We start from the raw sequence: 72,089 nt of genomic DNA on the forward strand, positions 1-72,089 counted from the left end.
TGGTTTATGTTCCTTGACGAGATAGGGTCAAGTAGCCAAAAACCTTCTTACCAGGCTACCAAAACCTGTACAGCCACACTGTTGTAGAGAAATGGGGCTTCACTCAATGGAGAATTTATAATTTTATACATTTGTTGAGGACGTCCCCATTTTACTCCTCTACATATTGTCAAATATGTGCACACTTTGATAAGTTAACGTCTTCCAATTATCTAATTTTCGGGTTCACCCTATGAAATGACACGATATGGTAAGATATAACAAGCCACTGGAATGCTTAATAGCCGAGTGCAAGTCGTCTTGTTTCATACGTGGCTCAAAGTGGCAGGATAGAAATCCACGCATTAAACGATTGCTCAGTAATAATCAACGCTGTCACTTGTAACCGTGTGGAGCGTATTTTAATAAGCTAACCGCATGCTTGCGATTCGTTTTATTTTATATACTGTGTTGTTTGTGAGGGAGTCTGGTGTTGCACTATGTTAATGCATCACGATAATAAGAATATGAAGTTTACACTTAATAATAAATTATAATACGCATTTATTATTAAGGCGCCTTAATAAATGCTTAAATCGTCGTCATCATGATCATCAACTGGAGCCACACCCCTTCTGGGTGAATGTCTCCTCGAGCGCCAGCTGCTGCTGCTTCCAAAGAAACTGAAATGTTATTTTAATCCAACCAGCGCTTGCACATGAGCCGATTCCATCGCTCCATCTCCTCAGCTGACGGACTCTCGGATTGATTCCATGCCCCAAAATGTTCGGGTAAATTATGACGACCGGCTTTAGAGATGCTTCCGATTTGGCTGTGGACAAGGAAGGCTTCCGTAATGTATTGAGAGTTCCGATAACCAACTGGATTCGACATGCTAATGATGAGTGCTATGTTTCCTTCGATCAAATTCAAAAAGGGGAGTCAAGGCTGGTATGTGTTATTTTTTATCACATTGCCTAAAGGCTTCAAGATAATGAATGAAAGAAGACATGAATATAATTTGTGTAAGTACCTTTCATAAACACTAATACATTGCAACTCAACTGATTTTTTAAAAGTGCTATATGGTACAATTTCGCATACATTTACTACGCAAGTAAAATAATGATATGTTTATTTTAAGCGCATCGAACATCTCCATCAGATAGCGATAATTAGAATAGTGTAGCATTGGCTTTGTTAAAGCCATAGTAAGCCGTTGCTTCTCTCTTGCACCCTCTTACTTCTTAAGAAGAGGAGAGATAATTAAGCGATTATCTCTCAAGATTCACACACACACATTGGGCAGGATTTAGCATTTTATTCTCATTAACATAACAAGTCCAGCCAGCTATCGGCAGCAATTAGTTCAAGATAAGAAGCTACTAGTGTGCACTTCCAACCACATTAATTATTCAGCTCACCGGCTGATGGTGGCGACTTAACTTCCCTTCTAATGCCACATTGGCCCTGTGATACATGCCATGAACACATGAAAGGCAACTTGGATTATACACGAATGGCCATATGCACCAAGACAAAAAAAATCATTGCATAAACTTTAACAGAGTGTTGACTATCGGGGCAAAGTGCTGCATGCGATCACCTATGAAGAGTAGCAGAATGCACAAGGCGATGCTGTGCCTAGCACCACACGTGGCCGGCTTTGCCTCCCCGGTGCTGATGCTTGACACAGTGCGCCAGGTACTCATTTATGTCGGCCTAGGGGAAACCCGAGAACAGTTCAGTGATTTGGCATCAATGTTGGCCGTGAGTGGGAATCAAAGCCAGGTTGTCGTGTTCGTAGTGCAGTGCCAATAACGCATACATGCACACGTACATGTACTCTCCCACACACACAACACGCGCTTGTAAATACATACTCACATATGCCCTTGGAGTGTAAGACTGCACCAGTTCACGAATATTGATTCTTCACCTCACGATGCATCCATCAAATCGCATGTGTAAAAAAAAAAATCAATGTTTAAATTTGACACAATGTAGAATAGAGACCAATACACAAACCAATGTATACAACGGCTCCACGTTATTGTGTGCGAGCCCACTGTTGGCCTCCACGCCAAAAGAACAATATCCCCCGTATAGCCTTAACAGACTGTTGGGGCAAGTGCCGTTAGCGAGCACCTACGAAGGCCGGCACAGCACACGAGGGGGTGGGTGGCCAACACCACGCTCAGCCGCCTTTGTGTCCCCAGGGGCAATGTTTTCACACCACACCATGTACTCATTTGAGGCTAAGTCGACCTAGGGGAGGCTCAGGACCGGTTCAGATAATCGTCACTGGTGTTGGCCATGTGCGGGAATGGAACTCGGCTCGCCAGGTTCATAGCGAAGCCCGCTAACCACTACACTACCGCCTCCACATTTACCACACACATATACGCCTATATATAGATGAGTGATCAATTTATAGATAATTCACAAAATCACATGGAGAAATTATAGCAAAAGCAGTATTTTATTTCAGAGTTTCTACATTATAACACGCTTCTCTCTAACATATAAAGTCATCGCTGTCACAACAGTGTATGGAATCACCTGTTGAGATTAAAGAGGTTATTAAAACCAATGGGTCATCTATTCATGGATCACCATCTATATTCCGTGAATTGTAGAAAGAGAATATTTATCAAATCTGGCAAAACTTCAGGGTCAGAATAAAAAGTCAGACTCAAGACTTAATCCATACCCCTCTGACATTTCCACCCCCCCCCCCTGCTCTACCTATGTTTTGGGAATTCTAATCCACGTGCATATCTGCAGACAGGTTCCGAGGAAAAAATATGGGTGCTTGGTTTAGATTAGAAAATCGAGCTTGGCTGGGTCTTTCGCGGAGATTTATATTTCTGCTCGGGCCGGATTGCCAAGCAGAATGTCAGGCCTGCCCTCGAAGTGAATTGTCCACCACAAGCGACCTGCCGATCAATGAACTGCGGTCTACCTATTTATATTTCCGTGTGGACATCAGCACAGATGTGGGATGAATATAGCAACTTGTCCATTGTTTCAGCTGCCTCGTCCGGGGAATCGAACTGGTGACCTCTAGGATTGCAAGTCCAGCGTGCGAACTATTGCAGCATGGCAGCATCCCTGATTTCCATCAATGTGAATTTAAGCATAAGCATTTGATTCAGTGTACACGGAGAGCTTGCTAACATGCGGAGTGAAGGGTGCATGGCTGGCTGTAAAAATGTCGACTCGTATTTTGCTACTCTATAAATCAGACATTGAAGATACAGACTTGGCATCAATGCAGCGCTTTGCACTTCATACCAATTCCACATAATGTGTGCATGATTTATGCAGCAGCCTATTTATTAGCTTGACTTTCAGGATTTGATATATACATTGTGTATTTTTCAATTTCAGTTAGAATAAATTCAATACAAGTTTATTGATAAGGTCAATCCCTTGTTAGCTATACAGAGGCACAAACGCTGATGCAGGTGTAGTGTCATCATGCAGATTTAAACTTTTTTTTATATTCATCATCAGCCATGATCTGTCCACTGCTGTACGAAGGCCTCTACAAGCAGGCTCCATCTCTCATGGTCCTGTGCTGCAACAGTCTATCTAGTACATACTCGTGAGCTAATGTCATCACTCGGGCATGCTTTCTCCTTTGGCTGCTTCTCTGTCGTTAGTCATTAGCCTCGGATCATCATTCTCCTTATCTCAATATGTATTGCCCCAAACCTACTTACTTTCCAAATAATAACCATTTGTATGATTTGGAAGAAATGCGCTGAATTTCAAAACCAATTAATAACAGTCAATCCCTCTCTGTGCGCTTGACGGCCTAAAACATAATCCTTGACCCAACCACCAACGAGACGGTGTGTCGAGGTGGCCTTCACTAAGACACAGTCGCGCGCGCTCAATTACCACGCACGACCACGGTGATCGCACAACACCGAAATAGGTGTCGACCGCCAAATTGCTCAAGTGAGCTCAGCATTATGGACGTGTAAGTAATTTACTCTCGAATGCAAAAAGGCAACCAATACAAATACTCATTTTCTCTGACTCTGACAATGGCACAGTAAGTGTTCCGTACGCGTAGAAACTATTAGGGGGTGTAATGACTCGTTGCAATGCAATTATGTGGATATTATATGTAATTAATGCTGATTTCGGCAGGGCTAGGAGGCAAATGGCTTTTTATAAAAGACGACGAGGTCAATTCCTTAATCATTTTAAAACCCCAGTTTGAAACGGAGCCAGACTGAAGGCTAAAAACTACTTTGAATGTTCTCCAAAGTGATGGGCAAACCTCATGTATATGGTCCCTTACTCGCAACAATGTCCTGACAAACACCGTCGACCACAACATTGCAGAAATGTCAACTCCACCAGTAATTGGCAATGGTGCCAAAGTGATTTTGGTGGGGGCATGGCATGGTGCTCATGCCAAAAAGGCCATACTGCATTCACCTTACTTGTCAAAGGGTACAACCATGATACCTGATAGACAATTTCTACATAATTATACTGAGACCTTTCCTTTTTATCATCATCATCATCATCATCCACCATGATCAATCCACTGCTGGATGAAGGCCCTCTTGAGCCGTCGCCATTTCTCACAGTGCTGCGCTGTAACAATCCATTTTGCACCTGCACGTGAGTTGATTGCATTGCTCCATCTGCACGAGGGATGTCGTTTCTGGCGTGTCCCCTTTCTTTCTCTGCCACTCCACCCTTAGTCTCGACCACTGGCCGTCATCCCCGCGAGAGATGTGCCCTCGCAGCGGCTTTGTGGACAGTCATCGGACAAAGACGGTTCACTGCATCGCGTGTTTTCAGATGTGCTTTCACGGCCATCTGGAACCCTCTTCCTTCCGATATTAGGAAGCTACTGGAGCTATGCACTATTCAATCTAGATTGAAAACTCATTTCTCTATAAGCGCCTTTTGTGTTTAGTTTGTTGTCCTTCCCCCGCACCTCCGATTAGCACGGTTGGCTACATACGGTGCGAAAGAAGTTCAACATACGTCCTACCGATAATATCTCTGCTGTCGCACGCTTTGTTATTTATGCCCAAACCACGTGACGTGTTACCGGCATAGGATGAAAAGTTGCTAATGGACTGCAACGCATGTTGTGTGTAATAATAATATAGAACGAAATGGTTCATGCAAAGCATTACTAAATGTACGGTTTCTGACTTGACTCAAAGATAGCATGGTGTTAAGGACCGCCAAAAGGAAGCTTTAGATTATGCTTATTAGTGAGCTATTAATAATTTCAAATCTATTAAAATATGGATCTTTTTTTTACAGCCAGCTCATTCTGCATGTTCAAATGTGGCATATAGTATGGTGGGGTTGTGCCAATTACATATTGTACGTAGATTAAGATTGAACTCATATCTCCGTTTAGTGAGATGTGTCCGCGTATTTTATTTTACAATGTCTTAAGATAGATAACTATTTGGCTAATGCATTGCAACCAGACCTACGCTTTTACCTTTATGTCAACGTTCAAATACCTGCCTTAATTTACTTTCAGGCCACCCTTTTATAATGTCCTTCAGAGTAATTTTATTTGAAATAAAAAGAAATTCTTGAAGTATATTTCACTTTCTTACATATGAAATGTATCATAGCCCACAGGGATCAACATAGATCTCATTATTAAAATACATTAACATGTATATCTATGATTTAATACTGGTAATGCCAACTTTAGGAACAGCAGTTTATCATTCACACTTGACTTAAATCACTATAACCAATCACCACTGCTTAATATCTAAATGACATTGGAGGGAATGCATTTGTAGGTTGTCAGCGTTAATATCAGCTGTCTGAAGCCATCAATATGGCAATATAATGAGAACCAGTTAAATGGGCTCTCAAATGAGAATGCCAATTAAAATGTATCATACAAATGGTTTTCCGATTTCAGAAATGGCAGATATTCATTAAGCGGTTTAATCATATGGACAAGCTGGGCATGAAAAATGAGATTGAGCCTTAAAAGCCAGTGCTGTACCCATAATTCACGGTGGAAATCAGATTAGGCTGCAGCATCAGTGCCGAAAAATGCGCTCGGCGCTCAAGTGCCTATAAAATGATAAATTCTCAGTTTAACTCGGATACTATAGCAATATGCATTACATGCATCATATCATTTTCCAGTTAGTAAAATATGTATAAATCACATGTGATGGAAGGTGAAACTGTTCTTTTTTTAAATGACTGCCATTTTTTTATTATTGTTTTTTTGAAAAGAAGGTTAAGGGCTAAAATGACTGGAAGTGAGGGGGTGGGTGAGGGGGACTCGGTGCCCATTTGGCAAAGAAAATGCTCCGGTGCACGTACCGCTTGTACAAATAAACCGACGCAAACTAGACTGTAACTAGCATTTTCAGCAATGACGTGTGATCTGCTCCGAATTGGATAAGAAAGCAATGGGTGCCCAAAGCTTACAACGCGGGGTTTCCGTTTAACATGGCAACTTGTGAAGGTCTAGTAATTGGATTTTAACTTCATATCCTGCACACAATCACATCCATTTCTTCCCCAGGCTGTGTTAGACTGGCCTGGCCCAGGCTGACCCCAGGGTCAGGCTCCAGCCCTTACCTCCAGGGCATCCCCCTCGCCTCCTCCCACCTCCCTGCCTTCTCCACTATTCCTCCTGCCAACCCAGCACCATCCCGCTTCACATAACTCAACCCGTCACCACCCCCGCCTCCACTCACACATCGCCACCACCAATGCCACCACCGCCACCACCTAGCTCCACATATTTGGGGGGGGGTGGCGAGGCAGTACATGTGGCTAAGGCCTTCCTGTTCAATACTTAAATCCATTGTAGTCGTCACTGTGTCGTGCCTCCCCCCCCCCCCGACTTCTTTCATACCCACCACCCCCACCCCATTCAACCAAGGTCACACGACAGGGTCGTCCACCACTACCACATCCACCGCCACCACTACCGCTACTGCCACCACTACCGCCGCCACCACCACTACCGCTACCACCACCACCCACTTTCCCTGTCAAGCCAAACACGGCAGTTTACCCTGCCCACGTTCTCACCAGGCCCAAGAGTAAATTGTGCCACGGTGTGACGACACACCGGTAGCACTGAGCTTGTCGCCAGCAAGCGTCGTGGGAGTCTGCCGTCCACTGTGGTGCACACAAGGCAGATGATATCTGAGACCTTCAAGACCGTTTTCAATTCTGAGCGCGCGGTTCGTAGTGCCAATCGCAGCGGTCCATTTGTTCCAGCACAAGACAGCTGTGGCTCTGCAGGTGCGTGAACCGCCATAGCAGATGTTGGCAATTTGCTCAAATAAAGGATAAATAAATAAAACATCATTTTGATGAGTATAATTTAACGTTATGTGATATTTAACAGAAAACATAATTAATTTGCAGCTGTGAAAAAAAACTATTCTCGAAATGTAAATAAATTGTTATGTTTCATTGCAGAACAATTACTTACAGTGTAGCAATTACATTAACATGACATTTAATGAGTATTTACTTTCATTCGGCTCTCTCAGTTACATGCACTGTTTTTGAACATCCGTTACTGGGCAGTCGGCATTAGATCCAAGTTGATTTTCACAAAAGTAAAAATTTTTCCGGAAAACAGATTTGTTTGTGCTGCCACATCGTTAAATAATAGATGCCCCAATGCAGGTGATGTATGCAGAGCAACAGAGTGAACACACACACAATAAACAGTGTTGTATTATTCATCAAAGGAGAAAGGACACTTTGCCGCGATGCAATTTTAACGACGCCACAACCTAACGTGCGTACATCTGTATCGCGATAATGAGACTATCATCTGTGAGCTGAAATTAAAGCACGGTGACATTAGTGTGACAAAAACGAATGCCTAATTGCTTCCTTGAAAGGGTTAAGGTAAAAGTGCAATGAGACAAACAAGTTCGTCTGCGTTTCATCAACAACCAGGAACAATTCACTGCTGGATGAAAGCCTCAACCAAGCCGTCATGGTTTTACGATGTCACAATGCAACTGGCTGATTGTATTTGCGCCATCTCCACGGGAGGTTTTCTCTCCGACGGATTCCGTTTATGCAGTATATTTTTTTTTAAGTATAATATTCAGCAAGATAGAAACACATTTCCAAAAATATATACCAAAAGTATAAGCTTTGGCCACACAGCGGGAGAAATGCTATTTTAAATAAAAAAAATAAACCTTTCACCATAAAAAATGTCATTATTAGTGAACCAATCTTGGTGCAAAATTTCTAAATAATGCACCTCATAATGACCGAAATCGCGCAAAAGAAAAAAAAATAAAGTTTCAGTGTAGGGAATGGATTTATAGCACACATGTATCAACCAGAATTGATTTTTGGAATGTGACATATTGAAAATGTCATACCTTTAATGTACTGCGAAACGAACTGCTGACATTTGTACGGCGTTGACCATTAATTTAAGCTCTACCATTGCTGTCCTCTGACCGCTGAACTTGGGTTCTGGAATTGCAGCGGCATGCGACTGCAGGATTCCCGCTCGTAGGCTAATTGCTGCGTAAATGTTCCCCCCGAGACCCTTTGGGGGGGGGGGTGGTCAGTAAAGCTCTCAACAAAATGAATGTCCCCTTGAGACCTTTAGGCAAATAACCTCGGCATTAGCCTCTTTCCATTCCACCGCGTCACTTTTCGTGAGTTTTGTGTAAGGTTCACAGCTTGCTCCGCCCCCACGCATTCCGTCTCAGTTCAGCTTGGTGTTAAAACAAGCTGAACGTGTGGCACCCGCGTGTGTGTGTACGTACACACACACACGCATACACACGCGTTACTAAGTGGAGGGCATGCCTTGCTGACAAGCACACGTGGAAAATGCGATGCATTTGAGATCAGCTTCACGTTGTTCACAAATCCCCAATGTACACGTATATATATGAGGTTAATCCGCGTTAATAGGTACTGTATTGGGAGGAGCGGTGACGCACTGGTTACTATGCTGCTAAATAGAAACCTGGCGCTCCGAGTTCAATTGTCAGCTGTGGGTAACATCAGTGGTGAGTGGCATCTGAACCAGACCTGGATGCCCCTCCTACCGCCCACCTCTCTCCACAAACCTCGACTGACCGGCGTGGTGAAGTATGGCCAAACAGCTCCCACAACCAACATGGCATGACCTGCACCTCGTAGTGGATACACAAAGGGCTGTAAAGTAATATAACAGATGATTTATCTTACTTAAGGTTTCCGTGCATTCACAAGTTTGTTTGTCATTAATATTTTTATTTTCTTGGCTAGTTCAGAGTAGAATAAAACACCCATTATTTGAAATAAACCAACATTTTTTTCAAAAGCCGCATTTATAAAGACGTTCATTCCTTGGCAATCTTCTTTGCATTATGTAACAAATTCAACCTACAGGAGCCAAAGTACAAGTTTGCACATGACTTTATGAGACACCCGTGTGTGTGTGTGGGTGCGCATGTTGTTTGATCGGTCACACAGGGATTGTGTGAGCAATACGTGGGTTGAAGAGTGTAAATTAATGACCAGACCCAGTGCTATTAGAGAGTGATACATTTGACAAAACAGGAGGCAGCTTGCTCAAAAGACTTGGAAATATTGAGAATTTCTTCTCGATTGCTCACATTCTAATATCGGTGTATCCTATTTCAATGTACTCTAAACATACAATTTTCCTATGGAATGAAGCAACAATTTTCATTTTCCACCAAATGTCAAGCTAGGATTAGATTTAAACTGTGTCAGCACTTACATAAGTGGTGGGCCGTTGATGCCTCTATATTTCACAATATCACCTTGCCAAACCTCTGCTTATCTCTCAAGCAATTGTTTATTAGCTCCTGGCTTATATTGACAGACAGACTAGAAACCATATTAAAAAAATTATTAAAACAAACACAAATCGGCATCTAATATTACGCACCAATAAAACAACGAGGCATACATCAACATTTAAATGGAACAGTCGAGGGAGCCGAGATTCACCCGATTTCTTTTTTTAGCGTGGCCGATTTAGCAGGTGCGATACCAATAAGGTCTTTATATTGCTTCAGTACAGCATGTGGGATCTGTTACTCATCACATATTAAATGCACCTTATCTGGTATTGTACAAGCATGAGACACCTGCTATGAAAATGTTCCCCTTTGTTCTTCAAAAAAGCGGAAAGTAAAGTGTGTTTCCATCTTGCTTGGGAAAAGTGATCCGACCGTACGTGTCACTCGCTATGCATCTGGGCTGACGGATGAAGTTTACGCCACAAATCACTTACAGATGGAGAGCAGATTAGTCTGCTTCGGCACAACCGACAGGGCCTGCAGAGCTTCTGTGGGGAGGTGGCCAATTGTTGGGCCCAAAAAATTATGCCAATAATTATCTTTGACAGAAACGGGAAGGCGACTTTTCTGCTAAACAGCTCTGTCCAGAGCTCACCGAAGGCACGCAAACCATCGCTATAATAACTCCTCGGCTAATAATAGTTGACAGTCTGCAGCAATACATTATCTTCTTTCGAAAGGCGACCATGGAAAATTACAACCGAACTTTTTTTTCGTCCTCGCTTTTAACAAAAAATAAAGATTACAAGCAAACGTTTGAAAGTCTGTCTCCGTCTCTGGTAATTACCGATATGTGGTATGCAGACGCGAGCAGCTTTACATCTTGTGTGTTTCACAACAAGCCACACTCTGCGAGACTAAGAAAGCCAAACGAGTTATCCGAGATTGAAACGGGCCAGACTCTTGATAGATGCGAAAAAGAGATTGTAACTGATATATATGAAATAGTTATAATGGTCTAAGTGGAAATGGGAAGGGTCACCTGTTGTTTCAACACCACTATCCCCACAATTCAGCCTCCATGCCTCCAGGGGGCTACAGGGACCCAGAGTGGGGTGAGGAGGCAGTCAGGACACCACTGAACTGGGAGTGAGAATGACAAAGGAATTCTTTTCTCTCGCTATTATGATTATTACTTTTTCTCCACTTGTACAGGTTATAATCCATCAACAGGAGGAATCCAGAAAAGAACACGCAGACACGCTCGTTGACTTTTTGAAATGTGTTTTTCACGCATATAAATAGCCGTCCAAACATATCCACATTGGAACACGGATGCAGGTATTTCATGTAAAAACCGTGTTTGTCTCAATGGGCTTTCACCAGGTTTAATATATTATATCACCAATGAAACCAATCCATAATATACACATGCACATGTATAGCTACACGCTTATGATTTACATGAATAAATCATGCATGGTATATCGCTTTAAAATGCAATATAGTACTCAATGGTACTTCCATTACAAACAGTGTGGTAGGTAAATAATATATATATATATATATCACGGTATATATATATATAATTCAAGGTGTGGAGTGTTGGTACAGTGGTTAGTGCACTGTGCTTTGACCCGGATGCCTTCCAGTTGAATTCCCAGTCATGGCAAACAGTGGCAAATGATATCAGTACCGGTGTAATAATGGTCGTGGAAGCGACTTCTGGAATCCGGTCTTTATTTGTCTTTTGTTCACAACACTCCTGTCTTACTCCTTCACGCTGTTAACAGACAGCGTGAGAGAGAGAGAGAGACTCGCGCGGCCACGTGGCAGCCTGGACCCCGCTCCCGCGTGGCCTCACCCTCCGTTCGTTCCAGATCTGACCACGTGTTGTCCGTCTCCACCCCTTTTAATACCCGGGTCACGTGGTACCTTTCCACCAATCCTGGTTAACCTCCATGGAATCTTCTAGACTCCATCGTACGATCCCAGGAACGCGCCCCTGACTCGTCCCCCCATTGGCTCTGGCTAAAGCCAGCAGATCCAATCATCTACTTACAGATGTCACCTTCCCATTACGTCAGGGCCACGCCCCTAGACTTCCCCCCATTGGCTATGGGCCAGGACCGGTAGAGCCAACCATCGTAACGAGGTGTGATCCATCAACCACCCGGATATATCCTCATATTACATCACCCCTCCCCCCCCGGTGTAAAAAGTCAGCCATCTCGGCTGGGAAAAGAGTTACAGCCCAAATCCTTTGAATAACATCTTAGGGCGTCCATGACGCATTAAAAAGGTAAGGGGAGTAGGGCGCCAACATGCAGAGAAATAATTAAAACATTACAACCGTAAAAACAACCGACATACATTAGGGCGCCCCTATAGCGCAGTAACACCAGGGCGACAGACCGCAAGGACAACAGTATTATCGAAATGAGAGAGACTTCGACCGCGTACGCGACGCCGGACCCTCTCCTCCCCTCGCGCATGGTTGCCTCGCCGACTGTTCAGCAGGAGGTGGGTGCAGTGGAGAAGAAGAAGAATTTTCGGTTTCCCTTGTGGCTGGGACAGGCCCCGTTGGAGGTGGAAGGTCCGGGGTCTCGTCGTCCTTCAAAACCTGTGCGTCTGCAGGGGGTAGAACACGGCCCCTCTGGGGATCAATCGACGAGGCAAGTGGCACATTTGGCACGCCAGACCCTGGCAGGTCAACAAGTGGGGATGAAGGGCCAGCACGTGGGTCAACATAGGGCTTGAGCCGCGACGAATGAACATACCAACGACGTTGGCCGTACTGTATGCGAACACTCTGGGGATTCCGAATGTCCACCAGCTTCACAGGCCTCCGCCAAGGCCTTTGCAGTTTAGGTGACGTACCCACTAGCACCTGAGGGCAATGGAGCCATGCCAGATCGCCCACCGACCAAGGCATGTCAGTTCGCGATCGACGTGCACACCTCTCGTTCCTTGCCTGCGTACGGGCCGTCGCACATCTGCCGGCCTCTCGCGCCTCCGTAACCCGGTTAAGCGAATCCCGCACATGGTCAGGCAAGGAAGGGGATGGTTGTTTCCCCGCTGCACCAAGTTGCACATCAATCGGGGGTACATTCTCACGGCCATACATCAGGAAAAATGGCGAATATCCTGTGGACGCGTGCGGGACCATGCAGTATGCCGCCAGGACGCCCGGTATGTGCAAGTCCCAATCGGTTTGTTTTTCACTCACCGTGTGACAAAGCTATGCCGAAAGGGTGCGGTGATGGATGAGGCCGTTTGGTCAGGTAGAGGCCAGGCCATAGGCCAGCGAGAAAAGTATTCAACCCCGACCAAAAGGTATTTATTGCCCCTAGCCGATGGAGGGAACGGGCCCAGGATATCCAGAGCAACCAGCTCATTAATACGGGACACCTCGATCGATCGTAGGGGCGGGACATAATTTTGACGTGGCGGTTTCCGCTTTGCACAATCATGGCATGACTGGATAAAGTTGGTGACATCCGCTGTCATGCCTGGCCAAAAGAAATCCTGCTGCATCGCGGCCAATGTTTTCTGCACGCCAAGGTGCATCAGCTTGTCGGCGTGCAGCGCACGGATCAGATCGTGGCGAAGGGACGTCGGCACAACCAGGCGTGAACGGTCCGACAACCCATCCATACACATTAGTAATCCAGCCTGGCCCCGAAACAACTGCCATTTCCATCCTGCCAAATGAGATCTCGGTTTCCCGACCAACTCCCGCAGTGGAGCCAAAGAGGCATCAGCCTCTTGCTCACATAGCCACACCGAGTGCGGCAAATGCAGCGTATTGTCGGCGCCAACGGGTATATCCTGGCCTTCATCCTTTGACATTGCCCCATGACTGGACAGGGCCGGGTAGGCAGCACCGCACAGTGGTGCATACCCGTCAGACAGGCGCAGGAAGGGGTCGCGGGCAACCTAGAGAGAGCATCCACGTTGCCATGGCGAGTACCCTTGCGGTACGTGATCTCGAAGGAAAACTCCTGCAGAGATTCCAACCACCGAGCCAATTGACCGGACGGTTGTTCCAATTTCAATGAATATTGCAAGGCAGCATGGTCAGTGCACACGAGGAATTTCCTTCCATACAGGTACGGCCGGTACTGGCGAACAAAATGGACGATTGCCAGCAATTCACGTCGCATCACGCAATAGCGCATCTCGGCAGGAGACAAAACCCTGCTGCTGTATGCCACCACTCGTTCGACCCCGTCTTTCCGTTGCTACAAAATGGCCCCTATTCCGATGTCGCTAGCATCCGTGTCAAGGATAAACGGCTGGGAAAAGTCTGGGTAGTCGAGTGTCGGAGCGGTGGCCAGGCGATCCCGGAGAGACTGAAAAGAGCGCTCCTCTTTCGGGCCCCATTTAAATCTCTGATTCTTCCCTGTCAGAATATGCAGCGGCTTAGCCAGCATCGCGAAATTCTTAACAAATCGGCAATAGAAATTATATCAGCCGCCAACATGTCGTCCACCGTGCCACGTATGTGTTCCCTTTCTGCAGGGCTCATGCGATTTGGGTGCATACAAATCGGTCCCGCCGCACCGGTGTCGATATGGTGCGACAAGAGCGAGGTATGGCCCAAATCCAAATCGTTTTTACTGAAAACGTCAGCATACTCCGACAATAGTGAATGCAAGGCGCTCAGCTGCGTGGCCGACAAGGACGTATTTTCCTGGCACAATTCCACGATCCATCGATCGTCCGAACGATCGGATTGTGGCACGCCAGCGGCCATTTTTGTGGGTTGGTCGCTCTCAAAGCTGGTGAAATCAGTGGTGGCGTGAGCCAATACCGAGCCAGCCGGAACGACCACCCGGTCTGGGCCCCCATTTAACACTTGTATGAACGGGGCCTGACCAGGCCGAATGATAGTTTGAGCCGCCACTAGGGAAAACGACTTAGCCACAGAGTTTTACGGGGACAACAACACACCCGTCGCATCGTCCGCGGCTTCCAATTGCTTTCGGTAACGCAGCGGGATTAGAATTTGTGTGCCCGATGGTACTTCTACCGTGACAGCAACAATCGCGTTAACAGCGTTTCCTGGGCACGAACGGCACAGCAGGGATGGCAGGAAGGACATTCTATGGCCCCCTGGCATTTCCAAGCAACCTTGATCGACGAGTATTTTAACGGGCATCCGACGAAGGAAATCGGTGCCCAATAAGCATGGGACGGCCAATGAACGTGAGATCAAAACTGGTCCCACCGTGGTGATATTCCCTATAGCAATGCGCACATCTACTCGTCCCAAAATACCCATGCTACCCCCATTCGCAGCAATGCATGCATCGTTAGCCGGTCGGATCCGCGACGTAGGAATGGACAGGAGATGAAAAATAACATCGGAAATGATGGTTGCAGACGCGCCGGTGTCCACCAAATTACGGACATCGATCCCATCGATAGTACCCCATCCTGTCGAGGACCCCGATGCGGCTGCCACCACCCTTCGAGCTAATTTTTTCCATTGTGTAACCGAGTGCGGCATCGACCCAGGTGACCCACAATTCCCTTCAGGAGTGCAAACATGGGTGCGAGTGGATGTGTGATGTGTCAAGACCTGCCAGGTGTCCGATATGTGCCGACTTGCCCGAGGGTGCCGTGGATTTGCGTCCGGTGGAGGAGATGGAAGTCGGCCCGAAGGAGCTGAGGAGGTTGAAGTCAGCCGCGACAATCCCGGGCGAAATGGCCTCGTCGGCCACACTTGAAACATGTGGCCACCGCCGCCCGGTGGTCGGTCGCCCCGGTCCCCGCTCGTGGACGTCCGGCCCTGTCGCGCTGCTCGCGCGGTCGGCGTTTCGGGACCCAGCAAGGAACGGCTGCAATCACCTCGTCATCGCTGGAGTCGTTGGAGCCGTGGACGACACAACGTGGAGCCCATCCCAATGGTGGCCCGTCTATCTCAGGATCTCCCGTCCATGCCGCCATCTGGTCCCAGCATTTGAGGTTGAACTTGGCGTCCAAACAGCGCGCCGCCCATCGAGACGTTAGTGGTTCGTGGCCGCACACCGGTAATGATATGTTAAGTTCCTGGGACAACGCAATCATTCTAGAAAGGATGAGAGGATCCAGGAGATCGGCTGACGAATCGGGGTAGGCGGCCATGGCAAGCACCAACAGCGCCCCTCGGTAGGCCAAGGGCGATTCATCCGCTCCTCGACGCCGTTGCATGAATTTCCTGGTAGCCACCATCGGCGGCTCGTAGAACTCCGCCATTTCCGCGAAAAAGCGTCATGCAGCGTCTTTTTCTTACTCGCCGGGATGGAGCGGAAGACTGCCAAGGAGACGCCGTCCAATAGCGTGGGCAGAGCCTCCAGCGCTTCTGCCTCCGTCCATCGCACCGACCGGAAGCCTGACTCGAACCACCACGTGAACGCGCTCCAGTCGCCCCCGGCGACAAATGATTTAATTTGAGGAAGGCGATGGCCGCGGTGAATATCTGAGGCCTCGTGCGTGTCAGATCCTGCTCCCCGCGCAGCATGCGGCTCCGTCAAGATGGCGTCCAGCGGCCGCATGGCAGCAGCGCTGCCCAAGATGGCGTCCAGCGACCGCGTGGCAGCAGCCCCGCCCAAGATGGAGGCCTCCCCCTCCGCGGCAGGAGTAATGGTGGACGGCGTTTCCTGCTTAAGATCTTGGTCATCGGACCTTGGGTGAGTTCCACGCGGCTGACCGAGGGCCGCAGATGACGCGACCGCCGTTGCAAGATTTAGCAGGATCGCACAGAGCGACACTATCTGCTCCGCCACCCGATGCCACCCCTCGTCCGCAGCCAGAGACGCCTCCTCGCCGGCTTGTCATCGATGCGCGGCATCGGGGAGAGCGGCAGACGGCGGTAGAGGACCCGTGGCTCCCAGCAGCTCGTCCTCGTCTGCCTCGACATCTTCATCTGACGGAGGATCCGGTGGGTTTCTTTTCTTGAGGTGCTTGGACATTTTCTAATAATTGTCTAAACGGTCTCAAGAAGCACATCTGTCACCAATCTAATAATGGTCGTGGAAGCAACTTCTGGAATCCGTTCTTTATTTGTCTTTTGTTCACAACACTCCTATCTTACTCCTTCATGCTGCTAACAGACAGCGTGAGAGGGAGAGAAAGAGAGAGAGAGACTCGCGCGGCTACGTGGCAGCTTGGACCCCGCTCCCGCGTGGCCTCACCCTCCATTCGTTCCAGATCCCGACCATGTGTTGTCCGTCTCCACCCCTTTTAATACCCGGGTCACGTGGTACCTTTCCACCAATCCTGGTTAACCTCCATAGAATCTTCTAGACTCCATCGTACGATCCCAGGACCGCGCCCCTGACTCGTCCCCCCATTGGCTGTGGCTAAAGCCGGCAGATCCAATCATCTACTTACAGATGTCACCTTTCCATTACATCAGGGCCACGCCCCTAGACTTCCCCCCATTGGCTATGGGCCAGGACCGGCAGAGCCAATCATCGTAACGAGGTGTGATCCATCAACCACCCGGATATATTCTCACATTACACCGGTACTGCCATTCCCATCTCCCCTCCTCTCTCCACCAACCAGCACTGACCAGCGTGGTGAAGTATGCCATTCACAACAACAACAAAACGTAACTGACATGGTGTTGGGGAAGCCTCCATCTTGCTGAAACTTATTCTTCGTTTTTCCTACTGCATTTAAATGATATAGTCAATTAAATTTCCATTGTTCAAAAAATATGTGGTCGGTTAACAATACATATATCGATGAAAAAAAACGTATAACAGGGGGGTTACCTTTTCAAGCAAGAGTGAATTACGAAACTGGACAATCGAATGAAAGCCAGAACTAAGTTACCTTTGGGTCGCTTCTCGTTGTGAACATTGCCTTTTTTTGTATGAATAAACGACGACTTATACAGCGATCGGTGGCTACAGGGGCGCGTGGTCCTTTCCGCCGTTGCACTGCCTGCCTGGTGCACTCTTGTCTGTTACACACGCAGAGCTCCTGGCCACACCACCCACCCGCAAAGTGTCTCTCGTAACTTTCTGTTGCACAAAATATTTGGTTAAAATTTACCGAAGGCTCAACAGTGAAATGGCAACGGTGTTATCTTTGCACCGCCTTTATTTTAGAAAATGTAAAAAAATTGCTCTGTTTTTGTTTTGGCGAGCAAAATGATGAGATTCAATCCATGGCTCTGAGAGCAAGGCTCCGCGATGGCCTTGCCACTTCGTGTTGTGGAGGCGTAAGAGGCTCTTTTGTACGGAAACGTATCACCATTTCTGAATAATAGCATTCACATGGAGTGCAATTAAATGCTTGGGGGAAATATATATAGGAGTTAGAGTGTTCTGTTTACGTGACAACCCTTACTAATTGGCTGTGTCGGGTGGTGGCGGGTTTAGCGACACATTTATATATTTACACGATTTAACCCAAAAAACGTGTATTATGGATGATATTGGTTGCGAAAGCCTACGTGTTAAACTGTATTGGAGTGTTCATACATAAATTTACATACAATATTGTATGATTTGAATATATATATAAACAACATACTTGGTTTACTTATCCACAAAAATCCGATGAGCTATGAAGCTTTTTTCCACAGATGTCCAGAAGGGGCGGGTCAAAAAGTTACAACAGAAAACCATGCAACGACAGATAGGTCAGCAAAAAAATAAGTATATCAATATAAATAAAGTCTGTAAGAGCGGTCAAGCAAGGACATAGACGCTCACTAAAATTATTCACACTGACATTCGACAATATTTTACGATCAGTGAAAAAAGGCATAAAAATTGTTAAACATCGTAGACTTGCTGATGAGATGGTCGTTATGCCAACCAATGGGAAGTAATGATAGGAAACGATTGAAGAACTTCAAAAAGAAGGATGCAAAGTTGGTGCCCAAGATATATGTTGCGTGTAAATGAAAATACAAAATAAATTGTGTGTGCGCTTAAATCGATGTGTGTGAGTCGATGTATCTGTGTGTGAAAGTACATGTGTGTGTGTTAATCCATATGTGTGTGTAAATCCATATGTGTGTGTGATTCGATGTGTGTGTGTGTAAGTCTATGTGTGTGTGTGTGAGTCCATGTGTGTGTGTAACTCCATGTGTGTGTGTATCTTAAGTCGATGTCTGTGTGTGTTAGTCCATATGTGTGTCTGTGTAGGGCATTGTGTGCGTGAGTCTATGTATGTGTGTGTGTGAGTCGATGTTTGTGTGTGTAAGTCGATGTGTGCATGTGGGTCCATGTGTGTGTGTCTTAGTCGATATGTGTGTGTGTAAGTCCATATGTTTGTGTAGGTCGATATGTGTGTGTGAGTCTATGTATGTGTGTGCGTGTGAGTATATGTGTTTGTGTGAATTTATGTATGTGTGTACGTCGATATGTGTGTGTAACTCCATGTGTATGTATCTAAAGTCGATGTCTATGTGTGTGAGTCCATATGTGTGTGTGTGTGTAAGTCGATGTGTTTGTGTATGTGGGTAAATGTCTGTAAGTGTGTGTAAGTCGATGTGGGTCTGTCTTGTTCACCCGGGCAACGCCGGGTACTTCCCGCGAGTCTTAACTATAAATATAATTTTTTGTCTGTCTGTCTGTCTACGGTCTGTCTGTCTACGCGCACACTTATGAGGGATTTTACTCTCAAACGGTGGGGTAAATGTTTTAAAAAAAATAGGCAGGTACCACGCCGTATGCCCCACAGTGAGAAAGCGCTATTCCTCTTTCCCATCCATCAACTTTTTAGTATTTTAATTTAGCGATTTTGTGCAGTTTTCGTTTATATATTTATGAAATAGCTCGTGATCGACCATACCAACTCACATCCCTTCGCTGGGGGGGACGGCCCCGACCAAGTGACACGCGTTCGGTGGGGATGAAGGGGACATTTTCTTTTACGTGTTAAAAATTTAATAAAAATACACATAATGCTTAAGGTTAATTCTTCATAGTGTGATGTCCTCTTCTCCCCTACCACCCCGATGCATGCAGTTACTACTATAGAGCCCGTAGATATTAATATTACAGCGCTTAGATCGTATTATTGTAGCACGGCAAGGGGATGATGGTGGGGGGGGGGGGGGTAGCGACCTAGCCCCCAGCCTGCCAAGGTGCCACTTCGGCCGGCTGGACAATCTAGGCGAGCCCGGGGGCTCTGCACGGGACTAGGCCTCACCACTGCAATGCTAAGTACTCTTTTCCTGCTTCTTTCGCTAAAGTCATGTTGATAGAAACCTTTCATTTTAATGATCACCTTGCAAACATTAAACTAATCATGTTTGTGTGCAGACAACTAATATTACTATTTCTTGCTTCTTTCGCTATACTCACGTACATACAAACATATTATTTTAATAATCACCTTGGGAATATTAAAATATTTTAGTTTGTGTGCTGACAACTAATGTTTTACTTGGTAAATATTAATATATTTATAATTGTGTCCAAGTTCTTGTGTGCGTGTGAGTCCATGTATTTGTCTGCCACGATATGTGTGTGTTTGTACGTCAGTGTATGTGTGTATATCAGTCGATGTGTGTGTGAGTTGATATGTGTGTGTGTGTCAGTAAATGTGTGTGTGTGTTAGTCAATGTGTGTGCGTGGTGTGTGTGTACGCAACTAATATTTAAGAATTAGGTTACTACACTTTTTAATAATAATGTGTGTGTCTAAGTCCATGTGTGTGTGTGAGTCGATGTGCATGTCTGTGTCGATCTGTGTGTGTGAGTCGATGTGTCTGTGTGTATGAGTCTATCTGTGTGTGAGAGTCAATGTGTGTGTGCATGAGTCGATATGTGTGTGTGTCAGTCGATGTATGTGTGTTTGTCGATGTTTGTGCATGGCTCCATGTGAGTGTGTAAGTCAATTTCTTTGTGTGTGTAGGTCCATGTGTGTGTGTGAGTCGATGTGTGTGTGTAAGTGAAAATAAAAAAATACATTGTGTGTGCGTATAAATCGATGTATGTGAGTCGATGTATGTATGTGTATGAAAAAAGTCCATGTGTGTGTGGGAGTCGCTATGTGTGTTTTTTAAGTCGATGTGAGTGTGTGGGTCCATGTATGTGTGTAGATCGATGTGTGTTTGAGTCGATGTGTGTGTGTGTGAGTCGATGTGTGTTTGTAATTCGATATGTGTGTGTGTCAGTCGAAGTGCGTGTGTTAGTAAATGTGTGTGCGTGGTGTGTGTGTGTAGACAACTAATTTTTTTAAATTTAGTTGGTACATTTTTAAATAATGTGTGTGTCTAAGTCAATGTGTGCGTGTGACTCGATGTGTGTGTCTGCGTCTATGTGTGTGTGTTTAATTCGATGTGTCTGTGTGTGAGTCGATGTGTGTGTGTGAGTCTATGTGTATGTGAGTCGATGTACGTGTGTGTGTGTAATTCAACGTGTGTTTGTGAGTCGATGTGTGTGTATAAGTCCATGTGTGTGTGTGTATGTAAGTCGATGTGTGTGTGTGCAAGTCGATGTGTATGGGTCGATATATGTGTGTGTGTAAGCCCATGTGTATGTGTCCGTGAGTCCATATGTGTGTGTGTACGTCGATGTGTGTGTGTGGCTCCAGAAGTGTGTAGGTCGATGTGTGTGTGTGTAACGTTCTCGAAGGAGACGGAGACTTCTTAGAGGCCACACGCTTTTATTCAATAATAGCTAGACATCTTGACACACTGGGGAATGGCCCCTTTACCGCAACCTAGGGAGGTACAGCCTCCGGGCTATTCTAATACGCTCCCTACTTAAGCCCTCGGGCTCCTCAGCCTAGGCAAGGCTAACCCACCACCGGCCCCCACTCAGTCCTGGCCCATCGACAGGCATCGGCAGCTTGGGGTCCAGGGTCTTCGGCGGCTTCTTGCTTCAGCTTGGGATGAGATGGACTGACTCCCGCTCTCCGAGAGCCGTCTTATATATCCCCTCTCTGAGGGGCAGGGGTTCTGGGGGCCCCAGCTCTCGCCAGCCCCCTCCCCTCAGAGCGGTTCCAACCGCCTCTTGCCCGACCGGTTCGGACCGGTTCAGACCGTTACCTACCCCTCCCCTAGGTTGTGGGGCATGTGTCAATCCTGACCACCACATCACCCCCCCTGTACAGCACGCAGCCGTCCCGGCTGCAACACAATTCACAACCCCAACACTAATTTAAGGAACAGGAACTCGGAAGCGCGAAGATAAAAAAACAATGCGTGAGCTAATTCTAGATTTGAAGCTTTCGTGACTGCAAGGATTCATACTTTTAGGTTTTTTCGGTGAAGTCAAAAGTAACAATGCGTGAGCCTCAACGCAACAGTAACAACCCAACAACAACAATAACAACAACCCACAATAATTTACCCCAACCCGCCTGTACATATGAACACTGTGGACCCACCACACCAAGGAACAGGGTCAACCGCACGCCCACACCCCCCACCAAACGCCAGGGCCCAGGGAGGAGGGACGGTGTGTATGCGTCGGATCAGGTCTCAAGAGAACCTGGGACCCTTCGAACGAGTCCGTGTGGCGGGTCCATAGTAAGAGTTCAGCGTTCCCTGCGGAGGGTCGGGATGGGCCAGACGATCGGCGTCCGGCACTTCCCGAGAGGCTGGGGACAAAGCCCGTGAGCCGTCTTCCTGCAGGCCAGGCGGTCGGGCAACTCCCCGATCCTCCGGTGAGGCCACCCTTGGTGGACTCACACCTGCAACATCCGAAAGAGTGACAGGGGGGTGCGGAGCAACACCAGGATCACAAGAACCCTCCCCCGGCATGCCGGACACATCACGCAACCGGCCCCTGCGAGATGAAGATGTGTGAGTGCGCGGTGCGACATAGGGTTTCAGGCGCAAAGGGTGAACGTACCACGAGCGCCGTCCGCACGCGACCCTAACACACTGGTCCCGAAAGACCCGAACAATGTCGACCGGACCTCGCCAGTGCCTGAGCAATTTGGATGACGTCGACAGCACACCTGAGGGCAGTGCAGCCACGCCTTATTCCCTACGGCCATTTGTATACTGAAACCCGGCGATCATACAGACGCTCATTCGCCCGTTGCCTCGCCCCGGAATTTTCCTGCGCAGCCACCCGCGCCTCGATCAACTTCCGAATATTGAATTTAACGTGGTCGGACAGTTTAGAGCGCGACCCAGCAGCCTTGACCTGCAATTGCACCTCCATGGGGGGGTCAACATCCCTGCCATACATTAAGTAGAAGGGCGAATAGCCCGTGGCCGCATGAGGTGCCTACCGATATGCGGCCAGAACTCCAGGTATACGCAGGTCCCAATCCAACTGTGCCTCATCCACCTGATGGCACAACATTGAAGTAATAGTATGGTGCAGACACTCGACCATACCATCGGTCTGCGGGTGGTAGGGAGAAGTCCGCACCTTCTGCGTACCCAGAAGGTCACAGACCTCCCGCAGAAGGTTAGATGAAACGTTTTTTCCCTGGTCGGTCAGCAGGCGTTCTGGGGTGCCCTTATCCAGGACGTAGCCCTGGAGAAACGCCTCTACAATGGCTGCCGCCGACTGGTTGGGGAGGGGCCAGGCCATAGGCCAACGGGTGAAATACTCAACCCCAACCAGCAGGTACTTATTACCCCGAGCGGTGACAGGAAAAGGACCCAGAATGTCAAGTGCCACCAGCTCGTTGACCCAGGACACCCGAATCGACTGAAGGGGCGGGCAGGCCACCCTAGCCGGGTGTTTCCACCGCGCACACTGCGTACAACTATTTAAGAGGTTGGCGACATCGCGTGCCATTCCAGGCCAAAAAAAATCTAATTGCAGTGTGACGAGCGTTTTGTGAATGCCCAAATGCAGGATGCGTTCGTACGCCACCCACACGGCTCTGCCCCGCAGAGCGGTGGGGACGACGATTTTATAACGCCGCGAGCTGGCGTCCCATGACATGAGGAGGGAACCGTCCTCCATCTGAAACCGTCCCCATTCATCCAGGGGCAGGTCGAGCAGCGAGTCGCGAGCAACCAACTCCTGCGAGTCAACAAAGGGGACAGGCTCCTCTTCGACCACCCCTGCCGCCGCTGCAATGGGAGAAGCCGGTGTAGGCACTGTGGCTGATTTGCACCTCCCAGAGCCCATAAAACACGCACAACCATCCCGCCGAGAAAGGCGCGACAGGCCATCCGCGTTTGAATGTCGCGTACCCTTCCGGTATGTTACCATGAACGTGTAGTCCTGTAGGACCTCGAGCCATCGTGACAACTGACCAGATGGCTGGTCTATTTTTAGCGCATACTGCAGTACCGCATGATCGGAACGAACCGTAAAATGCCTGCCGTACAGGTACGGACGATATTGTTGTATAAACACGACAATAGCGAGCAGTTCACGGCGAGTAACGCAATAACGTTGTTCCGCCGGAGACAGCACTCTACTGCTGTAGGCAACGACGTGTTCGACCCCGTCCACGACCTGCGAGAGCACTGCGCCAATGCGGGTATTGCTGGCATCGGTGTCCAGGATGAAGGGCAATGTCAAATCTTGGTAGCACAAGGGAGGGGCCATGACGAGGGCATCGCGAAGCACCTTGAGCGCCCTGTCCTCTGCATCCCCCCAATGAAACTTAGCCCCATTAGCCGTCAAAGCATGAAGTGATTTCGCGATCGTCGCAAACCCCTCAACAATCCGGCGGCAGTAGGACGCGAAGCCTATAAAGCTTCGGACTTCCCCTACAGACGTGAGCGTGGCCCACGTCCTTACACAATCAGTTTTGGCGGGGTCGGTGGCTATACCCGTACAACTGACAACGTGGCCGAGGTACCGCACCGATTCCCGCAATAGGAAACACTTCTGGGGCTTGAATTTAAGGTTAGCGGTCCGCATCCTAACAAACACAGCCCTCAATCTCTCCAAATGTTCATCAAACGTGCGGCTGAAAATAATTACGTCGTCCAAATAGATGAGACATGAGTCCCACTGCAGCCCAGTGAGGACCAGCTCCATCAATCTCTGGAAAGTCGCCGGAGCTGAGTGCAATCCCATGGGTAACCGATTAAATTGATAAAGGCCCTGTGGTGTACGGAACGCGGTCTTCAGTTTAGATGCCTCATCCAAGGGCAGTTGCCAAAATCCAGATAAAAGGTCCAAGGTGGAAAAGTACCGCGCCCCCGCCAAGGCATCGAGTGACTCGTCCATGCGAGGAAGCGGATACGCGTTCGCCAACGAAACTTTATTAAGTTTTCGAAAATCCACACAAAATCTCAAACTGTCATCATGCTTCTTCACGAGCACAATGGGTGCACCCCATGGGCTGTTGGAGGGAGCCACAATGTCCGCGGCAAGCATGTCGTTCACTGCCAACCGGATATGTTCTTTCTCTGCCGGGCTCAACCGAAACGGATTTTGCCGAATGGGAGTGGAATCGCCCGTATCAATGTGGTGTTTCAATAGATTAGTGCACCCGACATCAAATTTGTGCTTACTAAAAACATCGGGGAATTCACGGAGTAACATGCGCAGTTTCAATCGCTGGGACTCGGAAAGATTTTCAGCCCCTGAACAGAGAGAATCCATCCAGCCATCATCGGTATCCGACTGCGCCTCGGACCCAGGCGTATCATTCACATGAGCCACGACGGAGTCCGTGTGGAGTGGCAACGACGCATGGGCAATCACAGCCCCTTGGTGCACGACCTTCGTCCGCAACCCTGCATTCAACACCTGAATGAAGGGCTGCCCCTCAGTAGGCACAAGCGTTTGTGCTCCAACCAGCTCCAACCCCCATATGGCCGTGTTGGAAGGAGCCAGTAAAATACCCGACATAGTGTCTGCCCCAAGCGGTTTCCGTAACAGAAGCGAAATTAACATTTGCGCACCCGGCGGAATTCGCACGGTTTGGGACGCCATAGCCAGAACAATCGCGCAAGCCGTGCGTAGTCGGGTGGTTGAGGGCAGGAACGTCATCCGGCGGCCCGGAGGGAGCTCAATGCAGCCTTTGTCGATTAAAATTTTGATGGGCATTTTTCCCAGGAAGTCTGTACTGAGCAAACAGGGAATGGCAAGGGTCTCAGAAACCAAAATGGGACCCGTTAATTTAATATCGCCAATACAAATTTGCGCCGTTATTTGTCCAATAATTCCCAAGGAACCCCCATTCGCCGCAAAGCAAGGGACGGAAACTGGGGTGAGCGCCTGTCACCTCTGGGGCAGCACATTGTATATGAGGTCCGAAATTATAGTAGCCGAAGCACCCGTATCAACCAATAATCGAAATTCAACACCCTCAATGGCCCCGATAATAACCGACGAGCCTGTAGCTGCGGCGACAACCCTGTGGGCCAACTCCGACCACTGAACTGGTCGGAGTGGCCGCCGAACGTCAACCCCCTCCTGGCTCTGACCGCTCGACGCAACGCGATTGAGTGGTGCGTGAACCCGCGGTGTATGAGATGCGGGCAGGGACCATATGCGTGAGGTGTCGCAACATGCCTGCGGTTCTTGTGGAGCGGCAGGCGAGCGAGCGGACGATGGCGGGCGACCCGGAACATGGCGTCGAGAAGCTGGGCAGCCCGATGCCAGGTGGCCCTGCTGGCCGCAATTGTAGCACGTAACGCGGGCCCATACCCGCGGGGATCCGTGCCTTCGCCGGCGTTCACCTTGGCGAGGCCGGTCAGCCGCTCTCCAGCTGGCGGCCCGCTGTGATGCGAAGGCCTGGTTATCCAGAACCTCCACTTCCCGCGCAGCGACACGCGTGGCACACGCCACAACCTGCCTGTCCCGCTGGAGGACCAGCTCCGTGTGTAGATAATGGACGGCGCCCAGTGAGGAGAGATTCGCCTCGTCCTTGACGTGAACGGCGATCCACAACTCTCGAGCCAGCAGCAACAGCTTCTCGAGCACAATGGAGTCAAGGCCCACGTCATCCATCCGAGGGTAGGCCGCTTGAGCCAGCACCATCAGAACACTCTGGTAGGCGAGGGGTGTCTCGTTTGCCTCCCTCTGACTTGCGAAGCGATGCCTAGTTTCTGATGGAGGCCCGTACACCAAGGCCATCCGATCGAGGGCATCTTGTAATGTGGAGCGAGCCTTCCGTGGGATGAGGAGGAACGTGGCCAGAGCGACGTCGTCCAGCGCAGAAGGCAAGGCTCGGAGAGTGATGTCCGCCGTCCACCCCGCCGTCTCAGCGTTAGTGACAAAACGTCGGGCAAAAGCTGCCCAATCCCCACCCTTGGCCGCAAAGACTTGCAAAGACAGTAAGCGCTGTTGCAGTCCAGGGAGGTAGTCTCCCCCCGAGGCGAGCTGCGGGCCGAGCGTGGAATTTGTTGCGCCGTCCGATGATAAGATGTCCACCAGAAGCGGCGGTCGCATCTCTAAAGACGTGACAGCCTCTGGTAGGAGGCCTCCAAGGCCGGAAGTGACGCGCACCCCCTGGGCCACGTGACTTCCGGGGTAGTTGACGTCATTTCCTACGAAAGTGGCGAAACCCCCGGCGGAAGTGACGTCGCTCCCGGCAGCAGCACCCCCGGCGGAAGTGACGTCTCCTCGGCCAAGATGACATCAAAATTTTGCGCGAGAATTCCGCGATTTTCGGCGGGAACGGCTCCCACCCTCTGGCCTGGTCCTCCACTCGCAGCCCCCGCTCCGCCCAGCGTGAGCTCGTCGAGGATGGAGGCAGCGGCATGCAGGAGATCGGCCAGCTGAGCGTGGGCTGACTGGATCGCCCATCCCGACGATGGCGGACTCCCGGAGGGCCCAGGAGAACGCGAGCCCGCCGCCGCGGACCCGTCCCCCAGAAATGGCGCTCCCGCCTCCGGCTCAGTGTCGCCATCGACCTCCTTGTTTGGGGCCCTGGTGAGCGCCTTCTGTCTGGTCTCCATGTCGGCGAAGTTCTTGGCCGCTTCTGACACCAGTTGTAACATTCTCGAAGGAGACGGAGACTTCTTAGAGGCCACACGCTTTTATTCAATAACAGATAGACATCTTGACACACTGGGGAATGGCCCCTTTACCGCAACCTAGGGAGGTACTGCCTCCGGGTTATTCTAACCACGCTCCCTACTTAAGCCCTCGGGCTCCTCAGCCTAGGGAAGGCTAACCCACCACCGGCACCCCACTCAGTCCCGGCCCGTCGACGGGCATCGGCGGCTTGGGGTCCAGGGTCTTCAGTGGCTTCTTGCTTCAGCTTGGGATGAGATGGACTGACTCCCGCTCTCCGGGAGCCGTCTTATATATCCCCTCTCTGAGGGGCGGGGGTTTTGGGGGCCCCAGCTCTCGCCAGCCCCCTCCCCTCAGAGCGGTTCCAACTGCCTCTTGCCCGACCGGTTCGGACCAGTTCAGACCGGTACCTACCCCTCCCCTAGGTTGTGGCGCGTGTGTAAATCCTGACCACCACATGTGTGTGGCTCCATATGTGTGTAAGTCAATGTGTGTGTGTGTACGCCGGTTGGAAACATTTAGGCTGGCCTGCCTACGATCCATCCTGGGTTTAACCAGGCTGGATTGTGCGAGGAGCTCACAAGTCCTTGAAGGATCTGGGCAAAGTCCCAGCAGTGAGCTCCTCCGGCAGGCAAGGCTGCGTTGGCTGGGTCATGTAGCCCGCATGCCCAGCCACCGCATGCCTAAACAGCTTTTGTTCGGCCGGATCGAGGGGGCTAAACGGGCGCGGCATGGGCTAGAGAAGAGATGGAGTGATGTGGTACAGGAGGACGTGGAGCTGAGTGGACTTGCCGATGACTGGTACCAGCGGTGTCAAGATCGGCCTCAGTGGAGGAGGCTCGTGAAGGACGCTACTGGGCAGTTGGAGGCAGTCGCCCTCCAACAACAGCGGAGGGCGGAGGAGCGATGCTCACAACAACGAGCGGAGTGCTGGGTGGCTAAAGCACAGCAAGTTGGTACAGTAGGGGGCACAGGTGGTGCATCAGCCAGTCATCTCGGTCATCTCGGTCAGTCGACCCATGGCACCTGGGTCTGCCCCGTGACCTCCTACCAGCGGGCGTTCGACACTTCACGTGGCCTCAAGGTGCACATGGCCTGGCACAAGCGTCGTGGTGACGTCACCGCCGCTTAGTGGAGAATGGCGGTTGTTGTGTGTGTACGTCGATGTGTGTGTGTAAGTCCAAGTGTGTGTGTCAGTCCATGTGTGTGTGTCAGTCTATGTATGTTTGTGAGTCACTGTATGTGTGTGTGAGTCGATGTGTGTGTGAGTTGCTCAATGCGTGTACGTCCATATTTATGTGTAACTCCATGTGTGTATATCTAAAGTCGGTGTATGTGTGTGAGTTGCTGTGTGTGTGTGCAAGTCGATGTGTGTGTGTGGGTCGAAGTATGTGTGTAAGTCGATGTGTGTGTGGGTCCATGTATGTGTGTGAATCGCTGTGTGTGTGTGCAAGTCGATGTGTGTGTGTGGGTCGATGTGTGTGTGTAAGTCCATGTGTGTGTATGTAGGGCAATGTCTGTAATAGTGTGTGTAAGTCAATGTGTGTGTCTGTCTCTTTTGCCCGGGCAACGCTGGGTACTATGCTCTAATACATGTATATAAAAAATAGATTTTTGTGTTAAATTTGTTGACCTTCCCCCACACGTCCGATTAGCGCGGTTGGCTACGTACGGTGCGATAGAAGTTCTACATACCTGCACACGCATACTTACAAAGTAAACATTTCTTGCTTAAGACACATTGCTTTAAGACGTATCATCATTTTATATATATACACAGTAAGGCCTCAGATTACACGGGGGTTAGGATCCGTGTACCCCGCGTAAGTGCGAGTTTGCTTAAGTTGGGGTTCGCCTATACGAGTGTACTATATACATTGTAAGAGTGGCTATAAAAAGTATATAAATGTGCATAAATGTTTAATAAAATACAGTACTGTACAGTAAATGGTTCACTAATCATCGGTAGGCACGAGTCACAAAGTGGAAGTACCAATCACGGTCGGTCGCTTATGAGCGGGTCCACGTACTCGGATCCTGCGTACTCCTAGAGCTTCCTGTAGTCGGTTTTAATCGATGGTGGTAATGTACCAATCAGTGGTAATGGATTTATTTTAAAATAAGGGAAATTTGTTATTTGCGGAATAATTTTTGGCGCTCTCCGTGGTTCATGAAATGTCATCTGGTGTTGGCCTGTGGCCTTTGGTCGGTGGTCGGGGTGTCACTGGTGCCCAGCTTTCCAGGATGTGTGTGTGTATATATATACTACGTTTGCCACCTCTTGAGGAATAACCCAGAGGCAAAGTAGCATTTCGCAAACCGCACAAGTTTCCTAAGCGCGGATTGCTCTAATCAAGACGCTGGTGTTTCGCCAAGGGGGGGGGGGGGGATAACGGACTGCATTGGGCCCCTTTTTGAGTTAAACCCCATCTGCTTATTTCCATTCCTGGATGCGGTTGCAAGTAAATTTTGAGTGTACACTCGCTGCACATTCACTGCGCAAATGTAATCAGCAAAAAAAATACCAAAATATAAATACACGATAAGCACGAAAAGTAGGTGTCAAAAAACTAGTAAATAATACACATTTAAGAATATATATCTCAAACTCCATTACAAAACTATTTATCCTTTATTTCTCCTTGTCAGGAAACACTCAGTACGCGTACCTTTTGGATTTTTAAAAATTATTTATGCAGAGCGATTGGGATAAAAAAACACCATACAAATTAAGAGACATCATGATGATGACAGCATGAAGGAAAGTGAAGTGTGATTGGACTGGACGCATTGTGACGACGGGGTGATGGCCTGGTGACGCAATGCCAGTCCTGTAGGATGGCCATGCAGAGACAGAGGGGCGACATCCACCCGATGTGCAGCAGTGAGAATCATTCAGCGCTCGGAGAACCGCCGAGGCATGCAACAGCGTCCTCGGTGGCCACGTGCGGTTCTTGTAGAGCTCCACTGAACTCTGTAGTGAGATGGAATCAGAATATTTATTTGTGCTGGAGGAATCCGATGAGCTGTAAAGCTCTTTTTGTTCACGGATGTCCACTTGGAGTGTGGCATCGCAAGGCCGTGGGGGATGGCACCAGCTTGGGTACGCCTTCATCCAGCAGTGGGTAGATATAGGTCTCTAAGTTAATATGTTTTGTAACTATACACAAAGCCAGATATAGTCTATTTACATAGCAACTCCTGGCTAACGTTGCTTTTTTGCTGACGTCAACGGTGGCTGGGAATCAAACGATGTTTACCGTTTTCATGGCCGAGTGTGCTAACCACTGCGCCAGCCATCCTGCCCCACCACTTCTAAGTCGCCTATTTATTTACGCACACGCCTCAAGACACACTAGGTTTGTGTTGAGCGCGATTAGGAAGGAAAGTCCAAATGCTCCGTTTAAAAGTTAATACTATTCCTCCTTGGAAGCCATTCTCTGTAAAGATCAACGCCGGAGAGAGTCCATCTCTATATACATACACATTTCTCACACTTTTATTGACATTCCAGAATAAACCATGCATCTCCGCTGGGGCAGCTTAATAGCGTTCTTTTATCAAACGCTTGTCCTGTCAAGATTATCCACGACGCCGTCCCTTCAGAGTGTCAATCTTTCGAAATCCTGGGGTTCCACAAGATTAAGTGGTCTCCCTTTCTCAGAGGCTTGAGACTGCATGTACGATGGCATTGTTGGGGGACTTTATAATCCACGATGGCTGGGAAAAGATGGGCAAAAATCCACAGCTGGAAGCCCACTTAGAGTAGAAGTGGGTCAGATGATGTCACTTATCGTTAACAATTTTGACATCCACAGGACAGGAAGCTGTTAATCGCTTTTGAGCCGTAATTATCACAGTATTTCGTGGTGTTTATTATTGTGTTTGTTGCTTTGTTTTTTTTGGGGGGGGATTGTAGAATATATGCTTCTTTAAAAGAATGGCAACAAAAAACGGACAAAACTATGTAATAATAAATAATAAGTCCCCTATTCACCCCACAGCACTTTGGTGACGTGACCTGGCATCGCCGCATGGTAATGCTGCCATGCTGCACAGCCATTAGGAAAATGTAGCAACAACTCTACAAATATAGCAGTAGTAGTATTATTACAGCTAAATCCCCACCCACAAATACGAAGGAGACATCACAGCGATGATAAACTCCGCTGTCCCTGAAGCGGTTATCTGGCTTGACCACCTGCATGTGAAATTGTAGCTGTTGCTCTGCATCTACACCAGCCGTACGAAAGAACACGAATCACAGCTCACCATAGCACGTCTAAAATCAAGAACCCTTACAAAGGCAAAGATCACCCGTGTAGCCCTTGAAACAGACTTTAGACAGAAGTCCAGCATGATGGGGTTGACATGGCCAGAAGCACGCTTGACCGCCATTGTCTCGCTGGAAGCTGAAGTTTACACGCAGCACCAGATACTCATTTATGGCTGAGTTGACCTAGAGGAAGCCCAGGTTTGCTTCAAATTTTGACCAATGATGTTGGGACTCGAACTCTTGTCGCTGGGTCGGTAGCTTCGTGCGCTGTCCATGAGGCAACCACTCCCCAGCATCTGAAAAAAATCCACATTCACCAATGTTGTGTTTCCAGGTCAAAGTATTTTAAACAGTCCGCGAGACATCACAGCTGTGAAATATCTACAGTATCCATCAAACTGGGCTGATTCTCATTATTTGACTCCATTGTCCTGCTAACAGCAGGCGTTCAATAAACCTGTACACAACAAATCGGTTGCTTTGTGCTGCACAGCTGCAATGGCGTTCGCCACTGAATGAATTCTAAAGCATCATAGCACTTCCTCGTCGTCTCAATCGGTGCCATCGTCCTCTTTATCAGCGTGTTGGCGGCACACGCCACATCTTTCCACTCCTCTGTCCTCCACCAGTCGCGTTGCGTTGCTGATCTGCATCCCCATTGACGCCACTCACGTCATCTGCCCATCGCTTCCTTGGTCTTTATCGTGACCATGCATGTGTGTATGTTGAACTTCTTTCGCACCGTACGTAGCCAACCGTGCTCATCGGAGGTCATTGTATTCAGAGACTAACTTCTGCGGGAACAGGCTGACACACTGCTCTGGGGGAATTATTGTGACATGCCACGTTTACGGTGAGTCCACCCGTCTAGTTCTTATGCGTCTCATTTAAAAAATGAATACACCCTTTCAAATGACTTGAAGCTTTCGTGACTGCAGGAATCCATACTCTTTGGTTCTTTCGGTAAAGTCACGTAGAAATAAAATTAAACATATCACGACGTTTCGATCGCAACACAAGCAATCTTCATCAGGTGGAACGACCACCATTGCCTCCTCCCCCCTCTCTTACCGAGATAACCTCTTGCCACGGCAGCTCTCCCGCCGACTTCAGCATTTTCTTGCTGTGGTTGTTCCACCTGCTGAAGGCCGCTTGTGTTGCGATCGAAACGTCTACCGACGTGACTTTACCGAAAGAACCAAAGAGTCATGTTCAAATGACAATAGCAATATAGGGTACAAATAATATTTGATTGTCATGTATAGGGCCTACCTTGTTCTAGAATGGTAGTACCTTCTGCTGATAATTCCAACTCAAAGATGGAAAATATCGAGCGAGAAATTAAGCCCTGCATGTGTTATAACCTTTTCCGAACAACCACCAGGTAATTTCTGTCTTTGTCTACGTTCACACAATTCCCCATTCACCGCTCGCGTTACCAAGAGCCAGTCGTTTGTTTGGTGCTACGTTCATGACACCCATAGTATCTGTCTGTAACGCCATCAGAACGCTTACAAAAGTTAATTACCAAACTTAAAAGAAAAAGTTAAGGCGGTGCTCGCGCTCTTGAATCTGGAGTCAAGTTACCCAAGTGCATGCCACGGCCATTACATCTCCAGCGGGTTGGAAACCACAAGGCATGGATAATTGACAATGAAGGAGCTTTGCGTGAGTAATGGGCTGCCATTCCCTGACCCAGAAACATATTGTATGGAATCTTTCCCCCCCCAAAAACCTCTGGGTTTAATCTCACGTCCATCGCAAACAGATACTTTGTACAGTATGTCTGAGAGTTGTGGGGCGTAGTTACTCGTGAAGGACGTTCATCAGGTTCGATCACAGGCGTAACGATTTGGTTTCGGTTTGGAAAACAAATTTGCGGCATTGGGGAATTTATATTGGCCGAGCTTTCAGTCTTAATGGGGATCAAACCGGTTACAAAGGCCTCCGTGACAAGTAATTAATGATCGGTAAATACGATAGATTAAAAAGTGCGCTCAGGAAGAAATATACCACGTGAGCGTTTATAAAGCAGCCAATTGTATTTCTTTTACACAACGGCTAATTTCGGAAGTCGGTAAAATATTACGAAAGGTCTCTTGCAACTTTCTTCTTCAACGCTTTGCCTTTTAGCAATTACTGCATTAATAATAATAGTAAATAATGAATCTAGAGCCCTTTATCAAGCCACTGCTGGGTGAAGGACTCCACACGCCGTGTTAAGTTGCGCGGTGTGTTCGACCATACGTCAGGTGTTTGACCATACGTCAGGTGTTTGACCATACGTCAGGTGTTTGACCATACTTCACCACGCTGGTCAGTGCAGCTAGGTGAAGGGCAGGAAGGATCCTAGGATTGTTTCAGATATCACTCACCACTGATGTTACTAACAGCTGCGAATTGAACTTATGGGGCCAGGTTCATAGCAGTTCGCTAAACACTGCAAAACCATTTAATCCCATTCATGTATTGTCACAGGTAAAATATATTTTTTAAACAAAAAAATGTGGTTTGTTTTACATTACAGTAGAATTATTGTCCATGGTGAATTTAGCGTTCACAAGCAAGAAAAAATGTGTTTAAATTGCAATTTAAGGTAAAATAGAAAAATTGTTCAAGAAATTGGCTATATTTGTCACCACCGACATGCCAAATCGAGTATTAAGCAAACATAAGCATTAGCTATACGTTACAGACGATCACACACACAAGAGGTATAACAATTCACCCTTGCGCCCTCCACTACTCACTCTGATTCAGTGAATCGATACAATAAACTATAATTGTTAATATTGTTGTGAATGTAACGGTTACTAGTGGCTGCAACATCTTCAAATAATAATATAACAAATTCCTACACAAGCGATTGAATGCCAATCAGTCAATGCATGTACGTGTGTTGAACGTGCGGGAGGAAGGACAACTAACAAACACACACAAACTGTTTAAAAAATTTAGTTTTCAATCTAGATTTAAAAGTGCATAGCTCCATTGACTTCCTAATATCAGAAGAAAGAGCAATCCATATGGCCACATAAGTGCATTTGAAAGCAAATCTTGACCCATACACATTTGATGAACATTTACATATAAATGTTGTTTCTCAATTACTCATTACAGGTCATTGCTTGTTATTTCATGGCTTTGGCTGAGCTGTTCAACGCATTGCAATAACAGCATTTTCTTCACTGGCTAAGGAAATCGGTCACATTGCCACTGCTTTGGCTGAGAATAAGATATGACTCGAATTTATTACACAGCTTGTCAGCCAATTCTAATAACTGTTAATATGTAATTGGATTATATTAATTTATTTTCTTATTTCCCGAACAATTACTTCATTTTGATTGTTATAGACGTCTGTTGTTGTTTCTGTCTCGCGCCGTTTTCTGTCTTGTGTATAAGTAATTGGCCTTTTTTCGGTATTGCGCCGAACGTTGAGGCTGCCTCCTCTGTGCTGCTGCCGCTGCTTGACACCGGAATGAACGGTGAAAACACAACAGAAGCTGGCGTGCGCGGGATTAGAGGTGCTTTCACACGAAGACAAATCGACGCTTCGTTTCCGACGTCCTACTCCTGATCTGGCTCGCCCGATAACGAAAGCCAGCGAGTGTGGAAAAGCAGCCAAATATCGGAGGCTGAAAAATCAAGCGGGACATTATGCAGGCGGACTGCATCCATAAAAAACAAACAGAGGGCAAGCAGGATGGGAGTGGATGGATGGCGGAAAAAGGGGTGGGGGGGGTTCAGAGTTGAACTTTCATACGTACAGGATTTAGCATTGACGGCAAAACTATGCGCCGAGCAATTCCGTTTGGAGAGCCGTGTGCTAATAAGACCGACATTGTGACTCCTGCCCTGTGGAATGTGTGCAATGTCCTCCGTGATTAAAGAGGTTTAATGGCCAAACATCTTATGACAGTGAAGGAACAGAGAAATCCTCTTTTTCTGACAGAGATCAAAAATACCCACGTGATCCTAGCAACAGGCTCCCCTTCTGTCTGCCTGCACCATTCATCATGGGATGCTTTCCTCAGACTTTGTTACAGGGGGCTAAGAATAGGGTGTTGTCACACAAAACACTGCCTATCAGTTACCCGGGCCGGGTGGATAATTCTGTCAGTGCTGCCTGAAGACATAATCCTTCAGCGCTGTGCCACAGCCAGTGCTTCATTGCCGCACCCCACGTGCGAGCGCTTCCCGACCCATGCCACCCAGGTCCCAGTGACACGAAAAGTCTTAATGGGCTCACGCTGCACTTAGAGGCTAATTACCGACTGCGGCCTGCCTGTGCCCCCCCCCGTCACCGGTCAGTGTAAACACTGCCCCTTTAAAGGCGAGAACCAAGCTGAAGATAAAAATCAAGGCAATGCCAATGTGTGACTGTTCAATGCTACAAAAGGTCTCTCGCTATGCTCAGCTGACTTTTCATGTCTGCCTAATGGCTTTTAAAATTGCACTGCAAAGTGCAGTTCTGGGACATCCGTGCCACTTGCTTGACAGTGTACGGTAATTACTCAAAAGACAGACTGCGATACTGACAATCTGACTCGAATGCAGTAATTGTTTTTATTTAGTTGTGAAACCTCACATTTAAAAATGACATTTGCTCCTGCACGTATTGAATAAGACTCACAGACAATGTCGTGGAATGCATCAATTGTGCTGAACGAGTAATGCCCCTTTTGGTGCCAAAAACATTTCAAATGTAATTATGAGAACAATGAAAATCAAAATAAGCGATAATGGCTGTTGCACGGCCAATTGCAATGGTATCTTCAGTAAATGACTAATGGCCCACGCTGAGACCCAACGCGATTTAGGATAAAACTTTTCGCAGACACTATGGGGAACATATCCGAGGATAGACTGGTGGAAAAGGGTATGAATAATTAATAATAATAATACGGTAACATAAAACTTTCCTTGATCCAAATGAGTTAATGAAAGGCTGTTGTTAATGCTAAGGAGCCAATATCTTATATTCTGCCCATACCAATGGATTACTGATGTAAGAGTCTGTTATTGTTTGTGCTTTGTTTGCCTGCGTTCATACCATATGGAACGCTCCGAATCTCGCCAGATCTCGGAAGCTAAGCAATTTTATTTTGCCTGGATAACACTTAATTGACTGATCAGGATGAAGAGCAGGTGGAGGAGCTATGTCATGGCCATTAGAAGGCAGTGCAAAAATATTGATTGCTGTACTGTACTACTAGTATGCTCCTTCGTCTATGCTCCCCGCATTCATCAACTGCACTGCCCAGTGTGGTGAAGTATGGCAAATTTACCCCCACGGTCTGTGTGAGGAGGTCCTCACCAAGTAGTAGATCGTACACATGAAGAGCCATTGTACACATGCACACTCTTTCCACTGATGATTGTTCCAAGAAAACAGCTCTCGCCATGATAGCCGCCCCTTCTAATCTGTAACCTTCCATCCACTCTCGCAAACCCAAACACACACGTGACGTCCATGCCCAATCAAAGATGAGAGAATGATCAACAGTGAAGTAAATGTGAATTTTGGCCAAATTTGAGCAAACATCTGAGTTGGGAGCAGATTGCACGACATTATGACGACTGATGCCGTCTGCATTCAAGCAAAGCGACTTGCAAATGTTCAAGCAGGCATGCATAGCCATTGCCTACCAAATACACTGCCTGTACTTAATTGGCTAAGAGAGCCCTGGGATGACAGGAGACATCGTATAATGAGCTAAGCTTTTAATTTCCAATTTCTGCCTATTGTTTGTTTTGCTCCAAAAGTATGCCACTAAGCCGACCTACCCCTCCCTCAAAAAACGAGCACTCGTGATTTCCAACTGTTTATCCAACAAACCTGTTGAGGTGGAGAAGGATTATAACATGATCCTATTCAACTATAGCAAGAGGATCAGATAACGCAGGACTTTTCAATCTTTAGTTTCAGGGGACAAACACTGAGCATAAATTAAACTTAAACGTGTTTTTTTTGGTAAACATGGACGGAGATCTTCGGCGAATGGTTTCTCGCTGTCGAGTTTCCCAGGTCACTCGACTGCCGGCTCCTCGAGGCTTTTCTGCCGTTGTTTTTGCGTGAACGGAGAGCTCAAAGAGCCGAGGAGTACATGGCCCACCGGGAGAATGGCGAAGGTCCCGTTGTGGTCTTCATTCACATACTGTATATAGCTTAGGAAAGAGAATAATTTCTGCCGTTAATTTTACGTCTATTGCACAAATACCAACAAGAAAAAAATCAACACACTTTCATCATATTCTTTGGTTCTTTCGGTAAAGTCATGTAGATGGAAAAATAATAATACAAAATAAAGTGAATAAAAATCGTAAAAATGCAATAAAAATAAAAACCACGACGTTTCGATCGCAACACACGACCGCTTGTGTTGTGATCGAAACGTCGTAGGTTTTTATTTGTATTCACTTTATTTTTTATTATGATTTTTCCATCTACGTGATTTTTCCGAAAGAACAAATAATATGAATTCCTGCAGTCACGAAAGTTTTAAGTCAAAATGTACACTTTCATCAATAACACGGTCTTAAAACGAACATATGTATTTTATCGGTGACATTTCTGATGATAATTATAATTATTTCCTGCCTAACACACAGCCTCTGTCAACTAGCAGTATACATGGGCACACTACAGCCGATGGACAAATCGGCTGTGGTGGGGTAAGGTGTGGCTACTCACACCGCCTCTTCCAAGAGTTCTAGCCAGCATAGACCTTTGTGAAAATACTGGACATCGGATGTGCTTCTGCATCATAGCTGATCGGATTTCTCCCGTATAAATACAGATTCTGGTGAAACCTGAGGCCAAATATCTCCTGTAGGGGAGGCCGTTTTGCCAGAGATGGCATGATGGAGCTATTGCAGGGCTGCACCTTCACCTTCCTCACATAATACTGAATGAGAGGAGCACGACGCACTGGTCATTCATAGTGAAACACCCAACGCAGAAGATTTCCTGGGTGCGATCTTCCAACAAGCTCATGGTCCACCCTAAACCGCATTCACTGCACAAACCATGGCGGATGCGGATACCTGGTGTACAAATGTAAAGTTGAAAAAAAAAACTTTCCAGCGTGCTACTCACGGCCATCCAGAACAAACCATAACAACGTATTAATGACGCAATTCCCGATCCACAAACACAAAGGAGACACCACAGCGATGATACACTCCGCTGCTGCTGACGCGGTCATCTGGCTTGACCGCCTGAGTGTGAAATCGTAGTTGTTGCTCGGCTTCCACATCAGCCATGCGGAAGAAGAAGAAGAAAGGCCACACGTACTAGGCACTTCTTTCTCCAGACAACGTGCCCACTACGTGCGTCTTCCTGCCGTTTACGCGCAGCAACGTGGAGATCAAAGCATTGAGCCAAGAAAACGACAGAAGGCCGTCCACAGTGCGCTCGTCCGTCTGGTGCAAATTTAGTTTGGCACAAAAAAAGTCGTTGATTTGTTGACCCCCCATCTGCTCTCCACAACACATATTACAAGCACAGTTTTACTGTTCGTATTCGTACTCAGTATTCATAACCTATAGACAATTAGCTAATTTCTAAATGTAATTCATACAACGCAAAGACGTGAAGATGTGTTTTCTTTCGTTTGTATAATTCCGTGCAAAAATATGCAAATTAAATACAGGTTGTCGTATGATTAAATGTGTGATTTAAACCAATCAATGTACACATACTCATCATTCACATTCATTTATGGCCTTTAAATGTCAATGCATTTGCTTGCTAGATGAAGGCCTCCCCATGTCGTCAGTCATGAACATTGTTTGACGATACTTCACCACGCTGGCAAGTGCAGGTTCCTGAGAAGGGGTCACCGCAGGACTAGTTCAGATCGCGCTCGCCACCGACGCTCTGACCCTGGAAGGGAATCGAACTCATCGCGTTAGTCGTGCGGCACGCAAACCACTGCTCCCCTCCATGTTTCTGCGTTAAATTGCAATTTACACGCAGAAACATTTCTGAATTGAAGCAAGGAATAAAAAAAACTAACTCGCAAGCCTGCGATTTCAATTAATTTGCAATGATACCCATCTTATAATAAATTCGTAAGTGCATCGGCAATTTCGGCACATGTATGCGTGACTTTAGATTGCATACCAGCAAAATATTACCATCGTCAGCCACTATAGCTGCTGGACGAAGGGCTCCCAATGTTTGTCGCCATCCCCGCATGATGTTTCACAATGCAACATTCCGCCTAGTAGGTGTACACAGAAGCTGACTTGCATCGCGCCATCTCCTCTCTCTGTACGACCCTTTCGGACGCGATCCATTCCTCAGCTGCCACTCCATCACCAAATTGTTTGACCGGCACACGAGCAAAAATCGCCATGCCGAAGCACGCGCCGTTCCATTTGAGATCACATCGCTACCTGTTTGGCATCGTGATAAAGGAAATACTGTTTTAACATTGATTTAACCCATGATGCTTTGCATCTGGAGTAATGAGTTATTGATCTGCGGTTCTGTCCACTAAGGGGAAGACAAGCCAGCTGTGCCCCCGCAAGTTCACAGAGAAAATACCCAACCCACCCCCTTCCACCGACTTCCTTTACATTCAAATCATCTTCTGATGATAGCATTGCATAGCCTGGAATTGCAACTGCCGGTGTAGTCCAAAGCTAGCCCGCCTAACACCGAGGAGACCATTTAATTGCTTGCCGTTAGCAATAATATACAGCCGTGCAGATATACCGTGCGGCGTGAGAACAAACCCTAATTAAGTCAAACGTCAGTACTGGCAAAAAAACAAATATTAAAGTCTGGGCTGCAGGCTATAAGATGAATATAGACAGTCCTTTAATTAATAAATCTATAAAATTCAGGCCCGGGTTCAAATGACCTGCAGATAATGATGTAATATGTATTACCTAAGACTGAAGCATGAGCGTGTAAGAGTGTGGGCACGCAGCTGGGCACCGAGCTGTCGCGACACCGTGTCACACACATACGCACCAGGATGACTTTGTATGAATGCGTGAGATGCACTAATAGGTGGGCGAATAAAATAGTGCCAGACGTCTGTGTTGGACCAATGTTATTTTCATTTTACCCGTGTGAACAAGGTGCCCAAAGACTATTAAAACACCTACTGGCGTAAAATGTATGAAGACAATTTAAATTTCAACTTATAAAGCTTCTCAAAAACCACGTCTAACAATTACATGACACTCTGTACTGGAAAATGAACCCGTTATTGTGTATATAAGATGGTGAAATATGAAGCAATCAAAAAAGTATTGAAACCTAGAGGGAGCAGTCATGCAGTTGTTAGTTCACTCGAACCCAATCATCTGAGTTTGAATCCCGGTCCATGGCTAACATCGGTGGTGAGTAACATCTGAACCAGGCCTGGGTCCCCCCTCCAGAAACCTGCGCTGACCACTGTGGTGAAGTATGACAAAAAAAACATTACTGAGACACAATGGGCAGACCTTCATCCATGAGTAAATTGACAAAATGCAGTTTTTTTTCACAATCATTTTTATTTTATCAATAAATAAAATCTCTGTTTAAACAAAAAAGACACGGGCACATTCGAATTCTCAATCAATGAACACCAGTCAGTGCCTACTGGTTCCTGTCTGCATTTGTCGAGAAGAGGGTTATTCACGTGGCCGGGCAAACCATTGCAAATGCAGAGCACTTAGCGCACAAACGTCTTAAAGAAAGTATCATGCGAGAATCTCACATTACGCACACGCCATGCCACGGATGGTTGGGGGCCTCGCTCGTTGTCCGGGTTGTGGGGGTTATTCGACCATACTTCACCGCGCTGCTTTTAGAATGGATTGGTGACAGGTAAGGTGCCGCCCCAGGCTGTAAAGGTCAAGGGGGGTCATTTGGCTGTCCTTCACTCTACTCGTTAGTGTGGGTTGGTGACGATGGGGGAGCATAGACGTGAAAGCACAGAGTACAATACAACTATGTATAGTGCTCTTCTGCACTCCGCTAATTAAAAAAAAAAGCATCAATTCCTCATTTTCAAAATGCGGAAAGTTATGGTTGTTGTTGTTACATATTTCTCTTTCTTGGACATCCATGCATCACGTGCCAGACTTTAAGGCATCGGATAAACTGGGATGTCAGTATCATTGCATCTGCTTAATGCTTACGTACTCAGGAGCGGCCAAACATAGTGAACAGAGCCGGAGTAAAGTGGCCAAACAGTGTATGTTGATCTTGTAAAATGCTTCTTTCAGCCAACACCAGCAAAAGGGTCTTTACACACGAGAGATGAGTCATTTATTGTTTTACCCCTAAAAAGAGCTCGCGTTTAAAATCCCATGCTTAAAACAACGGGAGAAGACATATTACATTAGCTTATAATAACAGTGAGCTAACGGCCAGCGGAAATGTTAAATGTAACGTAAGTGAGGACAATTGGTAATTGGTATGCCATTAATTTCCTTATTTACGCAAAGTACTTCCTTGCAATAGAGAAAGTTGGACAGCAAGAGAGAGAGAGAGAGCGAAAGAGGGGGGATAAGGAAAATACTTAAACTGTAATGGGGGGGGGGGGGTTGAAAATAAATAAGGCAACTTAAATGAATCAGAGTAGATCAATACTGATGGATGACTGTGGGCGCTAGGTGCGTATGCCTAGGTGTTTAAAACGCAGCTGGCCATGACCGGGAAATAACGGTGCTTCGGATGACAAGTGTTCGCCAAATGTGAGGAAACTGTGACAAGGGGGTGAAACTAATACAGGCATTAAAAAGTAATTACGAGACAAAGCAATTTCATAAATAAAAAAGTGTAGGAGGTGGGAGGCAGGAGGGCCACGTGGAGCAGTGAAGTAAAAAACAAATTAGACCTGCTCCTTTATAAGATTGAATAGACATTTGGAAAGATATAGGGATAGACTAAATACTAATCAGCAATTACCTATGTCCAAAGTTACCATTAAACAAAGAGTATTTATCTCCTGAATATTAACAACATTCTAGCCCATGGGTTTTCTTCTGCAATGTTAACGTCACAACAAACGCAGTACGTCTGAACCAGTCGGGGTGTAGTAATGAATTGATTCAATTACTGGATTGCCGATATCCAGTATACGGCTTATGCATCAAATCAAATGTGTAAGCATTAACGTTTTAAGACTTGTGTACATGTTTGATTTCTTGTGCACCGTACGAAGCCAATCACGCTAATGCGGAGGTTGGACAAGAAAAACTAAACATGACTCCTGATGCCACTGGAGAACAATCATTTAACTGGAACATTAAAAAAATTATATAAATCACCACCCTGAATCGAGACAAAATCAATCTATGGATGAGGTGAATCGTTGCACCTCCACAAGACCACGTTAAACTAACAACTCGCACTGTGGATTTGAATTACTGTGTGACATACCTAGTGGGAAGACCATTGAGATACGAGGGTCATACATTACTTCGTGGGGAATAATAATAATAATAAAAAATGTAATCACGAATATTTTTTTTCAGATAAATGTTACAGTCCTCTCATAGGCGTGTCACATTCTGGCCTCACACCCCCATGGATGATCTCCTGAGATGCCCTGCAGCACCACGATGCACTCTGCAAGATTTGGCAATGCCAACACCAGACCCGGTGGCCTGTGCAGGATATTGGGAAAAGACCGTATAGGTTGGACAGGAGACACGAGGAAGAAGACCCCACACCCCCACCCACTCCTGCACACAAGGCCGTACACAACGGCAACAGACCTATCCAAATGTACGATTTTGAAATTATACTCATGCTCGCCTACAATACTATTTTATATGGTAGATCGGATAATCAGCAGCGTAGATGATAGGCCAAATTATCTTAATTGCCAGGTTAAAAAAAAGGTCTATATATTTTTCATAAAGTTCACCTCCTTGGCCTAGCATACATTTCAAAAGCTTTCAAATGACACCGCATTCATTGCAATTGGTGGCGTGGACCAGGAGGAGCTATTTGGACAAAACAAACCTTACATACATGGTTGCCGAACGAATACATCATAAGGTCACATTCACTACACACAAAGTTCCTGCCACAAATGAACCACAATAACCTCGCTGATCTCGTCAAGGAACATAAACCATCACGCAAACTCCGGTCATGCTCGCAGCAGCGGCTTTTGGTTAGCCATCGAACAAAGACGGTCACATCATCGCGTGCTTTCAGATTCTCTTCTGCAGCCATCTGGAACGCTCTTCCTTCCAATATCTAGATTGACATTTTTTTTACTACTTTTTGTGTTTGTTGTACTTCCCCCGCACCTCCAATTAGCACGGTTGGTTACTTAGGGTGCCAAAGAAGTTCAACATACACACGTACACTTTGACTTTTAATTTTATAGGTGCGTTGGGTGTCAGTCCACGCCAACGTAACGGGCATTGACAACTTAAGACTTGGGTGAGTGTTGGCCTCAGCCTCGAAATCCGCCTGGGCCTGACAGTCCAACCCCTGGATGTGTTCAGCACCGCCGCCTGTGGAACCAAGTGCTCGCCCAGCAGACACGTGGCTTTGCCGTGATTGAGAGCCAGGAACAAGAGGGATCTTTAACCCTTAATCATGTCCTACGATTGGAGCGGACAGATATGCCCAGTGGGACAAAAGAGCACTCACATAAAACACACTCCCATAGTAGCCGCAAATGAAGACAGTAGATTAAGGCCCAACTAAATAGGAAAATATTGATTCAGAAAGAGTGACGAAATAATAAGGCTATCACAAAGGGTGAGAGAAAAAATTCTGAAACACAGAAACAGGAAATGTCTTAGTATTTTACATTAAATATGCTTTAATTCTTGTCAGTATAACACTGTGCGATGCATTTACTGTTTTCCGAAATATGATTTTGATTATTTTTTATTAAGAATAATTGTTTATGATAATGTAGGATCGTTGAAAGATGGTTGAAAGATGGTTGAATGATGATGACAAGTATTGAGGATGGTTATTGTTAATGATAGCAAGGATACAAATTGATGTGGTGGTACGTGATTAGTGTTGACAGGTTACAATTGATAACCATGAAGGTAGATTGGCTAGCATTCAATAGATAAGTGCTATGTTATTGATAACGATGTAAATATACAGTATACACTCTAGAGGTTTTACTTGTCTGTGAAACAGTGTGCCTTCATGATAGCTTCGTGCTATAAGAATAGCACAAATACCATACATACTGAATTATGATCATTGTATTAATTCATTAGCTTTCTGCTTGCGATATTTTCCAATTCATTCCTTGTGTACCTATTTTGTTTCCCGATAGATACAAAAGGATAGTATCCAAACTATACACATGTGGCCTGTGAGTGCCCTAATTGCAGTACTTCCTCCGATATGAATCCTGCAGTGACTCTGACCGTTACCTTCAACAAACGCATTTGCTTGCAGAACACACCACAGAATGTGTACAAAAATTGAGCGACTTTTAATTGTACCTTAACAGCAAGGTACAATTTAATATTGTAAGTTTTCACAATATATGAAGTGGGACGTATGTATGTTGAGCTTCTTTCGCACCATACGTAGCAAACGTGCTAATCAGAGATGCGGGGTGATGCACAAAAAATTAAACACAAAAAGCAGTTCTAAAGAAATTCGTTTTCAATCGACATTTAAGAAGCATAGCTCCAATGGCTTCCTAATATTGGAAGGGAGAGCGTCCCTGAAGGCAGCAGAAACGCATCTGAAAGCGCGCGATGCAGTGACCATCTTTGTTCGATGGCCAGGAAAAAAGCCACTGCTGCGACGTTGACCGCAACTCGCGCGATGATTTATGCTTCTTGACGAGATCAGCGAGGTAGTTTTGGTTCATTTGTGGCAATCACTTTGTGTGCAATAAATGCAGCTGGGATGGACATGTAATTCGTGAGAGACGTCACACCGACTGCGAAGCGAAGGTAGTGGAGCTTGGGCAATGAACGTTACTCGAACAGATGTTGGCCGGTGGTCAAGACAAGCGACGAAACGGCAGTGAAGCAGTAGGGAAGACGCCTGAGATGAGGTCGATTGCGAGGACGGAGCGATGGAATCTGGCCACGTTCAGTTGCTCTATAGATCGGTGCATCATCACAAGACGACAAAACTTGGTGTCAGCTTGGAGATGCCTTCATCCAGTTGTGGATTGAACATAGCCGAGGATGATGACGTTACAATAACTCTGTGATGGTAGCATCCTCTTACCGTGACTTCCACTAGAATCTCTGGCCAAGATGGGTCGAGTGTTCTCTCACCACTCTGCAGTAACCATCTTCACAACAACCACCACTCCACAAGCTCCACAACAAGAGCTCTCAGCTCCCGCACACGGAGCCTGCCGGGCCCTTCCAGATCTCCTCGTTCAGACGCCAAACCTCGAGGCTTAGTGCTTAAAAAAACCCTCTACCCATGCCAGACCATCCGTATAAAATGAAAGTATCTTCCCGCAAACAATGTTGGGTTTTCCACATGATGTCAAAAGGCAACACTGCCACACACCCACTCATTCATCAGGGACTTTCCTGGAGTTGCCGTTTTCGAGTCAGCGGATTCTATCAACATTCTCCTCTTCCTTGCGATAGGAAGTTTTCCAGAAAAACAAACACAACGAAGGAAGCGGGCGAGAGAAAAAATATTGCAATGAATACTTTGGATCAGGGCAAAGGACTGATAAAAAAACAACAAAAATGTGTGGTTGAATTTACCGAATGTAAACAACCTCGCCCCCCCCCCCCCAAGTCATTTTGAACGCACAGGGTTGCTGCTGTTACTGAAATATGGAAGCATGTCAGAGCTGGGCAAGCTGTGAGCGTCACGTGCTGAGGATGTGTATTGATGGGATGTTTATTATTGAGTCAAGTAAGCAGCAGCCACACTGCTCCGAGCAGCACAAAGCCGGGGAAACAGCCACACGCAGGCACGCATGCGTAAGCATGTCACAGATTCAGCACTCAAACAAAACCCGGTAAAAAAAACCTTTATTTGTTTTAGTCTGCACACTGACATTTTCATTCAATTGTATCCCCCCCCCCCCCCCGTTTTGAGGCGTCTCAATATTCACGATGTGGAGCTGTGGTGCGTGGCAGTTCGCACACTGCGCTCTTGAGAACCTGCCCACCTGAGTTCGTTTCTCGGCCAGAGCTAACATCAGTTGTGAGTCATATGTGAACCGTTCCCAGGTCCTCCTTTCCCCAACCCGTACTGGCCAGCGTGGGAAAGTATGGCCAAACGACCCCTCTTGATCGACGCACTATGGGGGAGACCTTCATCCAGGATTGTATTGACAAAGGACTGGTACAGTCATTCCGTGATATAGCTCTGCTTTCAATTGATGTACAGCTCCCACGAACGATCGAGGTAATGGCATGTTTATTAAGAGATGTACGTGGGATATCAATAGCCTCTCACTTGTTTAATCCCGGTGTTGATGGGACAAACAGGGGAGTAAGACAGCATGCTTACGTTTTGGTCACACGTAGCATGGCGCATGCTAACAATGGTTGCGCTCGTTTTTCCCTCGGCCTGAGGTCACCAATTCTACTCTGATGCACCCTCATAATCCTCCCCCCCCCCACGTCCGAATGTGCCGTCGACTCCCTGCTCCAGTTCTACTCCAGTCTCAATACCTTCCTCCTCGCCCTCTGCGTGTGGCTGCCTCTCTCTGTCATCGTGGAGTGACACTGAATGAGTCACTGCAGAGCTTGGTAGACAATGGAATTAGGGGTAGCAGCCCGTTCTACCAGTTGGACCCGTGGGCCAAGCCTGGAGCCTTCTGGGAGATCCAGAAAGAGGCGTGGCCGAGGGCGGAGCCTGGCCACGCTGGGGAGAATAAAAGGCGAGCTCCCACTCACAGTCGGGGCTGCTGCCATCGGGAATGGAACTTGTCGTGCTGCTGTTGTCGTGGTCTTCGCCTATTCAAGCTGTGGGTTTGGAAGCATGTTGGCTGTCCCGACCCGGTATGGAGATATCCCTATGGATGTGAGAGCCGAATAAACACGAGGGATAACGCCTCCCACTCGTGTCTCTGAATGAGTACACTGCACATGTGTCTGACTGCCGTCTCCGTACAGCATCTTGCAACACGGCCGCATTTACACGATGTCAAAAATCCACACTCATTGGAGAGTCTCGTATATTTATTCCCATAATCACGTTGAGGGTTGATAAAAAAAAAAACAAGCACACATTTTTGTGGGGAAGTCAACAGTGGTTGTCCTATGGATATACTTACCCCTGCCTATAGGAATGTGGAATTTCCAGCACGGCTTAAGGGCTGTAAAATTAGATGAGCACCACGTCAATGCTGATTTGAGCAAAATATTCACTCTGACTTTGACTCTAGTTTTTAGGTGAATGTTTAGTATTCATATGCAGCATATATAATCAGTAATAAAATGCATACGTGCAAAGTATATATATATACAATGAAATGCAGCCACATTCAATTCCTACGGCCAATTGAAGCACAACGCAAGTACATTATATACCCCTTGAAGGTTGTAACATTTAGCTTTATTTTGGATAATAGTGATCGCGAAAGCCAACGTGTGAAACATGTTGTTTCATTTCATTATGATATCGTCGTATGGACTATTGTTCCACTTGCATTGCTGTAATAGCAAGGCATTTAAATAATAATAATAATAATTCTGTACGCTTGGTATTTTGCACATTTTTAAAGTGCAACACAATCACAACGGTGCTGTGTGTCACAGCCACAGTCAAAAGTGGTTTCGCCGTGGGGTGGCTGTGTACAATCCCAACAGAGTAATCTGCGGTGTCAATTTAAAAATTTGCCAAATGTGCACCATGCTGCCACCACACAACAACCTGCTCTTTCCCAATGATAACGTCCACTGTGACGCAGACGGCGCGTGCACATTTACGGTCAATACACCTGCAGCAACAAGAATAATACTGCAGTAGTAGCCAGGGCGGCCTGCCGGATTAGAACTGAACATCTGCAACGAGCGGCGAACGCGCTACCGCTGGGCCGTGTTACCAACACCAAACGAGCACCCCATATCTTATAACATTGTCGAGCTAGGCTGCGTCCAATCCCAATCATAGCATGTAATCTCAATATCTGGGTACATATCTACGGCGTTTAATATTTCCAAATCTACATGGGACATTCGTTGTGGACACACGTTTCTGAACGTACAACTCCATCCATTCTCGATTTAAGCAATCAGAGCAGCGATGCGCCGCACAGACGTTACACACACTTACACACGCCCAGCATGCCATTCAGTCTCGCCGCAGAGAAGCCCTTGTGACCCTGTGGGAGATATGGCAGGGAGAGAGTTGCCTCACCCCAAGCGTTTGATGTCTCTTGTGCAGCTTTTTTTTTCTGCACCAGATCTTTTTTTTGTTGCCCCTTCGTAATAGATATATAAACTATCGTCAGGAACACATCCTACATGAAGGACGGTTTAGGGTGGTGTGGAATATTAAGTTATCCCTTTCAACAAAGTGTCCTTTTCTCAGAGCTGCGACTTAAGCCGGGTCCACACCAGAGCGATCGGTTGTGTAGTCAGGCCACTGGCTGTGCAACTGCTCGCAAAGACGCCTGCATGTAAGCAATTCATGTATCATGGCTCATTATGATGATGACGATAATTGTGAACATACAAAAGAGGCCCATGACCCAAATCAAGCTAAGTAGGGTTGAGCCTGGATACTGTGTTGGATGGGTGATATCCATGCACAACAATATTGATATGGGTTGATAGACTACATTGTGGGTACAAGAGGGTAGGGCAGTAAAATACATTATTGTACTGCACTCTGTTCCCACATCTATGCTGCCCACCTTTACCAACCCGCGCTGACCAGCGTGGGTGGATTTTATTCACAACACACGAATGAGCTGCATAGAATGAGGGGGGTGGGGTGCTCTCATCCAGCAGTGGATTGACAAATGGGCTGTAATTGTACACATTCCAGAGATAAAAAATGGGAAAAATGACAAGCACAGTAATTGTTTAATATAAAACTTCAAGATGTTCACCTAAGCCAACCTTTTCCCATGCGTCTCTTGACACACTGTAAAGTTGTTTGATTAAATCAAGTATATTACCCAATAAAGTCTTGGCCATATTTGTTTGCTATAAATAACTAAATATGTCCAAGGCATCAATGAAACAATACCGCTGATGGGAGATTATTACACTATCGGCATGAAAATTGGCCAACTCAATATGAATTGAATCGAATTGCTTTATTCCTTTTTAACTACAAAAAAAAGCAATGCAGGCACATATATACACACACACACATATGGTATTCACAAATTTGACACACTTAAACCTATAGGACCAGGGCATGTCGAAAAACCGCATGCCATTTTTTACTTGCAGTTCAATTTCGTAGCTATGCATGTTGCAATGGCTGTCGAAATAATATTTCTTTTTTTTTTGGCCTTTAAGTGTGAGATGTCAACCGCATTACGTGTTAAACTAAAAATTCTCCTCCCAGGATACAAATAGCAACGCTGATAAGAAGCGATGTATTAGATTCAGCTATCTCTGTAAAAGGAATCTCATTACACATCTCGGTATAGAGGCAATCCATCTTGCCAGAACTTCCGACATGGTATATAAAGCGTTTCCTCTAGATTTGCCATCACCGAGCTACAGCAAAGGGCAATTGAAAAAAATACTTATAAAATTATTTATTTTTACAATATATTACACTCTCTTTGTCCATCTGCCATAAATGAGTTAGGACCACACACATTGCTAAATGTTGCGGTATTATATAAAAATATGAAGGAAACCCATGAATTATGTATGAATTATGTATTAAGAAAGCCGTAAGTATGTTTGCACCAATTCTGTGCCATTTCTAAACATTATTTGATAAATGATCATAAATCATATTTTTATAGGCCTACATTGTTCATTGGGCTTGCGTTTTTTTTTAAGCTCACAGTATGAACAGGTTTCAGCGTAAAAGCAATAAAAAAACATAATTGAGCGGCCTTTGTCAATCCACTGCTGTACGAAGGTCGGACACGGGGGTTGTTGTTATCATACTTCACCGTGTTGTTTAGTTAGGATTGGTGAAAGTGGTTCCCAAAATCGGCTCATATTATCTCTCACCACCGACGACAACTGTGGCCAGGAATTTAACTCAGATCTCTGGGTTCATAACACGGTGCGCTAACCACTGTGTCTACCACTGCCTCAACTCTCAGTGCAAGAGATGCAGAAACGCACTAACGTGGGGCAAACCCACAACAGGTGGCCAACTCCTCACACACGGGAGTAGAGATTCCAGCCCAGGTGGAAAGGCCCACATTCGTGGCAAAGTACAATGCTTGCTTCTGCCAGCGTGACCATTATTTTCACACATCAGAGTTCACGCATAACATTTTGAAAATAAACCAATACCATGCACTCCAAAATCATGCAATCATACTATTTTTGAAATTGGATAGATTGCATATGATAGATACATTTCCTGTGCAATGTTCATCAGCATCATCAGCCATGGTCAATTTATTGTTGGATATAGGCCTCCCCAAGCCACCACCATCTCCCACGATCCTTCACTATAATAGCAACGTTACATGGACACAAGAGATGATTTGTTGGCAGAAAGTGTAAAATGTATTAGATTGTTGGTGATGAATGGTCAGAAAAACTTGGTTACTTTTTCGAAGCACTGCATCATTACCATCCCATTGATGTGTCTTCGTTGTGTCTATTTGTTAAACAATTCTAATACCAATCATGGGCTGTTCATCAATAGTTATGGTTACTGTATTCATGTTCCCAAAAATATTAATTTCTTCTCAAAACAAAACTGTCGCTATGAATGTAAATATAAAAACGTATTATTTGGTTCTTTCGGTTAAGTCACGTCTAAAGATAAAACAATAAATTAAATTAAATAATTTTTTATTTTATCTTTAGACGTGACTTAACCGAAAGAACCAAATAATAATTCCTGCAGTCACGAAAGTTCTAAAATTAAGATAAAAAAGTATATTTGCGTGTAACATTCTGAGTGAAGTATCTAAGGAAAATGTGAAGTTGCAAACACAATGGACACGCTGCGGCCTTAAAAATAGGATTGCGTATTTTTATATCCTAAACATTGTCCAACTTTTGCTGTCATTTTTTCTCAACACCCTTATAATTGGTATGGTTTTGTCAAATACAGCATTGCAGAAATTCCAGAATTTCACAGACGATGATATACAGGGTTATCCATGAAAGTATAATCCATTATTAAGGAACTATACAGGCAGCGGTTCGAGCAAGCTTGATAAAACCGTACACACACATTTGAAAGGATGAAGATTGTATCGTGTGAGTCTCATCCCTCTAACCATCCACGTGTCCACGTGGCGTTGGCGACACGCACGTCGTTCCGAGGTTTGAGAGAGTCCCAGGTGTTTGTCAACCTCCGAGCTGTGCGATTGTTTCGCGTGCCTTTGTTATCTTCTGTGTAAGATCACGCAAAGCTTTTCGGTAAGTTAAAAATAACGTAGGGGATAAAGGAGTTTTTTTCAACATTTCAAGACACAGCTCAGTCTGCCGTCAAATTGTATAACTATGAAGTCATGGATTGTACCTTTTTGGAAATGCAGTACAATGCGAATAATTGCACAAATAAATACATCAAGGAAGAATGAATACAGCAACCACTACAACATTCTATAATTTATGTTCTCTTAAACTAAAAAAAACCCACCAACTCACTTAAGACGTAGCATGTCAGCAAGAAAGGTTTAATGTACAAAAATAAATGATCCGTGAACCCATTCATTTTCTAAACAAGCAATATGAAAAGAAAAAAGTAAATATTCAGATGGGGTTGCTAATTTTCTGCCTCATTAAACCCAAGCGTTGTTGAACATCTTCAATTGAAATCCTAGAAGTTTAAAACATTTCCTTATGCGGGACATCATTCTTATGATGATGACAGCCACATACATATAATTGTCTATAAACTGACAGCATATGTGAATGTTGCACTGGAAAGGGCACAAGAGACACACACGCTATTAGCATTGCACTATATGGAGCATATAGAATGGAAGCGGTGACAAATTGTGACTTCTTATTGGCATAAATCACGTGTGTATTACAAGTGGGACTAATGCAAAGTAAAATTGCAGGTTGAAAATGCATACAACGGTTAAAACAAATTTCACATGTATTTTTTTTATTTTGTATGTGAACCAGATGGATCTCAACGGACAGAGCACTAAGTCTGTTCACCTGAGATTTTGGGTTTGAGCCCAGGCAGCCAATCCGTGATTTAACTGGGTTCTCAAGTCTTCGTCTTTCGTACGGCTGATATAGATGAAGAGCAAGAACTGCAATTTCACATTCAGGTTGGTCAAACCAGATAACCGCATCAGGCGCAGTGGAGTGTATCATCGCTGTGATGTCTCCTTCGTATTTTGTGGATTGGGAATGGTGTCATATGTTGAATGGTCTGTTCTGGATGACCACAGTCGCACACATTTTCCATGTGTGTATCAGGTATCCACATCTTCCGTGGTTTTTGCGGACGTGGTTTAGGGTGGACCATGAGCTGGTTCTCAAGTGTCGTGAGTTGATGGTCTCAGCCCAGTCACCAACTACGCACAAAAAACCATCACATTAAATTTGCGTTTTCACTAAATTTGTGTAAATTCAACACCTGATAATTTATTTTTATTTCGATAAACGTGTATTAAATCATATATATTCCAGGTTATATTAACCTTGTGTTGATACGGGGGTCTATTGAAGTGACTTCAAGAGTAGTTCTGTGATGTCAAATTCTGGGACTATTCTCTGACACAGGATGGTACACCCTCACTGCAAAGTACCAAATGGACATTCCTTCTATTCATGGCGTGATGCCAAAAGCACAATCGCAACATATTTAACAGAAACACGAAAACGTGAATAAAAAATGTAATTCTAAAATTTTGAATTTCCAAAAACTTCAACAGTGTCAAGATGTATTGTTGTTACAAGTAAAACACTACAATGACATCTGTTCTGAGCGGTGTGTGCTGGAGGAAATTTTGAATGCCAAGGATCTTTATCCACTGCGGAGACATTTCAAAAGCTTCAAAGTCTGGCAGCAAATGCTACCAGTGGCAGGAGGGGTGTATCAACGGCTACCTTTTGGTAAATCAATATCTCGCCTTGCTTGCAATTCCACCTACCGTCATACGGATTATGACTTATTTTTCTTCCAATGGAGCAAGGAGGAAAAAAGACCAAATGAATTCTCATCCATCTTAATGAAATATTATGTATTTTGCAGCTATTAGTCACTCGAGGGATCGATACCACGCGTCCACATGACAAAGTGGGCCCGACTTTACCAAGTCTCTCTCCAGCCTCCATCAGGCGAGTTTTAATAGGTTACATTACTTCCAGCGGCAACAGCACGCCTGGCTGCCTGCTTCTGTTGGGATTCTGCTTAGAGGGAAAAGGGGGTATGGGGAAAATGGATCTACCGGTTCGCTTAATGGAAACATAAACTAGCAATGTTCAGGGTTACTTTATAAATCGCCTGCGAAGACAAGAAAAATACGTGCACCTTTTTTCCCGTGTATGAACGCTAAAGGAGTATAAAGGGGGGAGAAAAATATGGTATTACCTTCATTTCAAGTTGATTGGAAATGTAGCGAAATAAAAGAAACACATGTTCATACGGTACACGCACATCAATTATTAATTGTGAACGCAACGGCGTTTTATTTACTGCCACTATTTTGCACCGTTTTGAATTTATTTTAAAACGGTAACTTCAGAAATCTTCGTAGCTACGCACCGTGATGTGCAACTCCAGAGAATTGTGAACGGTGTTATTGCTAGAGCAGTATGTGCCCTGGCGTGTTGGCATATGCTTAATTTCAGAATCTGTTGGGTTATTTTCATTTAAAATATACAGTAGTATTGAAAATAATAGCAATAAAAATACATTTGTTGTAATAAATCACACATTCTAATGAATGTCAACATATTGAAGCGAGTAACGTGTTTTAATAAGAGTATGGGAAATAAAATGTATAGCATTAATAAAAAATGTGATCATTTGGACAGGTTCTGGGACTGATATCCTAATTTGCTCAAGCTAATTGCCTAAAAACCTTTGATCATGATATATTGCATTTTACATCATCATGAAAAATACAGCAATCGCATTTATTTATTTTTCACGTGAAAAAAAAAGCTGAACTCATCGTTGCAAAAGGTCCCCAATTCTTCAGCTATCTGACAACGCTGTGTGTGATCATCGTTACATTTTCTCCTACGCCCTCCTGCATCATAAAATAACAACAAAAATGCGAGGCCAACGCTAATGATGCTATATCCTGGTCGAGTGGCACTACCCAGGATCATAACATCTCGCAGATCCGTGCCTTAAGAGGTTCCTAAGCCCCCTCTGGATTAATAGCCGACCGGCTGAATGGCCCCCTTTGATTTACAGTACTCGAATAAACACTCCAAGCTAGCCTAGCAGGCAGCAGCACAGGCCCTTTAGTGCTGTCCCTCTGTGCAGCAAAACTATTTAGGCCAAGATGGGCCCTTAACGGAGCTATTAATAGCCGTTTGACTCCAGGGTCTTGTTATAGTGGTGTTATGTTAGACAATTGTAGCCCTGTTGTTTGCAAGCCGCGGCAGCCCTGACCTAGTCTGGGGACTAGAATATGGCTCTGTCTGGGCGCCTCTGTCTCTGTCTATCTGCAGAGCGGTGGAAATCTGTATTTATGTAGTCGGCCAGTTTAGATGGTGGTCAGAACGCAATGGTATGCAAGTCAGTGCACTGCCAGTGATCTAATTAACGTTAATTTAAAAGAACGCGTATTATGTAAGATGCATTGACCCAAGCTGAAATATGTCCTGGGCAAGATTTACAATTGCAAAAATAAGTAAAGTTATTCATATTGATGTTAGTCTTCATGACACATTTGTGCATCAAATTATGTTGACATATTGGGGTCGATTGAGTTTCGAAATAAATGACTCGATAAATATATGAATACATATTTTAAAGTTGTGTTTTTAACTATAGTTTTTGACTAAAACGCTAGAGTACACAAAAATAAATGATTCCAAAATGACTATGTTTATACCTTGTTAACATGCGGTGTAACAAATCTTTAACATGCGGTGTAAAAAATATTTGTAAGTATGCACCCATGTGTTTGAACATGGCTATGGCAAGTCTACTATTTTATATGAAAACTATAAATATTGCCAACATATTAGTTTCATGGATATGTCATTTATGTCCTAAAATGTTGTTGTATTCACGTCTTTAATAATAGTATTTTTTTATTGCAAAATATTTACCTGGAAGAAACTGGATTCACAAAAAAAAAAATCCCATAACAGCTAAAGAAAAATCAACCACTTAAAATATCCATTGGATCAAGGAAGATATAAAGATTTCAGTTCACTCATTTTCCCTCTATTACTAAAAAAAAACAGCATTAGTATTGGCTAAAAATTAAAAAAATACCCCTCAGCAGTAGATCACACACGCTGACTACTTTCTTTTGATCAAACCCAATTTCATGCGATGCCTTTCCACTACATCCCGATGTGGTTGCTAGCCAGGATGACAGGTTTTTAGCTGAATGTGCTAAGATCATATATACTGCTCTTAATATCACCCAGTGTTCTATCTCTCTTATACCGAGACGTATTCCTCGTAGAACCTTTTTTTTTCAGTTCCCCCGATCTAGATGCATAAGCTGCGAACCATCGAGGAAGCGTGCAGAAAAAATCACTCCATCAGCGACAGAGGAACAAGCCACCCTGGTGGAAGCCAATTGCTCGCACCTCTAATGTTTCAGCTGGATATTTGTATATGATGTGCTAGGCGGCTTTCTCTGGCCAATAAATGAATGTTTGCTGGTTTTAGCCCTCAGCCTCAATATACAATTTACTTATAAAAACAACCCGGCCCCATGAATTACCACCCTTGACACCCACGGCCTGGGGCAAAAGGGTCCCTAATACAGATTCCAGGCTGGAAACCTGATAAAAAACAGGAGCAGTTATTGACCAAGTGATAAAGTAATTTAGCATGATGAATAACAGTCATTTCGGCCTTCTATCCCCTGTGAGCTGCAGGGCTAATACACTGCACGCCACACACGAGAGTGTCCCAGAGGGCCACGCGCCCACTGTCACTTCTCAGAAACATTGTCCGCAGACCATGTGCCAGCAAGGCACGCAACGCGCCGACACAAGCAACCCTTCCCCACTCGCTGTTCCGAGGAAGAAAAATATTTTTGTTTTGAAAAATGTCAAGAAAGCAAACATATAAATAAATAGGCGATAAATCGCAGCGAAGGCGACTGCTAAAACACATCTTGGTCGAGAGGATATTTTTTTTCTGGAGTGTCGCTTGCAAACTGCGTTCAAGCTTCCCGAAGTTGTTGGGTTGCATCGCGCTCTCTCCAAGTTGCTTTCATGAGCTCCCTAAAACCTGCGAAGACGGAGCATCGCCGAGAACCTTTGCTCTACGTAAAATGTCACGAAAGTCAGTTTTTATGAGTGATGATGGTGATAAATAATGTTTAGCCTGTTTCTAAACCTACAAAGGAATTCCATAAATTTGTATTTTACGTCGTACAGTTCAGACCTGCGAATGGTACGAGATGCTAGTTGCTTGTAAAATGTATGGATGTGGGTGTTTAGACTTTTTAATACTCATGACAACATTCATTATTGAAATTACTCGTATAACCCCCTGTTTGGAAAAGAAATCTGTCCACAAGTAAAAACATAATAATTATAACGAGCATAGCAAACGCGTATGCAAAGTTCCATAACAGTGAGACGTTGAGAAGAAAAGTGGTATAATTACTGTGCAAGTTATGACCATTACAATACTTTTAACCAACTACACGCAATCATAACAATTGACATTTTTTTGCAACAACCATGTTTGCAAAGCGTTGGTGCTCACATGCAGCCAATTAATAGAGGTTGGACGAGCATGCCTCTGCCGATTAATAGATGCAAATGCAAACGTAGAGAAGTGGCTTTTCAAGTAAAGGGGGTGGTGTGGTGGGGATAGGGGGCAGGGTGTGTATGTGTGCGGTTCGCGCGTTGCGCTACGAACCTGGCGACCCGGGTTCGATTCCCGCTCACGGCCAACACCAGTTACGATTATCTGAACCGGGCTTGGGTCTCCCCTAGGTCGACTCAGTATCAAATGAGTACCTGGTGCGATGTGTGAGTATGGCCACTAGGGAGACAAAGGCGGCCGCGCGTGGTGTTGGCCACCCAACCCCTCGTGTGCCGTGCCGGCCTTCATAGGTGCTCGCTAACAGCACTTGCCCCAACAGGGGGATCTTTGTTTTTGTTTGGGGGGAAAGTGCGGAGAAAAAGAGAGAAAGTCTTGGAGATTTTTCAAGATGTCAAACAATAATAAGGCGAGCGTGTAAATTATTCCAGAAACGTACGCTTCAGCAAAATGCAACCTAAACACAATTTGAGAAAGCATTCCGAATAATAGCATATCATTAATCCTTGCAGAGGCGGGCATATGCCCTATGCACACGTAATTGTACAGTACCACTCTCTAGAGTATTGCTGCTGACAAACATCAGATTTATGAAAAGGACTTCCCATGCACATGAATATTACAACACGGCTGTTGGCGTGCACTTGACATGATATTGCTCCCCATTAGAATTTGTGATTGCATCCAAAACAATCGTGTTGATCAATATTAATTTAAGTCTCATTTGACATTAATTTTAAACTAAACACTGTTACTGTGGTATGCTCACTCCTCATTTCTCAAGCTGTGGCTCACAGTTCCCCAACAAATGGTATTTTTTTGCAGTTGTGAAAATTCCACATTGGTGCACGTCGTCGTATAGTACACTAAAGACCTGCCTGCCAGAGGCAGAGCGGTGGCACAGTGGTTCTCTCACTGCACAAATACCCTGGTTACCTGAGCTCGACTCCCGGCTAAGGCCATTCTCATCGGCAAGGCCTTCATCCAGAAGAGGGTTAGGGTTAGGGTAAAAAATCATTATTTTGAAATCTGCCTGTAAAAGTATTTTTGTTGTTGTAAAAGTGAATATTGGCTTCCGATTTGGCGCAAACAATTTTAACCAACATATTTATAGGTTGCAAGTGAATATCAGTTCCCTGAAAAACACATGCAAATAATCGGCAGTGACAATTTATGATAGCCATCCCAAAACAAAAAACATGCAATTACTCTTTTAAAAAATGCAAATATTATACTGGTTTGTTCACGATTCACTCGATCTTACGATTACAATGCGAACCGCTAAATAAAGAGGATGCACAGTCTGCACTGCAGATGCTGATTTAGTGGATGTGATTATAAATAATGATTACAGCAACCCAAAGAGCCTCTGGAGATGTGAGCAGTCAAAAATCCAACTGCTACTTCGCAGCAAGTAGTCACCAACGCCGCTTCCACTTTCGGTTGCAATGCTATTTATAATTTGTACAAAATAAGTGATCCGATAAATCATTGATACTTAACCTATCGCATGCAAGTTGCTTAAGCAAAGTGATAAACAAAACGCCCATTTTGTCAGTGTGCGGAAATAAATTATTCGTTTTCAAGGTAGCCGGTTGATCAGACTGTTGAGTGTTTGTTGATCTGCCAGAAAAGTAGTCGGTATATGTGCGTACAGAGGAAAATGAAACCTTGTAAATGACGGACCTTTAATCTGGACAAAGGCCTTCCGACGTTGTGTCGGTGAGGGAATTTGTCTGATCATACTTCACTGTGCTGGTCAAAGCAGGTCGCTGAGCAACGGGGTGGAGGAGTTCAGATGTTTTTTGCCACTGATGTTAGCCGTGGCTGGGAATCGAACTCAGGTAACTGGGTTCGGCGTGTTACAGGCTATTGCTTCCATCACGTGCAGCTACTGCATCTATTGTATTCTGCGCATCTTGTACGTAAAAACATTTTTTTAAAGAGAAATGTGGATGTGATATGTTTTAGATTATATTTTTGTTTACATCTTGTGCTGTACATTGTTTTGAACAAAAACGTGCATCGATTGCAAATGAATGTACAACCCTTACATCGACACACAGAGCTAACAGATGTCTTAAATTGCAAAAAAAGATATTTAAAAAAATATTTCTATTTAAACAACATGTTAAAATACTTAAGGTAACATATTTCACCAAAGCATTCTTCAGACAATAGTCATCAATGAGTTCCTGTTGTTACACAGGTTACAATGTAAAGGGTAATCTACCTAAATTTAAATAAAGACGTGTATGAATGATTAATAAGAAATTGGAGGTGATGTATCATTGGCATAGGGGGTCAAAGACAAGGTTGAAGGTGCATTATATTTGATAGAGTGATTAATGAGTCTTTTTTTAAATAAAGCGTTTCACTTTATGCGTTTAATTATCCCGTCTAATTCTTAAATGCTCTTTATCATTATGCAAAAACGCTTAAACACCTGCATGATAATTCACTAGTTTCAAAAATATAGAAATATACCGTTTCAAACATTCATATTTACCGCATGCATTGGGTGAACCTCAAAGAAAACATTCATACGAGCGTACACGAAAAAAATGGGAAACACATGACTTGGTTTTGCGAAGGATTATTTTAAGCTGTTTGGTGATTTTACATAAACTTACAGAAATGTTTGAGTTCTTCACAATTGCTGCAATTTTGGGCTTAAGTTACATGCAGTGGCCAGCTACCGAGGCTAAAGTCTAATGTGTGCTTCAACTGCCCGGGCTGCCTTGAATTTTAAGAAACAGTGCTTGCCTGCTAAAAGCTACGTGTGAAAAAGAGGACAACATTTACTATTAACCTATTTGATGGGACAAATAATGATAAGGTCATCACGTGCCGTTTTGCCAAGAACTTTAATGACAGTAATAATTTAGGGCCCTTTGCCAAGCTATTGATTTTATATGTTCCCTATACACCACCAAGTCGGTCAGCGGGGTTCTTTGACCATACTTCACCACATGGGTCAGTGCAGGTTTCATAACGGGAGAGCCGCAGGGCCAGTTAAGATGTCACCCACAACTTTTAATAATCATGGCTGGAAATTGAACCCAGGTCACTAGGTTTATAGTGCAGAGCGCTAATTGATCTGCCCCTGCTCTACTCCATGTCCTTGTCGGGGTTAGGTGGGAGGGGGAGGTTGAATTCAGAAATACAAAATAGATATTATCACATATGTCTTGTTCTCACGTGCTTGCCAGTGGTGGATGTGTACGGACTAAACCCCACGTTGCATTGATAATTGGACATCAATCCAAATGCGACAATGTTGATAATAAAAAACTTTCTATAAACGTATGTTTTTGTTTATATATATATGTATATAACATCGGAGTTTATTCACTGTCAACACACACCAATGACCGGTTAAGCACCTGAAAGTTTAAATCAAGAGTACATTTTAGCTACCTCCTGCCTATCCAGCGCAGTAAAATTCCACAGCCAGCATCCCATCAAACCACCACTTAGCTGCAAAGATGTGATAGGTACACACGACACATGCTGTACGGTATGTATTCAATGGAAGTTATAGAATTATGAGGTCAAACCGTCGAATTGTAAGCGATGGACCCTTCACGCTGCAAGCGCGATTGGTTGAAGTAGCGGGAAACGTACGCTGCGGCTGGTCGCCATGTAAACAGTCGCGGTGTTTCTATGTTATGCGAGTAAATTAAATTGAGCGCTGTCATATTCCGTGAGGGATGCGTTCCTGTAAGTCACGCATCTGGGTCGTCTTATTTTCCACATGTGCGTGTGGCCATTTGAATTGGGGAAACAAGCACCAAAAATAATGTGCAGCGCGTTCCAAGGCGGTACAATGCATCAGCGGTTCTTAATGTCATTCGCTCGGTGTTTAAAGGCGACGACGATGTCTGTTGACGGGGTTGACCAGGTGTCTCAAAAGGGTCAGCGCATGAAGTCAGCACCTCTGAGTGACTGCGGTCGAAATCTGGGAAGTCGCCCATGATTTAAAAAAAAACTGTTATCTCAGGTGTAGCGAGTTAATGGTGACTACTGACCGCATGGGAAGAAAGCATCATACATATGAGAGTGAATGTGAATATTAAATTAAGTTTATGGACATGTGATGCACCTCTGAATGTAAGGGAGTTAAAGGTATTTCGCGTCTATGTTTAAAGAGGCCCGTAGAAGTGACTTAAAAAGGAGTTACGTGACGTCATCTTCTGACAGAATAAACGATAAACTATGTTTGACTATTTTTTCTTATTTTACCAGGTAAGGTCCACTTGGCTATGTAGCTCTTTTTCAGAAGCGATCTGGCCACAAACGATAGCTCAACGAAGTGATTTATAATGTGTAACTTTATAGCAGCAAAATAATGTAAAAAAACATGTATCTAAATGTGGAGGGAAGAACCGGGGAACCCGGAGAAAAATCTACACAACCACGAGAAGATCGAAGAAAAATCTACACAACCACGAGAAGATCGGGGAAAAATCTACACAACCACGAGAAGATCGGGTAAAATCTACACAACCACGAGAAGATCGAAGAAAAATCTACACAACCACGAGAAGATCGGGGAAAAATCTACACAACCACGAGAAGATCGGGGAAAATCTACACAACCACGAGAAGATCGGGGAAAATCTACACAACCACGAGAAGATCGAAGAAAAATCTACACAACCACGAGAAGATCGGAGAAAAATCTACACAACCACGAGAAGATCTGGGAAAATCTACACAACCACGAGAAGATCGGGGGAAAATCTACACAACCACGAGAAGATTGAAGAAAAATCTACACAACCACGAGAAGATCGGAGAAAAATCTACACAACCACGAGAAGATCGGAGAAAAATTTACACAAGCACGAGAAGATCAAAGAAAAATCTACACAACCACGAGAAGATCGGGGGAAAATCTACACAACCACGAGAAGATTGGGGAAAATCTACACAACCACGAGAAGATCGAAGAAAAATCTACACAACCACGAGGAGATCGGAAAAAAATCTACACAACCACGAGAATATCGGGGAAAATCTACACAACCACGAGAAGATCGAAGAAAAATCTACACAACCACGAGAAGATCGAAGAAAAATCTACACAACCACGAGAAGATCAGAGAAAAATCTACACATCCACGAGAAGATCGGGGGAAAATCTACACATCCACGAGAAGATCGGGGAAAAATCTACACAACCACGAGAAGATCGGGGAAAATCTACACAACGACGAGAAGATCGGAGAAAAATCTACACAACCACGAGAAGATCGGAGAAAAATCTACACAACCACGAGAAGATCGGGGAATATCTACACAAGCACGAGAAGATCGGAGAAAAATCTACACAACCACGAGAAGATCGGGTAAAATCTACACAAACACGAGAAGATCGGGGAAAAATCTACACAAACACGAGAAGATCGGGGAAAATCTACACAACGACGAGAAGATCGGGGAAAATCTACACAAGCACGAGAAGATCGGAGAAAAATCTACACAACGACGAGAAGATGCAAATCCGACTATACAGGCGTGAGGGCCAGCATGCAACCTACGCCCTCCTGTGTACCGGGCGAGGTAGTTAACAGTGCAGCTAGCTGCAGAGGTCTGAATAGAAGTTGCTTCCACTGACGACAATATGCTGATAGTAACATTGGAGGATAATTAAAACGCAGAAATGTTGTTTGTCGCTCTTGAGTAGCACAACAAAAGCAGGTTCCAGAGTAGCTGCAGTGATGAGAATTGAGAACGCGTTGCCTCTTTGCACACAGCAAGCCCCATCGAGAGAAATGTGGGCGCCCCCGGTAAATAATGTGGACTTGGGATGCCCATCCCTTCCCATTGCCCATCACCGTTGTCAAAGCCAGCAACTGTGCCTGGGCTTCAGATTGCACCCTGTGTTACGTTTACCAGGCTCGTGCTTTTGGACATTTTTCTTCTATGGAAAAAGAGGCGTGATTGAGATATTTGTTTAGGACTGGAGTGGAACGAAAATGTTGTCTGGGGACGGTGTCTTGTTATTTTTTTTAGGACCTCGCTGCCCCCCACCCACCCACCCCCCATCTTGAGTTGCCCCCCCCACCCCGAGTAACGATGTTCTCATTTCTCCCATTCTCATGAAGCTTGCGTACAGGTGATGTACAACAATAATAACGCGAGGGCATTGACAAGTCCCCTCCATCGCTCCGTCATCATCGTCACCATCCCCATCATGCAACAAATCGCTACAACAGAGAGTGAGAAGCACTGTAAAAGTGAATTTTTATCCTGACAGTCTTCTTACGAAGGGAATAATGACTTGATATTTTACGTTATGTTTTTATCATGTCGCATTGAACTGTGACACACATTTTAAAGAGAGAGAGCAATTTTACCTATTACATCTGCCAGCATTGATTCAAGCAAGTTCTGACTGCTAATGAGACACTGTATGTCAAGCTCGTATTAAGCCAATGCTGCTGTAACAAAAATCACTCCCAGAAGGCTGTTTGGCTGATGGGATGTTTATTTTTTTCATATGTATATGGAGAGGCAGATATATGAAGAATAGAAGACGTTTTACGTTAATCTATTTTGTGAAGCGGGGCAATGTGTCACGCCAGAGATGAACTGCGCATGCAAATTATTTTCATTACTTTAGTTTCACTCTAACAATCGAAATGTATTGTAAGGTTTTTTTGTGTGAAAGCGGCTATTGTTTTTTCTCATGAAAACGAACACGATACAAGTTTCACAAACAATTGTGTAGTCAGGAAAAAGCCTTGCACTTTGGTATCCAATCCCGTGTGCCTATGCTGCCATCTATAGTACTTGCGAGAGAGTAGCAAAGGGTGTGCCCCATGTGTGCCAAGAGATACACAAAGTTGTATAACTAGAAGGACGTTAAATGCTTTAGCCCCACTAGTTGTTGTATAACTACAAACACGTTAAATGCTTTAGCACCACTAGTAGCTGTATAACTACAAACACGTTAAATGCTTTAGCACCACTAGTAGCTGTATAACTACAAGGACGTTACATGCGTTAGCCCCACTAGTTGTTGTATAACTACAAGGACATTCAATGATTTAGCACCACTAGTAGTTGTATAACTACAATGACATTCAATGCTTTAGCCCCACTAGTTGTCGAATAACTACAAGGACATTCAATGCTTTAACACCACTAGTTGTTGTATAACTACAAGGACATGCAATGTTTTAGCCCCACTAGTAGTTGTATAACTACAAGGACATTCAATGCTTTAGCCCCACGAGTGATTGGTTGAATTGTCACGGATCATGGTCACAATTCGATCAAGAAAATATGTATTCTTTGGAATCGAAATTGCCACCTCATGTTTTCATTCCGTATCTCCTGTTCCTCACTTCCACGGTTCCGTCTGCTCAATAAGCCAACGCGCGAGATTACGTGCTTTGCATACCTTGTAAACATGCAATCGTCAACCCACATGATTCCAAACGTGTACAGTTGTAAATATAATGCATTTTTATTCATGAATCGATGCATTATCATACGCACGATAACTATGCAGGTGGAACTATGGTCACTTACTTATGGCGCAACATTTGCAAATAATCCACAAACAGAACAAATAAGTGCCTCATTTGACAGCGAATTTGAAAATAGACTTTCAAAAGCACTTAAATATCATTGCCTAACTACAGTGGATAAAATGTTCCTCACACGCGGGTCGATTTGTAATCTGCATGCCAAACACAGCCACGAGTCTGGAAAATAAGTTGGCAAGACAATCTTTGCAGTTGGCAAGCAAGATCATCAAACATCTGGCAATGTGGGAAGAGAAATAAGAATTAGCCGTGAGACCACTGGTCATCATGATAACCATTATTATTAAATAGCAAAAGAATACAACACAAAGGCGCAGCCATGCGATTGCTTTTCCACGCGACTGCTGTCAGAAGAGCCTCCATAAGAGTGAGTCCCCTCTGTAGTGTAATTTTGCCTACTCTTCCACACTGACCAGGCATCTCGCAATAGTTGCGAGTAACTGAACTTTACTCCACCAGAGGCGACCAGCCGATCGACTCACTGCATTCACATTTCCGTGTGCACAGAGATGGTGGGGGGGGGTGGAGATTTAAGAAACTCGCATCGTTGTATTGACTGTCACGCCGGGAGATCGAAGTGGCGCCCGCTGGAATGCAAGTTCAGTGCGTGTCTCTGCGGCGCTCGGCAGCGCCACATGGGGAGGGAGGATTGTCCCATCTTGAGAGCCAATTACGTTGGAGCGCGCAAGCTCCTTCCGTTGAACCAGTTGGACAGGAACATGCACCAACCCTGAACTTTTAATCATTAGAGGATGTGCAACCCCCCAACCCTCCACCCTACATCACCGTGGAAGAGAGCCACATTGGAGCCCCTTTGCTTGTTGGTTTTATTTGGGGGGGGGGGGGGTTGCCCGCTTTTGTCCTTGCTGCCGGTCAGCTCGCGCGCAAGCAAAATTTAAACGCGCAGATTTGAGTCAAGGTAAAGGTGCAGCCCTGCAATTACTTGCTCACGCCATATTCAGAATCATTATTCATGCTGAAGAAATCCGATGAGCTATGATGCGTGTAAGTGCCGTTCTGTATACGTCTATGTACCAATATACTGCATACACGTGTCAATGTGTGGCTTATGCAGGGTTATGTGTGCTCTATAGCACGAAGAGTTAGGGTAAGGGTGGAGGGGTTATCGCTCTGCGCTGCAAAGCCAGTGGCCCATGTTCGATCCCCATCACAAATAACATCAGCTGCGAATGAACTCGGAACCAGCCCGAGATCCCTTACTTCGCCGACCCACACTAAACGGCATGGTGAAGTATGGTCAAACCGCCCTCATGGCCGACATGGCATTGGGAGACATTCATCCTTCGTTCCCCGCACCTCGATTAGCACGGTTGGCGAAGTACGATGCGACAGAAGTTCAACATAAATCATACAGAAGTGGATTGATAAAGTGTCTGTGCTGGTTTTTATACATACTGCGGTATGTAAAAAAAAGCTAAAATATACCAGGTCCGATAGTTTAAGAGCTCACGGTAGCCAACATTATGCAATGCTTCCCGGCATTATTTGACGGCTTCCTTCGTATATTGCACGCAGCGTATGCACAGACGTGTTGTGTATAGATGTCGTAGACTATGCACTGTTTTTTTTACTCTGGTGCCAGCAACAAGGAAAACAATGTGCTTCTCATTTCAGGGCTTTGTATAAACTAGAAATAAAATTCATACGGCGTTGACTTGTGTTAGTTGTTAGACACGTACGGCATGTCGGTTTTATTTACGAGTGTGTTAGCTTGTACTTTTTCACGTGGATTTAAAAAGAAACAATAAAGACCTGGAGATTTGGAGAGCGCGAGCATCGGAGGACGCCCTTAGCTCGACCAGAGGTTGGGGCAAGTGGTGGCGGGATGTTGACTACCTCGCCTGGTATACAGAGAGTCGTGCGCTCGACCCTGACGCCTGGATATTTTTGGAGTTTGCATGTCTCTCTCCCCGTGATCACGTTGATTTTTCTCGGGGTCCTCCGTTTTTTCTCTCCACATTTAGAAACGTGCGTTTAGAGTATTTTGCTGCGATACATTTCCACATAATAAGCCACTTCGTTGAGCTATCAATTGTGGTCAGGTCGCTTTTGATAAAAAAAAACTATATGGCTCAGTTGGGCTTACCTGGGAAAATAAATAAAAATAGTTTAAAAGTAACAAAAAATGTGCAATAGTATTTAATAGTTGAGGAATGTTGTGAGCGGTCAGCGATGAAGCTATCCACTAGACTTAACGAGTGCCAGCCCTTGGTCCAGGGGTTCTCAACCCTTGGGGCAGAGCTAGGATTTGGCTCCGACAATTCCGAATTCGTGCAGGGATCATTGGTGCCGCGTTGCAGCGACAACTCACACCTGATGCATGACTTGAATCAAGGTGTGGACATGTGATTTATCTCTGCAATGTGTGCCTTGGTAACCTCAGTTGTCTTCTTTTTTGGGCAAGGTGCACATGACTAGAGTTCTGGATTGGGGGGCTGTCTCAGACCAAAAAGAGAACTGATACGCTGGTGCAATGAAGCAAAGTTAAGGTTGAGAGGTTTGGTTCTATGTTTGTGTTTGCTTGTGTTACAATATGCCTATCTGGTAAGACAAGGATGCTTGTTTTGACATTTTATGAGGTTCATTAACCCAGAAAATGTACTTTCAATGGGAATAATTTATTAAAGCGAGTAGTTATTGTCAGCACAATCAAATTCCCTCAGCATAAGTAATTCGCTGCAGCTCATGTGTTTTTATAAACAAAATTACAGCCGTCAAAATTCCTAAAATATATATATCATACCTTGCAAAATCTTGTCCGTACTTGGCCAAATGCAAAAGCGACGTGCTCAATATCACCAATTACAAATTTTGTTTGGATTGATATTATTTCCTTCTTCAAAATCATTTACACAAATACGCCAATGAACATAAGCACCCTGCAACGTGCCTTAGTTGCACATTCTCATTGCAAAGCTGCTTGTGCTCATGGAATTTAAGGTAAACTTGAACTGGGATTGAGAAAAAAAAACAGCTGTCGAGATCGCTGTGACTGATATGGAAAGAGTGACAATTGTCGTAGGTAAGTGACAGACTTTATTAGTCATTCCTGGGGTATAGTCGTACACCAAAAGTATGTGTGGCCTTTAGAACCGATAATAGCATTGCTAACAACACAGCTCGTAGCCATGCCCTCTATCCACATTGCTGAACGCACTGAGCGAGAAGTGGGCAAGTGGCAGTTTTCAAGAAATACTGGTTAGCTGATGAAAACATCAAAGCGCAAAGGTTACAGGTGGCTTTACTCAACACAAACCCTTGGTTAGCATCGTAGTCTGGTAAAAAAAAAAAGCTTAATTTCAAAACTAGTGCACAAATGATTTGCTTGTCACCACAATTATAAAGAGTTATTCTACACGGTGCAAGTTGATCACTTTGATCAATTTGATAGAAATATTTGAGGAAACATCTACACGTATTAAATGAAATGCATGCAAATAAAATTGCTTTAAAATAAATTACACATACATATTTAAACCAACATGCTTTAGGTTACGGTTTCGTGCAATGTATAATAATTATACGCACAAATTACATTTATAAGGGCTAATTTTATTTACTGTAATACCCCCCCCCACCAATAAAATCAACGCTGCGGTCCAACACTCAGCGTGTACTTGCAACAAAATGTTACATTGGTTCATAGAAGCCATTGTATGTATTTTATTTATGTCTCCAAAGCTCATTCAAACATGTAATATCCAGGCCGGCCAACAAACACACACATGGACAAAACAACGACAAAGATTTCTCTCCCCCCCCCCTCCGTATCGCCCTTGAGAGGCTCTCCGGCCAACGCGGTCAACACACGCAGACACGAACAGATAAAGACAAAGATCCCCCGTATAGCCTTTTACAGGCTGTGGGGTCAAGTGCTGTTAGCGAGCACCTATAGAGGCCGGCACGGCACACGAGGAGGTGGGTGGCCAACACCACGCCTCCTCAGTGGCAATGTTGACACATCGCAACGGGTACTCATTTGAGGCTGAGTCGACCTAGGGGAGGCCCAGTACCGGTTCAGATAATCGTCACTGGGTGTTGGCCGTGAGCGGGAATCGAACAAGGGTCGCCAGGTTCGTAGCGCAGCGTAGCGCTAACCGCTACACCACCGCTCCCCACACACACGTACACACACAGACACACACACAGACACACACATACAGACACACACACAGACACACGTGCACACACAGACACACACAGAGACACACACACAGACACACACACACACACACAGACACACACACACACAGACACACACATACAGACACACACAGACACACGCGCACAAACAGACACACACACAGACACACACACACAGACACACACACAGACACACACACAGGCACACACACACAGAGACACACACACACAGAGACACACACACACAGACACACACACACAGGCACACACAGAGACACACACACAGACACACACACAGGCACACACACAGAGACACGCACACACAGAGACACACACACACAGAGACACACACACACAGACACACACACACACAGGCACACACAGAGACACACACACAGGCACACACAGAGACACACACACAGACACACACACACAGGCACACACACACAGAGACACACACACAGATAAATGGGTCGGCGATAGCGCGCGCGTCGATGCAGCGATACGAAAGCAGTGGGGGGGGGGATGCGAACGCCGCGTGGCTGCCCAGATTAAATTTCTGTTATGACAGTTTCTGCACAGGGATTTAAAGCTACGAGCTCCCCCACCCCCTAAAAAAACTGGAATATTTGCAGAGACACAAACGCGGCGCAGAGAAAACCCCTCTCAGCGGACGCGCGAAGCTGCGCTGCCGCCTCTGCGCATCTCTTCGTTTTGTAGCGGCGCTGCGGGATGGCGAGCGAGCGATCGGCGTCCGTGGCGACTCGCGCTAAATATCTGGCAATGGCTGTTTACGAACCTGCCGCCGAAGGTATCCATCGAGATTGAGCCGTCGTCCCTGCGGTCAGTCGCGTCACGCGGTGCGCAAACCCCCGTCGCCGTGGATATGAAAGGCGCGCTATTTGAATGCAGGTCTCCCATTGCCGAGCAGTCTAAATTGGGGACCGCAAGGGTCGGTTGAACACGCCAGGTCGCGTGTGGCGGGGGAGTAAGGCATTGCCGGATGATCAGAGTAGCACAAGTAGCTACATATGTAGTAGCTACGGGCCACGCACTTTCAAGGGCCCCGCGCTAAATGCTTTCAAGATATCAATTCCGGTTCAGTGATTCTGCACTTGCTCTATTACTATAGTACTATACCAGTTCAACTTTTATGAATGACTGGGTGTTTAAGGTTAGCGATTTGTCGAATTATTTAGCTGTATATCACATGGAAAAATTCAATAACTTTACTATGCAATTTTTTTATTTTTGCGTGTTTTTATTTTATTTAGGGCCCCTTTATAAGAGGCCCCGCACTCGCTTATCCGGCACTGAGGTAAGGTGTGGTCAACAACGCTTCATCCGCCGATGTCGGGCCAGTGTGGAAGAGTAGGCCAAGTATCCTCTAGAAGGGCTCTCTCGATCTTCCACGAGTGGAGGCCCTTCTGCCCATACTGGCATGAACAAGGAATTGCAGAGCAGCAATATTACCCATGATCCCTTGAAATGAGACAAACGATATAATGAACGGTACCTCATGTTGTCTTGCATTGAACAAAGTTTACTTTAGAGAAAGTTGCTTTGACAAACGTACGCTATATTAGCTGTTACGTTTCTCATGCTTAATGTTTCTGCCATTTGACCTACACTACCACAACAAAGGGCACGTACTGTATTAAGTTTAAATGAAATATACTGTGCTTGTAAACTCGAGCACAATGCAGAACGGGCAAGCTCTCCATTCCTTTATGGAAACCAGAAGTTGATTATTGTTTACGTTTTCTACTTTAAAAAAGCAGACTTTTTTCCACGCTCATTTCAGAGATTGAAACTCGTGATTTGAGTTAAAATTAAAATCAAAACACAGCCATTAAATGACGAGCGATACATCAACTGAATTAAAAATAAAATATAATGGCACGAAAAAAATAAAAAATCTGAACGCAATGAATTATATTATTGGACAGCAGTACAGCGACACAAAGCCCATTAATATTTCGAGACAGTCTGAATAATCTCAAACTATACCAGAGTTGTGTGGGGTGGGGGGTTGTTTTTGTTGCCAAACGACTAAAACCTCGGGGAAAATACTGCGGCTGAATCTCCCTTTCAGTTTCGGCCAAATTCAGACAAAGTCGCCACTTGAGCAATATGAAGTCGCTCCCGACTCACATCAAGACGCTATTTACGACCCCCATCCCCGCCTATCGCTATGCTGCGAATTATGAATGATTAATATATCCCAGCCTCTCTTCGTTGTGTTTAAAAAACAACATAGGGATTTTGACTAATCTTACAACATCTACACCTGGTCAGGCAGTATGGCGAGGGCTGCAGTTGAACAAATACACCCTGGAGAATGTGCCACGACGGATGTGCAGTGTCGGTGCAATTGAACCCCACCCCCCACCACATCACGATCGTTGCGACTTGCAAGCCCCAAGATTTATCAGCGACAACCCATTCGCTGCTGGCCACCTGCCAA

Source organism: Lampetra fluviatilis, chromosome 14 (assembly GCF_964198595.1).
Source record: "Lampetra fluviatilis chromosome 14, kcLamFluv1.1, whole genome shotgun sequence".
Lineage (NCBI taxonomy): Eukaryota > Metazoa > Chordata > Hyperoartia > Petromyzontiformes > Petromyzontidae > Lampetra > Lampetra fluviatilis.